Genomic DNA, 72,089 nt, shown 5'->3' with positions numbered 1-72,089 from the left:
CTGTAGTTGCTACAGCAACATCCCGGGTACTATAGCGTGCAGTGGGGATGATCTTGAGGACAATACCTTGCTCCTTTTTGAGAGTATGAGTTTATTGCAAAGAAATCAATGAACTTCCACGTCGGAACAGGCCCGGATTTAGGGGGGGCAGAGGGGGCAGTTGCCCCGGGCCCCCCGACTTTTGAAGGGGCCCCTATGTGGAAAAAATGCGATTTTGTGTTATTTTTTTTCTTTTGGCCTTCAAAGTTTCTTCAAAATGCTGTGCAGTACTGGACTGATGCTACTGTAGACGTAGAGATGGTGTTTCGCGCCGTAGGCGCAAAAATTTTTTTTGCACGGGGGCCCCCCGATCTAAAAGTGCCCCGGGCCCCCCATCAGCTAAATCCGGCCCTGCGTCGGAACGTTGTAGGCTGTAGCCAAATAATGCCTTGAATTCAATGTTGCCACTCCCTTGTCATGGAAAATCATCATCAATCAATCATTTTATTTTTCGTCATTAACGCGTCCGGGACGAAAAAGATACTTAACTACAAAAATCGATATAAACCTACCAGCACGTTAACGAACGGGAAAAGGTGGCAAAACCTTGAAAGGTTTAAAACGTGCCTGAATGAAAAATTATGTAGTACCGTAGGCTATCGGCTATATTAGTAGTTAGCACGCCACAAAACCAAAAAAAAAACAAATAGCAAAAAATAAAACAAAAACAGAGAAGCACACATGTAGTAATGAACGACAGCCTAATGAAATGTGTTGTGGATTGAATTTGCCAGTTCCAATATTTATGTGAATGTTTGTTTGTTGTTTTATTATCTTTATCCTGCATTGCGGGAAAGCGGACTTGAGCGCTATGCATCGGTGGACGCCTTCCGACGTACACCTGACCCACGCTGCAGCCGACGGCAATGTCTGTTTCCGGTTGTCCACTCATAGGTACTTATGACTTAAATTTCATACTACCCATTACTCGAAATCGATCACCGGGTAGAGACATTTGACGTAAAGTTTTTTGCCCAGAGAAACAACAGCAAGCGCGGGTGGGTGGAGTCGAACATGCAGGCTCTCGACTGCGAGCCCAACGCGTTAACCACTCGGCCATTGCTGCCGATAACCGATGAGCAGTCATAATAATAATAATAATAATAGAATGGAGAAAGAAAACCGGACATAAAAGAAACCCATCCTCAGGCAAAAGCCCGTTTCAATGTGGCCCAGGAAAGCAGGTGTTGAGCTCTTTCTATGGTTAGACTGCAAGTACTAGATTTGGCTAAAAAAAAAAACTAGATTCCTAAAAAAAACACTAGTATCATAAATACACGATCATTTACTTGCATAATGTACAAAAATGACAGCAAATTGCGTCAGTGTGTGTTTGTCACGATTTCTTTCTATCTCTTACCAGGAAAAAGACTTGGAAAGATTCAGTGACGTAGTTTAATGGGTTATAACCGAAAAGCAGTCAATTAAATGTCGAATAATTCTACTAGCGAAATGATAATCTGACTTCTTGAAGAACTTTAACGAACGGCTTCTCAAATAACTATAATTTCTGTATCAACTACCAATCCACAACTCATAGCACAACTCTCATAACCAACTCAATAATAATCATCATAATACTCAGAATCTCCGAATAATCAGAATACAAACTACACCACTATTTATAGTTGGTTGTTCAGTCCAGTAACATCGAGAAGGTTACGTAACGTCACATTGTTCTGTCAAGTTGCAATAAATGTCAACAAGCAGAAGCTTATAGAAGTCTAAAGAATGTCACGTTCGCAAGAAGATTCTTACATAATAACGATTTCGCAATCGGACATTTACTGATAAACAACCTAATGACGTCATGACAAACGACGCTCAGAAATCATGAAAAACAACAGAACCTTCTAGATTTGCATGCTTACAGATGATTCTAGAAATACGTTACATAATACAAATTTCTCAATCAGAGGTTACTTCAGGTCATAACCGATAATAACACAACGCACCAGAATTCCATAATGAAAATAGCACATTCGTTGAAGATACAAAGCAAGCCATCGCGAGGCATTGCACCTTGATTGTGACATACGCCCCCCCTTAGAATATTGTTGCAAACAATATAACAACACAATCAATACAAAACACACCACAAAACAATTAATTACTCAATAATCAGTTCTCATAAGTCTATCGTTGCATGATCTACCAACGATAGCTTTTCTCAAAACAATAGTCACGTTTTCTGCGAAAGTCTCCAACGTCCTCAACATCTTCAGTGCATCGGCGAGCGAGATGACCCATCTTCCTACATCGGAAACATCTCCTCTCCGGACAGTCCTCGGCGAGATGACCTTCTTTACGACAATTATAGCAAGCCTTTTCATCAAAAGGGCAGCTCCTGGCTATGTGTCCAATCTCCCCACATCGGTAGCAGTGGTTGTCACGGCAACGTCTATTTTCCGAATGTCCGCCGTCAGCAACGCACTCCCTGGCGAAGTGTCCGCGTCTACCGCATCTATAGCAAACTCCAAATGGTCGTCGCCTGCCTCTTCTCCTCGGTTCTTCGCGCTCGTAATATCCGTCATCGTGAGATCGTTGCTGATTATCTGCAGAACAATCTCGAGCAAAGTGACCATTCTTGCCACAAGAATAACAAGTAACTTCAGAATCTCTCTCAAAAACATTTCCGATTATCAGATCAACTAAAGAGTTTTGTAAACATAACGCTTTCACAGTCCCACTACAATACGGAGTTTCGATATATATCTTCGCTAACGGTCCTTGGATTGAAGTGTTATTTATCGACATCACAATTCCAGTTTTTCCCGTTAACTGACTGTCTTTAACCAAATCTCTCCTCACTAATATACCCGTAGAACCAGAATCACGTAAAACTTTTACCTTTTTGTTTCCAACTTTTCCATCCACTACTGGCAGGTAATCTTCAGGTAGCCTATTATTTTTTCGCAAACATCTTCATCCGGTCTCTCCTCGTCAAGCGTGGGTTCAGGAATCATTAACGCACAACCGCATCGATAAACGTCCGTGTCTTTATCTTTTCCAGACTGATTGGATTGGGAAAACGACTTGTCCTTACATTCCTTCGCTTCGTGTCCTTGCCTATTGCAACGATTGCACCACTTCCTCGATTCCTGATGATTTCTGTTAGTCTTTCTCCGGCAGTTAACAGACTTATGACCTAAGCCATTACAATTAAAACAACGTACTTCTCTTGGAACCGCACCTCCTTTAAAATTATTTGTTTGTCCTTCGTCATTATCGCATGACAACGTCTCTTCAGTCGACAACTTCTCATCATGAGCAACTAAGTACTGTTCCGCCACACTGGCTATGTCTTTTAGAGTCTTCGGACTTCTCTCCATTAAATAAACAGACAGATCTTTTGAACATGAATCTGTGAATTGTTCCTTAACTATAAGGTTTGCCAATCCGTCCAATGATTGTTCGGCCGCCGAAAGTTCAAACCATTTTAACAAAAGGTTTCTTAAACGTTCAATAAATTGACCTGGGCTTTCGTGTCGTTCAGGCTTTGCCTCACGGAATCTTTGACGGTATCCATGCTCGGTAAAATTGTATCGCTTTAACAGAGCTAACTTCAATCTGTCGTAATTCATGGCTTCTTCTTGCGAAAGTCTTGAATATACATCAAGAGCTTGTCCCGATAATAACATGCTTAGCTGGGTAGCCCACGTCGACTTTTCTAATTTGGCTATTGTAGCATATCTTTCAAATCTTAACAAATAACTATCCAACTCATCTTTTTCTTCAACAAATGATGGCAAATCTGGACGTCTAACTTGCGCCACAATAACATCTCGAGCATTATCATTAGTAGAATTAGATCGCTCACTAATGTCCAGCTTTTGTCTTTCTAATTCAAGTTTTAACTTTTCCAATTCATATTGCGCTCTTCTTTCTTCAGCTTCTGCTTCGCGTTGCGCCCGATTCTCTTCGGCTTCTGCTTCGCGCTGTGCCCGCTTCTCTTCGGCTTCGCGCTGCGCCCGCTTCTCCTCTGCTTCGCGCTGCGCCTGCTTCTCCTCTGCTTCAAGTTGTGCTCGCTTTTCCTCAGCTTCAAGTTGTGCTCGCTTTTCCTCAGCTTCAAGTTGTGCTCGCTTTTCTTCAGCTTCAAGTTGTGCTCGCTTTTCATCAGCTTCAAGTTCTGCTTTCCTTATTTCACGAGCAGCTCTTCTATCTTCTCTTTCGTCAGCTTCTCGCTGAGCTTTTTGGTCCATTATCTTGTGATACTCTTCCATCACAAACTGAGACTTTTCATTACCAGTCAGCCCCATTCGTTCAGCCATGCTCCCTAAGTCTTCAATCATCTCATGTTTGACAGTATCCGCCATCTTGACATTAATTTATTATTCTTTCAATAAATCTTCGGTATTCTTCGGTTTTTCGGTTAAATCCTTTTTCGGTATTCCCGGACGAGCCCCCAGAATGTCACGATTTCTTTCTATCTCTTACCAGGAAAAAGACTTGGAAAGATTCAGTGACGTAGTTTAATGGGTTATAACCGAAAAGCAGTCAATTAAATGTCGAATAATTCTACTAGCGAAATGATAATCTGACTTCTTGAAGAACTTTAACGAACGGCTTCTCAAATAACTATAATTTCTGCATCAACTACCAATCCACAACTCATAGCACAACTCTCATAACCAACTCAATAATAATCATCATAATACTCAGAATCTCCGAATAATCAGAATACAAACTACACCACTATTTATAGTTGGTTGTTCAGTCCAGTAACATCGAGAAGGTTACGTAACGTCACATTGTTCTGTCAAGTTGCAATAAATGTCAACAAGCAGAAGCTTATAGAAGTCTAAAGAATGTCACGTTCGCAAGAAGATTCTTACATAATAACGATTTCGCAATCGGACATTTACTGATAAACAACCTAATGACGTCATGACAAACGACGCTCAGAAATCATGAAAAACAACAGAACCTTCTAGATTTGCATGCTTACAGATGATTCTAGAAATACGTTACATAATACAAATTTCTCAATCAGAGGTTACTTCAGGTCATAACCGATAATAACACAACGCACCAGAATTCCATAATGAAAATAGCACATTCGTTGAAGATACAAAGCAAGCCATCGCGAGGCATTGCACCTTGATTGTGACAGTGTTAAAAGTCCTTAAAATGTCAAAATATAACTGAATTTCCTTGAAAGTGAGCCCTGAAGTCATGGCTGCAAGAGAATAAAACATTTTGGGGGGGGCGAACAAAATTTGCCTAAATTTTCCCCAAATTTGTCCTTTGCAAATATATTGCCAAAAACGCAATATTACTCACAACCTCTGAGGTAGTGTAGTCTAAGAGCGCCACAAGCATCAAATGTAAGCCTACCATTTAAGGTAGGCTACGCTATACCTACTTTAGTCTATTTTGAACATTGTTCACATTCATTTGTGTGTATTTTTTAAAGTATTTATGCTAAATATCTCAAATTTAGTCATCATTGGATGTCACCAGACAAAAACTCGCTGTCCACTTTGAAAAGCACTACAAACACATTGATGCAGCCAAACAAAAAAATAGGTGGGGGCTACTTTGAACACTGTCAAAACTTATGCACACCAACGTAGCGCTAAATTGTTAAAAAAACACTAGATAGCAAAAAAAAACACTAGAACACTAGATGCAACACAAAAACACTAGATCTAATGGAAAAACAATTAAGAGTGGCACCACTGCTTGAATTCAAATAGAACGAGTTAAACTACCGGTAATTCAGAACATAAAAAACTACACTACAACCATAATTAAACTAACACCGTGACTTCCAAGAAAGGAATCCTTGGCAAATTGACTGAGAAAATAAGGCACCACACAACTGACCGACAGAAACCATACTGAAAACTGACAAACTGACTGTGTTTCACACTGAACGATTGATTTAAAGGAGGCTTTGTTTCAAGCAATGCAGCATGTGTCAAATGCGCAACGCTACAACAACGTAAAACTAGTACGTAGGCTATGTAAATTAAACCGTGATAAGTGGTGCAAATTCCGAGGAAACGCCCTAATTTTAAGCCAGCATTTCAAATTCCTACCAAACACAAATTTCACAACGGCAATTAGACTAAAGCAAACACGAAAAAAGCCGCAGGCGCTACAAACCGATAAAAAAGTTTTTTTGAGATCCTAACTGTTCCCAAACCCCTTTGGTAGTGCTACTGATTCAAATTATAATCTGTACTGTATGTAGAATTTTGACGCAAATTCTACGTTGAAGAATATCTTTCTCACTGGTGCCAAACAGTGGATCAGATTATTATATGCATCGCTTAGTTAATACGGTTTTGCGACCTCCAACAGACAGAGAAACAAGCCAAGTAGATTGAATCTGAACACGGTCTTGAGTTCTGTTAGTTTATTGTGGCGAAAAGGTTGCAAGTTTACAGGTCGTAAGGTCACAAGGTCAGAAGTCGCGAGTTTGGCCACAAGGTCGCAAGTTTGTTTAACAAACTTAGTGCGCAGATATAGGCTATACTTCAATCCTAAATAGAGTTGGTGGAGACAGTTCAGTCAATTCACCGATCAGCAGGGCTTGAAGTTTACGAAACTTAGTGCCCATTGCACAGATATGCTTCAATCCTAGAGCTGATGTAAGGGACAGTTCAGTTTTTATGTCTGTAAAAGTAACATAATAATCTATCAACATGAATACACGGTTAACGTTTTGGAGATTTTCTTGAAACAACAAGACTAGCTTGCTCGGCTGATAGGCTAGGCCTACTTGACATGATATTCAAGACGATTATAAAATTAACACTGCAGGCCTACCATTCATATGTGAATAGGCTATTCTAATGTTACAACTGATAGGCCTACAAACATTTGACCCGAGGATAATACTTACGTAAGTTTTTTGAAATTTATTTTCACATGAAAAATACTTTTTAAATGATCAATAAGCTCAATGGGCTTTTGCAACTGTCAGAGTGAAATTTCCGATTGTTTAAGTATTGCTGCCATGGCATTATTCCACCCATTAGATACAAAGGTGGGCAAACTTTTGGAAACTAGTAACTAGTTACAACAGTAACTAGTTACTTTTTGAGTAACTGTAACGGTAACTTCGTTACTATTTTCCAAAAGTAACGAAACGTGTTAACTATATAGTTCCTATTTTAGCACTTTTTCAACAGTTATAGTTACAAGTTGCTTTTGCATTGAAATTTCAGTTTTTAATTGCCGTTTATTTCTCTACGCGTGTTTGTGTCTTGCTTTGTGCGTGTTTGTTCGTCACCTCCGAGATAGTGATTAGTAGGCTAGTGATCATTCTGATGAAAGTACTGGTGTCATCACAATATGATATGTTAAACTTTGCACCAAGGTGAATCAAAGCTTGCGAAGTAAAATTATTAAACATTTGCAAAGCCAGTTTAACGTTTTGTCGCTTCAGACTTGAAGGATTTAGAGCTTTCAGTGATAACCGATAAGAAAAGTTTAAAATTGAATCTTCCATAAAGTGATGAATATCTTTAAGGGAATTAAAAGATGCAGTGCAATGCTCCGACGTACTCTTAGACGTTATATTGCCATAACTAAATGACGGAAAAGCTAAAAGTTTACCGTTAGACTTCTGATTGACCCAGTTGTTGCGTATAGGCTACATTTTAAGATATGGACAGAGTCAAACATAAAGTACAAGGGTCTTGAAGTATCACTGGGGTCTTGAAGTATCACTGGGGTGAGGATATCTAACACAAACACAAGGAGGAGAAAAAAAAAGACATTGCTTTGCCATTAATTGCGTTGTTGTCTGTTACCGCAAAAATCACTCGAAACCCTTCTTGTCAAACCTTTTAGCTAGCAAAAGAATTATCTGATTTATTGGTTTTCTTTTCCTTTGTAAGAGAGAAATTTGCTGTTTAAAAGCTAATTTAGAGTAGGTTAACTTTGCCGTTCCTTGTTTGACCCATTAACTTGGAAAAAATAATATGTTTTGTATCATAATGGCGCTTTATGTTGAGTTCTTTGTTTAAACAAACAGAAACGCTGCAAATCAAAGACGTGGGCCACTGGGCCTACTAAAATGAGTAATGAAAAAAACTTGTTCTTCCATTCGATTATACTGTAATAAACCACTGACCTGGCCACATATTATTATAATTTGCCGACTCCTGGTGTAAACGATTTGTAATAACTTACTAGAGATGCAACAATGTTATGGGGGTCTGGGAGGGCGAAGCCCCCCAGAAGTTTGATTGACTTTGACTGCTGCGCCTCTGGGCCCACCTACTTTTAAAATGGTTCCTCCATCCCTGCATGAACGCATAGCCTATTAAAAGTGACCACCAACTGCAAACTTATCGTCCTGCCTAAAACTTGACTTAACTTAGCCATTCATGGCCCTAATTACGCTTAGGCTACCCAGTGGCTGCTTGATTCGAAGACCATCGTGGTTACTTCGCAGTTTCTTTTTGTGGTTTACTTGAAGCATTTGCTTACGTGGACGTTGCAGTGTACTGCATTTATCATTTTCCTTTATTGTTTAAGATCGTTATGTTATGCGTGCTGTATCATTTTAATGTTTAGCTGTTATGATATTGCACAACAAAATAAACCAATCAATCAAACTAATCGATCATTTACTGTTTTACAACCTGTGTGCCGCGAGCAAAGTGATGGGTGCGTCGGAGCTGTTTTGCTAGACCATTGAAAAGTTCCTGAGATATTCATAATGCATAGCATATGAGGTTTGAGCACGCACCATTCGTTACATCAAAGCTTGCAACCTCTGGAATTTCCAAGCTATCCGGCCGCAAAAAGCTTCGTAATTTTATCCCACCAGCAAGAAGAATAAGCAATCGATAAATCTGTGTTGCCTACGCAGTGTGTGTGTGTGTGTGTGTGTGTGCCTTCCTTTTTGTAAGCGAAGGCAGTGTGTAAAATTAAGAATAATTTGAAAATTATGTAACTATTTTTTAAAGCTCTTTAGCCAGATACTGTAATGAAGAAGAAATGCACTAACTGTTATTAGCCAAAAGCAGCAAGTTTAGGCTGCATGAAACTTTTACGGAAAACGTACTGATTCAGCATGTAGCAATTGTAGCATAACAAATTAGCAAATCCGTCTGCATTGTTTGCTCAGTAGATTGAGCCACAGCGGAACACTGTGCTTTCCTTCAATGCACTGAGACCAAATCCGCTTCCTTTTTAGAATCTATAGTCACGCTACCACGCCTTAATAGAGTTACAGTGGATCTGTCAACACTTGTGGCTGCAGGTAGGCTATATCACTTGATAAAGTTTCCCATTTTGCAACATTCAAATTCAGGCAGAAAATGTTTATGCTTAGTCTACACCACAGCGGTAGATAATATTCCAAAAGAAAAGACCAAAAAAAGATAAATATTCCAATCTGGTTAATGCAATAATAAGTACAGGAATGCCGTTCTTAAATGAAAGTGTGAGAACCCTATTCACATCACATCTCACTACAGGTTATGCCAGGTTGTAATGCTACAAATATTTCTGTTTTTTTCAGGTTTCGTGCTGTAAGTTTATTTGATTTGAAGCAGAAAACTTCAGTGTAATAATGGGATTAAAATACATCTTTGGATTGGCTGTACTTATTCTTGCACGTAAGCATCTTAAAAATATAGGCTATCCTACTGGCGCACTTACTGTCAATGATGTTGGCTAATGTAATTGTTATTACATTAATACAACAATAGTTTGTGAGTACTTTGATATTAATTTTGTGACTAGATTTGTGATTGTTATAAGTAGGCCTAATAGGTTTCCAACTTTTTTTGTATGGGCATCACAAAACTCATGCTGAATAATCGCAATAGGCTGCAAATTACGCAATTTTATTAGTCAATACAACATTTTGTTTATTGCTCGTTGAGATTATTTTATGCAGCGTTGTATGCATTGGTCGGTTGCAAACATTTACCTGCCTTAAATTGGATTACTTGTCTTGACTAAATCTACTTTTTTAAATATCGGTTTGTCTGGAGTACGTGCAAAACAACAACAAGCAGTAGGTTATTCTTGAAAAGCTTTAACATACAGTAGTTCGGGTGACTGTACTGACTACGTTCACTGGATATTAGATCCATTGGCACCCCAGCAACAATGTGGTAATCATATAAAATCATTAACCAACGGCTCATTTCAGATGAATTTTAACCACTTATCTAAACATTTTATAGTATCAATACATGAAGCAGAATGCATCTGTGGACTGCCCAGTGAAATCGGACCTTGCAAAGCTCATCTCAATCGATGGTAAGAATTTTATCCAATTGCTGATAAAGCGTGTCAGATTTCTTGCAATGTAGCAGTATCCAGCAGATGCGTGACAAAGTTAGTTCGTGTTCCTCCTAAAAAAAATCCAATATAGTAAGTATCTCCTGAAAAAAATCCACCATCGAAAATACACCTCCTGATAAAATGTTTTGGTTAGCGATTATTCGAATAAAGTTTCCCGGAATGTTTTTCTGGTTGATTTTTTCCGGAGTTGATTTCTTCCTGGGTATATTTACCAGAGAGGATATTTTCCTGGGAATATTTATTGTGGAGGGAATATTCACCGAAAAAGCTCTGAGGGTTTTAAGATAAACATCAACGCTTTATAGTTTAAACAAACATACTTTTTCTAATAAAATTGTAGGAATTTGACATAGCACACCTTTTGTTTTCCTAGTCCAGACATCCACTTCATCTAGTCCAGATCTTGACCAGATTAAGTACAGATCTGACCAGATCTAGACCAGATAAAGCGGCTGTCTGAGATGTTGCTCGGCTCGTCGGATAAATTCATTATTGAAACTTAACTCCAACGTGAAAATTGAGATTAGATAAAGGCTTGCTAAAATAACGTTATAAAAAATAGAAAAACTTAGTTAGAAAGTAATAGTATAACTGCCGCTTTTTTTAACAAATTTCATATGAAATACATAATGGTGTTTGAAGTGTCCCCTCCATATAAGGAAACATCGAACAAGGGCTTGTGCATTTTTACTTACCATATTCTCGATCACAAGCAAACTAACATAGACCGTGAAAAAAGTATGTTTAGTAGCCTAACCTATGTTTTATTTTATGACTTTGATCAGGTACTATGATTCAAGTATGGGAAAATGTATGGAGTTCACATACGGTGGGTGTGCAGGAAATGAAAACAACTTCCTCAATAAAGCTGATTGCGAATCCACATGCATATAAAAAAGAGAGATTTTTCCATTTAAAAATTAAAATAAAGAATACGATTTGTACCGTTGACGACCTGTTCTGGAAACAACAACTTTTTATATGAATATTATTGTAGTGTTTGCCGTTTTATGCTCATACTCAGAGAATATTAGTATAATCAATGCATGCAGTATAATTTAAAATCACTCAAATCAATCACCTCAAAACTTCGATCTTGATTGGCCTATATTGACAAAGAAAGCGGAAACTGATTTGCAGATTTACATGCAGCTAGCATCCCAAAAGTTAATCAATGCGTTGCCATACTAAATATCAAAATGTTTTACTGAATAGGCCTATTTGAATACAAATTTTGTTTTCGTTCACTTGTTTCAAATACATACAGTATAACCTACGAAACACTGGTTTGGTATTGTTTGTCTTTATGACGAAGCATCAGAGTAGTTGCCAAAAAGCTGTTTTTAAAATGTTGGTGTCGAATAAACCGAGGAGTGTAAAAGATTCCAAAAATCGTAAAGAAGCAGAACAACAAAAAATAGGCTATCACTCTGCTGCCAGACATTGTCGGAGTTTACAAAAGTTCATGTCTTGTAAGTGAGCAATCTGGAAAGTCTCTCAAGAAAGAAATTAAATGCCGTGTAAGATAATTCTGCTTCGGCTTTTCGATACTGTACGCTAGCACTTTAATTCTTTTGCGTAACTGTAGATCTAACATATATAAAAATAATTATTAGGCTGAAACAGAACATTTTATCTACATTTGTGAAAATAAACATAGCAAATCCAAACAAACAAAGTGCCACACGTTCATATTCTAATTCTGGTGCAATTGATATTTTTTCTCGGTACCCCACCCATCTATCTTGAACCACCCATCCCACCCACCTTAAACACTCGTGGTCCCCGCTTTACTGGATAATTGCTATTCGCCCCGATAGATCAGTTGGTTGAGCCCCTGACTTTAAGCACAAAACAAAAACTGCAAAATCAAGGACTGCTTTGGATTGCTAAGGACCATCTCGGAGGTGACGTAAGGACACGGACGCATTAAGGACTGCTTTCCATTTAGGGACATCTAGTCAAGGAAATAATTCATAAATAACCACACTTCAACAATCGGAAACGTCACTCTGCCATTCTCGGTGACCGGGCTGCGTCAGTGGTTTGAAAAATCCTCTACAAGTGTGCAAAACTACCAGGATTAAGCTCTCAAAGAAGCTTTCTCAGTCCGAAGTTAAATATTGCCACCATTAATCAATTGCATGTTTGTTTTAGCTTTCTAATTCGTTGCAGTCTAGCCTAATTCTTATACTCAAAGTGATTGATGAAGCAAGCTCATATCTCTTGTTTTGAAACCGAATGATTGTTTGTAAAAGGTTACCACGTATTAAAAATTGCAGAAAAAACAGGTTACCAATATTTTTATGGTTAATAAATAGAGAAAGGGCAATCTGTAACAACACAAATTGACTGAAATATTTCTAATTGATCTATGACCATAGCGATAACCTACAACTCTTCGTCTCTGATACTCAAAATTCAACAGTTTTTGTGATTTATTCATATTTACAAAAGTGAATAAAAATAAACAAATTGCATTAATTCTATTTCTTCTCCTTCTAACTTTATTTTCGGTTTAAGTGAAGTCGCCGGTGCAGATTCTTCAGTCCTCCACATTGCTTTGTCAGCAGCATCTTCTTCCTTCACACCCACTTTTCTTTACTCTCTGTATTTTTATATCTTCTGTCACACAATCTCTCCATCTTCCTTTCGGCCTCCCTCACTTTTTTAACGACTTCCAATTGTCTTATTCTTCTTCCGACATAATCTTTGTCTCTCCTTATGACGTAACTCAACCATTTAATAAGGTGTATCTCTCTCAGCTTATTTTCCAGCTCTCCGACTTGCATTCGTTCAATGATGATTTCATTAGATGCTCTGCCCTGCTTTGTCAACCCCAGAGGCCATTGCAATATTTTCATTTTTTCCACTTACATTTTTTCTTTTCTGTGTTTTTATCGTGGTTACCGCTTGCATCCCATACGACATTGCTAGTCTTACCGTCGTTTTACAGAGTTTCTCCAGCTTTTCTGGCACTTTTCTGTCACACATGAATCCTGATATTTTCTTCCACGCTCCCAATCTTGTCTGGCATCTTTTTATCACCTGTCTGTCGCTCATTCCGTTCTCATGAACTGTCGAACAAAGATATTTGAATTCTGATACTTATTTCATACTGAATTCTGATACATGATTAATAGGATGATCAAGTGGCATACGAAAAGAAGGAGGGAGGTTCAACCTTCTACTTTTTTTTTTCAAAAACATCAAAAAAAAAACCTTCTATTGAAGTTAATACATTACTTTTTTAAGATTTTATTATTTATTATGGCTTTTTGCATTGGTTATCTATTTCGGTTCAGTTCATTTTATGTTTACTTCCAACCGTAACAATGAAAAGACAATAGACCTATAGCAGTGGTTCCCAACCTTTTTGTTGTCACGGACCCCTTTAGATAAATTATTAATTCTGCGGACCCCTACCTACATTTTGCCTGAAACTCAATCAACATACTATTGACTATTGTAATAATTATGCTACTCAACTACTGTACTGTGTCATATTGCATTGCCGCTATGACTCCTGCTGCGCAAATATCAGGTTAAACAGTTGCTCAAATAAGAAAATGAATAAATTGTTGAAGAAATGTCAGCAGTATTTGAATATTAAGGTAACCCAAAAGGTACCCGGACATTTTGCCGAAAGACATTTTGCCGAAAGACATTTTCCCGAAACCCATTTTGCCGAAACCCATTTTGCCGAAAGACATTTTGCCGAAACTCATTTTGCCGAAAGGACTAAATGCCGAATGGACAAATTGCCGAAATTATACAAATGCATTTTATGTATTATCATAACCTAATAACACATAAATGTCATTCACAAACAGATTTCACTCACAAATTATGTGCGACAGCGCGTAAGTATCCGACAGAAGTGTTATATGTATAAGCGAAGGTCTAATACTGATCTCCAAAACCTGTGGAGACTGCATAGCCTATAGCCAGTGCCGGTCTTTGGGATGTGCAAACCGTGCGATCGCACAGGGCCCGCAAATTAGGGGGCCCGCAATTTACTCAGTAAATGCAGTAATTTTGTCATTTTCAAAGGAAAAATTCAACAAGTGAATTCAGCAAAGGAATTCGCAACAAGAAAACATAGAGACTCAACGAATTCAACCTATTTCGTCGCCTGAGTATTTCGTACCCTGAAAAGATCGAGAAAAAAAACACGACATAGCCGAAATCGCTGATCGGAGTTGCCGCAAACATTTCAAAATTTCTCGATCTTTTCAGGGGACGAAATAAGTCGAAATTTAATTTTGTTACACGATTTCAGGGGACGAAATAGGTTGCATCCAGACTCAACATACTGTAGAGACATAGCTTTATTTCCGAAAAATGCCAAAGAAAGCATGATCTTATCCTTTTGCTATGCCACCGGACAGCACCATTTCACAGTAATATTCATACCTAAATTTTTGTTGAACATGCTCTCAGAATGTCCCAAATTCAAAGTAATTTTTCAAAATTTTCTGGGGGAGGCCCCCCAGACCCCCCGCCGCTGGTTGTCGTCTTTGGCGATCACACCGCCCCTCCCCTTTCAAAGTACCTAGCTACGCCACTGAATTGGATTATTGTCATTGGGGCCCGCAAAAGCATATTCCGCACAGGGCCCCAAAAACCCTAAGACCGGCACTGCCTATAGCCTATACTTATAGATGAGACTTGGTGTTACTTCAAACTAATACTGATTTCCAAGAACTGTGGATACTGTATATAAAGCAATTTTTAGGCAAACAACAGTAGCAAAGTAATTACTACAGTATTTCAAAGCCACTGCTTGCATGGTAACGAGACTTGGTGTCACTTCAAAATAATTATCAGTTCAAAGGCATTGCTTGCATAGCAATGAGACTTGCGACTTGGTGTCACTTCAAAATAATTACCAGTTCAAAGGCACTGCTTGCATAGTAACGAGACTTGGTGTTGCTTCAAAGTAATTTTTAGGCAAACAAACAGTAGCAAAGTGATTCTATTTCAAAAGCACTGCTTGCATAGTAACGAGACTTTGTGTCACTTCAAAGTAATTTTTTTTCCAAATTGTTTCGGCAATTTGTCCATTCGGCAATTAGTCCTTTCGGCAATTAGTCCGTTCGGCAATTAGTCCTTTAGGCAATTTGTCCATTCGGCAAAATGTCCTTCGGCATAATGTCCTTTCGGCAAAATGTCTTTCGGCAAAATGGGTTTCGGCAAAATGTCTTTCGGCAAAATGTCCGCGCACGACCCAAAATGCCATGCCGAAACTTTTTCAACGTAAGAAAAGTTAATGAGAGGGCTGTTGTTGCCTTTCCTGAACTAAACGACTGAACTGCGGTTGAGTTTTCGATGTTTAGATTTTATTGTACAAAAGCTAAGAATCCTGCCTCGCAAAGGCAAGTGGTTATGAATGGTAACAAAACAATAATCGCTTGCTTTGCAAAAATGGGTAGGTTTGCAGTTGTGAGCACAAAAATTCTTCCACAGTTTTTGCATGAAATTCAATGCGTAATAACTCTTTTGATCTCAAATCAATTAGGTCATCTTTACTAAGATCGTAATCGCTAATGTTGTTCAAGTCAAAAAGAAAAGGATTGCGAATCCATGTTTCAACTTCGTTCGGCAGGTGTTCTAAATTAAAATAACGTTGAAATGAGATTTGCATGGTTTCCAATAGTGTGCGCAAAATTTTTCTCTCATAGAGATCAAAATACTACATTCTCTTTGAGTTTCATCCACCAAGATAAGATCTTCTAACATTGGAAAGTTAGCGTAATTACCTGCTTCCAATCTGCGTTTCCAAACCGGCAACATAGCTAAAAACGCTTTCAGTTTTTCAGCTGCATCAATTATTGTCACACCTGGTCCTTGAATGCCACGATTAACATTGTTAATATGACCAAAAATATTGGCTAAGTAGGCCATGTCGTATAGAAAACTTTTTTTCTCAAACAATTTTGAGAGGGGACTTCCTTTTGCTCTCAAAAGAGTTGATACCTCATTTTTTAGCTGCTGCAGTCGTTTTAAAACTTCTCCTCTAGATAACCAACGTACCGTACCTCAGAATGATACAAAAGTACTTCGTAATCTGACGTAATAGACGAGCCAATCCTGATTTGACTGTAATCGACATGCGTTGTGGTAGATGTAGGCTAGTTTAAGGTCAATGTACACACTGTAGGCAGCAACATAGATTTATTTTAATGCATACCGGTAACGTTTATTCTCGCGGGCTTGAGCTTGACACATTTGCATTTAAAGAGAGAAATGAAAGTAAAAAGACCGCTTTTCGTTTTTTTTTCCAAAATTCATCAAGGTAATCACGGACCCCCAAATGCTTTCTCACGGACCCCCAAGGGGTCCGCGAACCCCAGGTTGGGAACCACTGGATAGGCTATGCCAAACATAGCACAGGTGTAAGCTTAAAAAGAGGTAAAAGCGATAAAACGCGGACGTTATGACGTGCTTTATACCAGAGGTCACCAAACTACGGCCCGCGGGCCAGAACCGGCCCGCCACGTGCTGCGGAAATTAAAGCTGCGCTACAATTCTGTAGGGGAGAGTGGGGCTAGTCGGAAAGTTTTTTTTTTTAAGTGAAATTTAAAACAATTGGTGCATAACCTGACAACTTGAAGCGACTTAAATTATCATCTATGATGTCCTCTATCATACAACCAAAAATATGTATTGAATCAATTCAGCTTTTAATGAAAATTTAAAATAAACAAACATACAATTGATTTTTCAACTAACCCCGTGCCTGGGGTTAGTTGAAAAACGTCAGTTTAATGCCTACTAATGAACTGGATACTCTTTTTTCAACCAACAAACATTTACATGGGGTTGTAAGCAAATATGATTACTTGTCTTAAAATTAAAATGCAATGAATTCTACATCTAATCATCAGAAAAACATTTTTTAATAAACGCATTGTTAAAACTTGTGATGCAGCATATATAGCACTTTCCAAATTATTCAAATTAAAATTTTACAATGTATGTCTGCTTAAAACAAGTACATTGGAACTTATACTACTTATTATCATACCACGACGATATACTCGTATCATACTACATAGTTATGCTGTTATTAAAACATTTTCCAACTAACCCCACCCACTATTTTCCAACTAGCCCCCTTAGCATATGACAAACTATTTTCCTAAAATATTCAAGCATGGTGCATTAAACTAAAATTTGTTTATTTCTTAGTGTTGTAGAACACCTACAGCTGACACACACCAAAAAATTTCTTCCTATCTTTAACGATATCGACGCATGAGATGTTTTTAAATACGCTAAAAAATTTATTTCGAAAGTAAGAAAACACAAAATTGTCAGCCAAACAAACATACCTTGACTCAACAAATCGAAACTAACATGGATTGTGTGTTTTTATAAACTACTTCACATGTTTGCAGTAAATATTTAAAAAAGTTATGGAGAGTTAAAAAAATGATCATTTTTCAACTAACCCCGCCTTCCAACTAACCCCACTCTCCTCTACATGTGCTTCCCTTGGCATTAGCAACCGTGTTTGGCTTTGCCTTTTTGTGTAATAGAGACTTCTTTGCTAAAATTGTTCGTTCTTATAGTTCGTTGTTGTATGTTGAATTTGTACATTTTTTCACTACATGTTGGTGTTCTGTTTTTATCATTAGGCCACCACAAATGGGGACAGCCTAGGCCAAATTTGGAAAGATGTAATGTTTTTTCAAGAGCACAGTTCAGTTCAGTTTATTTATTTTTGTTGGCGAAAAAGAAAGACACAAAAAGCAAAAACACAATAAACACAAATAAATTCGCACAACAAGGATGGCAGCGAAAGACCAAAAAGTCACCAAAGTCAGCTGCCACCTAAACATTTTAACAAAAGACCCAAAATTAAGAACATTAACACATATAGCACAATACCAGCACTTTACATAATACATTAACAATGGAATAACACGACAACATAAAAAAAACTGTGTAGAGAAATAAGCGGATGATACGTTTCAGGAGTGATCATTGTACAAATTCTTTAATAAACATGTATATTTAAATTTAAAAACATTATACGACTTTTCTTTTATTTCTTTTGGTACTTGATTCCATAGTTTCACTCCATTAAAACATAGCATCTTCTTACCAGAGTTTGACGTTGTAGAAGGCAAATATAAATCTTTCTTTTGATTTTGACGGGTTTTATGATGGTGAATTTCGTTTACAAAAATAAAGCAGCCAGCAAAGGCCCGGGACAGCATTTTGTGCACATATTTGTACATAAATTTTGCAGTCTCTAATTTAATAATATCGTCAATTCTGAGCACATTAAATTGGTGATAAACATGGGCTCTATCCAAGGGGGGGTGAGGGGGGTGATCACTCCCCACTAATTGTAGTGGGGAGGTGATCAATGCAAAATCACCCCCCCCCCCCCCCCACTCATTTGGCTTTGAAAAGGTTTTGTGATATTTTATTGATCTAATTTTGAAAAAAATATTTTCGCTGTTAGCACATTTTGAATTTTTTTCAATATGAATATATATTTCATTTCAATATGATTTTTGGTTTGGCGACCCTGAACTACGAGCCAGGCGTTCACATTGTGTTTTAACTTAGTTTGCTTGGTAGCCACTTTAACAAGAAAAAATTCTGCCACTGCAAATGACACCGCAAACCAATCAGAATTCAGAACATGTTATAAGAGGCTACCGTCCAATTGTGACCTTTCTCGCACTCAGCCAGAGAGTTACTCCTTGTTTTGAACTTTATTTGGTAATTACAGAAGAAAAAAGAGCAATAGCAGTTTTGAGAATCAAACTCACGTCAATGAAATGACTACTTTCTAGCCCTACCCCTTAAGCCAACCATCTGATAGAAAAACCAGCACTTGATTTGCTTTGTATCATCTTCTTTTCGCCTTTTTCACATCAAGGAAAACGTAGTTTATGATTGGTTCGAGTTTTCATTTGCTGTGGCAGAATTATTTCTTGTTTTAAGTGACTACACTGTGTTTTAAAGTCGTATTAAAGGAAAAACCTGACTTGGCGATTTTCCACGTTCTTTGTGTTTAACATGCTACCATAAAACGATTTTGAAAAAAATTTGGCCCCATTGCGGTCTGACCACCATTGCGTGCATGCTTTTGTCAGAGGTTTCAAAACCGGAATGGGCTTGAGCAGCGAAGCGTGCGATTATACAGTCTACGTCACCAGCGATTAGCAATCAGCTGATCGGGCAACAGTTTTTACTGCGTGAGTTTCAAATGGCAGATCTTGTTCTTCAAACAGTAAATCAGCCTCTTTTACATAGATTCAACGTATTCAGGCCTTCAATCAATGTAAAATGAAAATGTAAAAAAACAAGCTTTTGAAGGCAAACTCCACAAAGGCATGTGAAACGATTTCAGCTAGGCAATTCAGAAGGCGTGGAGTAATCAGCATTTTTTACATGGATTCAACGTGTCCAACCCTTGAATCAATGTGAAAATTCTTGGAACGCAACACGTTTGAACTTTCCAACCCAACGCGGGAAAACACTTTTGTTAATGCTACTTCTAGTCGCTGGTGACGTAGTTCTCGAGCAGTTTTTCCACTTCTTGGTCATTTTGCAAAAAATAAAAAATAAATGAAACACTGGACTTTGCGCCTTGCCTGCGACATTGAAAACAATTTTTTTTCAGTAATTTTTTATGAAATGTATTTTTGAATGTTCAGTTTACGCGTTTTAATGCTTAATTTCCGTTTGAAAATTTTACTTAGTAGGCCTTTAACTTAGTTTGCTTGGTAAACGCCTGGCTCCTAGTTCAGGGTCGCCAAACCATTTTGCTTACCCAAAAATCCTTTTCCAAAACATACTTTGTGAAACGACTTGGAACCCCTGTGGATCAATCAAAAAGAAGGTAATGCTGCAATGGGGGGTCTGGGGGGCGCAGCACCCCAGAAGTTGAAATGACTATGACGATTTTAGCCCACTGTCCAAAAATCACCCCCCCCCCCGAATTCTAAAAGTGGATAGAGCCCCTGGTGATAAAGAACAGTTGTAATTGTTGACCTCGGCAAAAATAAGCAGGATTGAATGAACTTGTTTTGTAACACTTGTAGTGGAGCAAGCAGTGTAGAGTTTGCTTTTCCCCAATTTATAATCGAGTATTGGATCTTGGATTGAAACAAAGCATAATATAAAGTTTGTAATATTGTTAAAGGGGCAATGTATCTCAGCTTAAATGCTATGCCGCAGACCTTTGCAAGCTGCTTTCTAAGATTAATAATATGACTATCCCATGTCAATCGCTCATCCAAAGTTACACCTAGATAGTTTATACATTTCTTCCTTTCGATGGATCGGCCACTGATGGACAGACTAAAATTTTCTGCTGCACTTTTTTTGTTGCAGAGGATCATATAAGTAGTTTTACTATAATTTAATGAAAGTTTATTGGATTTCATTCACACATCAATTTTTCCTATTTCACTATTGACAATTTTTTGGAGAGATGATAGACATTTATCTGACATATGAAAGTTTGAGTCATCAGCAAAAAGTGTAGTTTAAAAAGAAGATGCATTTGGAAGATCATTCACATAAAGAAGAAATAGCAAGGGACCAAGGATTGACCCCTGTGGGACACCACATTAACAACATTGAAATTAGAATTCTTACCGTTAATTTTTGTACTTTGCATTCTATTTGTTAGATAAAATGTTAAAACGTTTAAAAACTTGCCACGAAAGCCATAATGGTGAAGTTTTTTTAAAAGTATGCCATGATCAACTGTATCGAAAGCTTTACTTAAATCAACAAAACCCGAGCATGTGTATTTGTGATCATTCAAGTTAGAAAGTAATTCATCATAAATTTTTGTCAATGCTAAGCTTGTTGAATCATTTTCACGAAAACCATGTTGAGCTGAGGTTAAAATATTATATTTGTCAATAAAATTCATCATCCGTTTATATAAAAATTTTTCGAAGATTTTGGCAAAAGTTGGCAATAAAGAAATTGGTCACAAATCTGTAAAGTGTAAAGGTGAACTAACTTTTGGTACAGGTATTATCAGACTCTTTTTGAGTACATCAGGAAAGATTTCTTGCAAAACACATTTATTCAGTACTTTTGTTAAAAAAGGGCATATGATTACATTAGCCATTTTGATAAATTTAGAAGATATTTCAAAAATGCCTGAAGCTTTATTTGCTTTGAGGCTCCTTATAGCATCAGATACTTCTATCTCATTTATATCAGGAAAGCCAAAAGAAGAACATATTCTGTTTAACATAAATAATTCAAAATTTACATATGAATTTGGAATTTTAGCTGCCATTGAAGTTCCAATATTTGTGAAGCACGATGTCCTGTATAGTGTATCACAGCAGGGGATAACTTTTCCAGCAATCTTTCGAGTTTCGTCACAAATTTGCTATTCTACCGCTGACTTTGTTATTTATTGTGCTTAATTCAAGTCAATGGAGATTTTAAATAATTGTATATCTTCACAATTTGCATCCGGCCCGCAGCTGTTAATCTCGCAGCAATCCGGCCCTCAGAGAACAAAGTTTGGTGACCCCCTGCTTTATACTAAAGCAGGACAATCAGTTTTAAATATGGCATGGCCGCAAACACCTTTTCTTTATCAACATTTTTCTTTATGTTGTTTGTCTAAATTAAAGTCAGGGAGGACAAGTTGTTTTGGTAACATGGCTAAACATTTGTTTTACATGAAAAAGTAAAATGAGACCTATAGCATAATTAAAAACTTTTCGTGAACTAAGCAGGGATATCTAGAGAAGGGAATATGAAGGCTCGCAGCGATTGCCTTATTCTCATGACACTACCAGGGCGGTAGTTTGTAGTGCTTTAAACATGCGGTTCTTTTTAAAATCGTAGAAAGTTTTGTAGTGCAGCTGGTACAATGAGCTACTAAAGACAGTTTGCAAATGTTACGTAGTCGTAGAGCATAGTTATTTAAAGAGTACTTGTTTACAAAGACAGTTGGAAAGTTACCAGTAAGCTTTTTTTTTTAACAAAGCCTCTGCTGTAGGCGTAGGCTAAATGTAAAGCAAGTATATGGGTAGTTGAATTAACAAGCAACCATGAGCATGCTGTGAATATTCAGGCATGATGCTAATAGCGCAATGCAAGTTATCATAACAAGATTTAGTAAACTATAACTATCGGTGCCAATTGTCATTTTACGATAAACACAGATTATTCACGATACATAAAAGCCCTTCTATTGTCAGACGTAATAAAAGCCTTCGTACGGTATCCCCTTCTTTAGATATCCCTGGAACTAAGCCCTGCACTTATGTTACTGGTATTCAGAAACCTAGCAGAACGGTCTTAAATGGCACTTTTTCTGTTCAAACAAGTAAAATCTAAGTGCTCCCTCACTCTCGTGGCCAAATGCGGCGTGGACATACCGTTGTATGTACAGTTCGCGTCATGCGAACAAATGAACTTGTACACGACATTTGAACACAAGCAGGAGGGAGTCCTAGATTTCAGCTAAAAATAATAACCCGCTTTAAATGTTTTATAGGCTACACCGGAATAATATCTCACGTTGAACTTCATTTTCAGTTAAAAAAAAACGTTCGTAGTTTATAGTTTATGTTCATTGCTCACTTTAATATATTATGTTAAATGCCGTGTGGTTGCTTGGTTTTATCTGTCTATGGTCGTTGAAGTGTTATTGTCTGGGAGCTATTCCATCCACAAAGTGCTGCTGAATGGAGAGCAGTCTTAAAAATGCTCTGATCAAACTCATACCCGGAAAGCCGAATCAGCGTCCTTTAATTTTGGGTTGTGCGCTTACTCACTGACCTAACGAGTAACGAGGTATAATGTAGAAAGGTTTTAAAAAGCATCCCTGTATTGGTTGTTGTCATATCAGTCAGCAAATTTTTCCACTTTGAATTTTGTTGAGTTGATGTGACTGTTTTGTTGTGATTTAGAAAGCTTTCATTCTGGAACTCTTAATTTTTGCCTTAGTAATTTCCGCTTTTTGAGCGCTTCATGATATGTAACAACTAACTTCAAAAGAAATTTGTGTTTGGCGTTTGTTGTGATTATTTAGTTCATGTCATTCGTTGTTAGGATATGTTGACCTACTTTTTTTTCTATTACGCGTGAATTGCAGCAAGTTTTTAATGCATAGACGTCCTGCAAAATGACTCAAGGTAAATGCAACCTTTTTAATGTGTTTTACTGAGACTATTGACATCCAACTCAATCTATGTAGGCTACTGTTGAACTGACAGGAGTGCTTTTGAAAAAAGCTTTTTCAATGTGGAGATAACAATTTTAATTAACTAATCAAACTAAGTGTGATGTGTGATGTTGTTTTTGAGTGAATGCTGGCTGTGACAAAAGAGGTACTGGGAAGAATCAAACGAAATGACAACGCAATGATACGGTGGATCTGCAACATCAGACCACAAGAGAACCAGTACACAAGCTCAGACAAACTATACTCGCCAGGCTGAGCTTGCGAAAGAGTGAAGATGTCCTCCAATTCAACAGTCTCCGCTGGTTTGGACATATTGAAAAGAGCAGCGGATGGATGGATAAACCAATGCCGAGATGTGCCAGTAGCTAGTACAAAGAAGCCTGGACATCCCAGGAAGACATGAAGTGAAACCGTAAACGATGACACGAAGCAGTGGCAGATGGCCAACACTAGCCCCTTGGCCTTAGATCGTGATGAATGGAGACTGAGGATGTGCCTTGCCAGACCCCGCCCTACCCTGATTCTAGGAAATGAGACGTAAAACAGGAAGAAGAAGAATCAAAACCGATTTCTTTTATTCTAATCACAAGCGCAAGCAGAAAGTCTTTCGTTTTACTCTGGATAGGGAGTGAACATTTCAGCTATTTTGTGATGTCATTGCCATTTGCATTTAAGATGAAAAAATAGCCTACCAACTATATTAAAATCGTATTTTGACAAGTGTAACTGATAAGAACGAAAGTAGGCCTGCTACGGTACCAATTAAATATCAAGCTATTCTTTTCTTAATTCTATGTTTGCTCACCATCTGAATACTTTTGTTTTGATTTTCAATTTAGCCTACTCTCCGAGCAAATAACAAATGCAAGTGGGAAGAAATCTGAAAAAAAATGTGACCACTTGGCTATCTGCTATTTTCCAAACAACAACTTATAAGACAAAACAAATGCAATTTTAAGTCAAACACACGAGCTCTGTACGTATAAAGATGAAGAATAATTTGATTACATGTGCAGAAAAAAGTTAGCAAACCGTCTGCATTGTTTGCAGTGTAGGTTGAGCGAAAATCTTATTTTTGAAGCGGATGCACAGAGTCAGTGGGCTATTAACTTGAAGTAAAAACAAATGTTCATGTCACACTTTTTAGACCGTGCTTCCGTTTGATGCACGAAGATCAAAAATTCTTCCTTTTTTGGAGTATATAATCACGCCACCACGCCTTCAAGTTACAATAAATCGAACGGCATCTGTGGGTACTGAGATTTTGACGGATTACTGTTTAGCGTTGCGTTTGGTGCAATATTCAATTTCACTTTCTTTACTACAAACAGAGATGGGCAAGATCACCAGTTTTTTTAATCTTAGAAATCAAGATCAAGATCGCCAACTATATGTGATCTTGAAGATCAAGATTGATGGTGATCTTGAAGATCAAGATCGTGATCTTGTAGATCAATGTCACTTGCAAGATCACTTTTTCTGAACTTGAAAAAATGAAGTTTTTGATCAATAATGTTGCAAAAAAACCCGAATTTTACTATAAGCAACCTAGTTAAAGATAGTTGGTATTGCTAGCTGTTGCTTTTAACTACTCGATCATTGGCTTAAAGATTGTAGTAAGTTAGTGACTGTTGCTATTAGGCCTATCAATCTTTGTCGTATTTTGCGTAGAATCGCAACGTCACACCCAAGGGTGAAGGTACTTACAGCATTGAAAAGTCAGAAAAGTTTGCAACTAGTTTTATGCTTTTTATTTAAAAAAAACTTTGAACTCATTTTTCACCAAATTTTAGTCTGGTTCGTGTGAGAAGGTTTTATTAATGTTACTATGTATTTTCAACTTTCACTGGATCATATCAATGTTTACTGCACCATTTACCCATCTGGTAACCTTGATAGTGTATTCTGTTATCAAAAACGTTCAGAGGTCTAAGGTCAGATAAATCGCTCTAAAAAAATGCAAAAGCTATACAAAAAAGAGGTAGCAGATGTTTTTACATTTGATATAGTTGTGTGTACTCAGACCCTAAACGATTATTAGTCTGGTTAATTTGCAGCAATAAACCACTTTACGTGACCAAAGTCGACTATACAGTGAAGACCAATTCTGCATCGCCATTCTAAACTTTTCAAACATCTAAAATTGAGTAAAAAAAAAAGCAAACACTTTTTTAGAATTCACAAAACAGAATTGTGTACAAAGTTGAATCATTTTTTATCATAAGTCAACAGAAAGTATATAAGGAAGTTGACGTATTTATTATGGCCAACTCAGAAAACTTTTTAACTTGAAAAGGCAACACGGACCAAACTATTGAAGCTTCAAATCGACTTTTTTTGTTCACATATCATATTGACAATGACTTTATGTTAGTAGGCTATTTGCCACAAATTACTTTGTACAGTACGAGTTCTAAAAATGTCTCTATGTTTTAAGTAAACTTTAATTTTAAAGTGATCTTGATCTTATTGTTCTTCAAAATCAAGATCACAAAAAAGCGATCTTACATCAAAATCACCAAAAAAAGTGATCTTTAAGATCCGGATCATGCCCATCTCTGACTACAAATAAGCTATAGTTGCTGTGTCACGTTTTTAAACTAAATTTTTCTAATTTTGCAAAACAAAAGGTAAAAAACCTATTGTATTGTTTGAAGCTTTGAACTCGCAAAACAAAAATGAAAACAATGTTGTCTTGGACTTTTGCATAGTCTAAACGCTTCCATGAGATTTTTCAATCCCAATCGTCCATAAATAGAAGAACGCTATTAGCCTACGGTAACTTACGCTAGACACACTTGAATAAAAAAATTGATCCTGCTTTCTGTAAATTTTTCATTCCGGCTATTCTCAGAAGCAAAAAAGTATATATATTGTAAAACAATAAATACTACTAATACTACAAAAAGTGCTCAATGCCAAGCAAAAAGTCAAGCAAAGCAAATTACATCAAACATAGTTACTACTCTCTAAAACCTCTGCAGCCTGTTTCACCCTAAAAGGGAGATCATCAGAAGGTCCATAAAAGTTCACCAGTGCTTTACTTTAAAAAGTAAACATTTTTAGTTGGTCAACTGTAAATTAATGAAGTAATTTATTCAATGTCAATTTTTATTTGTATTTTTTGACATCAAGTTGCATAAATTAGGCTACAAGTACTTTAGTAGCCTTCAGCCTTCTAACAAAAAGGTTCGGCTTAAGAAAACGTTGTAATATTGCAGGCTTATGTGCATACTCTTTTCGTTGGTAGGTAGCTTATTCTCAATTGATATCAATTCAAACAGGAAAGTTCAGTATGAAAATGGGAGTTGCAAAACTTGCCTTTGGATTGCTTGTGATTGTTTTTGCACGTAAGGAACTTAAAATAGATTGCACGGTTGTCAATGATGTAAGGTGATTTGGTTTTAATTATAGACATATTGATGCAACAGTAGATTATGTTTGCTTTTGTTATATTTTTGATTGCAACTAGCGAAAGATGTATGATACTTTTCAGTGTTGGTAACTAAAATTCAATACCAAATAATTTAAGCATTGCTAGCCAAAAAGTAGGAAAAAAATGTCGTATTGCCGGATGATTTTATGCTGTGATCAATGTAGGCTATCATTGGCTTGTAAACATCTTATCGGGCCTTGAATTGATTTACTTCAATTGTTTTGACTAAAATTATTTTTTAGAATAATTATTTGTCTGAACCAGGCTTACTGTACAAAATCCTCAAACAACAAAAGGCAATGTTTTAATATGCTTCATTGTGGAGTGACCCCTGTAAGATACGTCCATACGGCTACAACACCAATACTGTAGGCACATAAAAATAATCTGTCGGAAAAGTTTTAGCCTACTTAAGAAAAACAACTGATTTTATCATTTTTTAGTATCAACAATTGAAGGGATGGTTAATAAGTGCTTTCTCCGTCCACAAACCGGACCTTGCAGAGCAAATTTACGTCGATGGTAAGGGTAAAAGTATTGTTGTTCTGCTTGTCATACCAATACCAAGAATAAACTTTTTAAATAAAATCGAATAAACCCCTAACACATAAACATTATTTTAACAATTGAAGCATAAACCGAGTCTACATACTGCATGTTTAATTTACAGAAAAGTATCAGTTGATAATTATAAAACAAACAACACACCATGAATTAAGTTGCTATAGGGTAGACATAAATTTGTTTCAAAATGACGAGTCAAACAATTACACTAGCCGACAAAAAAAAAAAACTTTTGTGGTGCCGAAGATTTTTCAGCTGTTTTCAGCTAATTTGTGGTTGCTGATTTCGAAAATGTAGTCAGTTTTTGTCCATCAGATCTAGTTTTCTAGTTACGGTGATTCCACTGCATGAGTGAACTTGTGCATGAGGGCCACTCCGTGTCGATTCACACAGTCAAGAGATTCAACCTTTCGATTTTCTTTAAATTTTACACACCTTTTTAATATTCTATATGATGAACACTTACAAAATTTGAGTTAAATTTATTGAGAAACACGAAAGTTATGAACCATTTAGTTTGGGGGGGTCTGCTGAGGGGGCACAATTTTTTTTTATTTTTGGCCATGTTTGAGGCCCTATTACTGCTAAACTAAATTAGGTAACAACCCAATTTTTTTACAGGTGATAGTACTTCTGCCAAATGTTAAAAAAACAACATCGTTCACTTTGTCACTCTAAAAGGTCATAGACATCCAAATTTGGCCATTTCCAGCTCTCGGTTAAAATTTTCCAAAATTTGAAAAGCTCACCAAGACCCCATTTTTGATTGATTTTGACTGAAATTTGGTGGAAGTGTTGTTTACAAAATTCTCTATGAACTAAAAAAATTTTAGTACACAATATTAAATAGATTGGGAGATATTTTATATGAAACTTGGGTCAAAATGGAAAAAAGCTAAAAGTGGGGTCCTTTTCATATCCCGGTTACCCATGACCCAAGAGAAAATTTGCACTGAAATTTTATCCGCATATTCACTAAGACATGACAAGTCTACCATGCAAAATTGATCCATGGTTCTCAATGTTTTATAGAAAGTATGCGTCAAAGTAAATTCAATTGTGGCAACCCTTCAAAAACAGGAACAGGAAGTTCTTCACTGTGTACAAGTGTGTCGAGTGTGTACAAGTGTGTACTTCACTGTGTCCTATTTTTCCTGTTTATGCCTTTTGTGTTTACTGCACAAAAACAGCAGTCGCTATTAGTCGCTATTATGATATTTTAGCTCATGCCACACCATTAGACTTCTTTTGTTTCGTCCATTGACGTAAATGTTCTTTCAAAGTTTTGCAAACAATGTGGGGAGCCCAAGACTTATCTTGATCCCCAACTTCACTTTACAGTAAAGTAAAGGTGTGGAGTCTGAAGGTGTTGTGTGTCCACACCTTTACTACTGTTTACTTTAAAGTTTTCTTGCTTACTTTACTGTAAAGTGTAGTTGGGGATCAAGATAAGTCTTGGGCTCCCCACATTGTTTGCAAAACTTTGAAAGAACATTTACGTCAATGAACGAAAAAAAAGAAGTCTAATGATGTGGCATGAGCTAAAATATCATAATAGCGACTGCTGTTTTTGTGCAGTAAACACAAAAGGCATAAACAGGAAAAATAGGACTTTCTTGCAATATCCAAACCTAGCTTTAGCAATCAGGCCAGTGCTACACACTTGTACACAGTGAAGAACTTCCTGTTCCTGTTTTTGAAGGGTTGCCACAATTGGATTTACTTTGATGCATACTTTCTATAAAACATTGAGAACCATGGATCAATTTTGCATGGTAGACTTGTCATATCTTAGTGAATATGCGGATAAAATTTCAGTGCAAATTTTCTCTGAGGTCATGGGTAACCGGGATATTAAAAGGACTCCACTTTTAGCTTTTTTCCATTTTGACGCATGTTTCATATAAAATATCTCCCAACCTATTTAATATTTTGTACTAAAATTTTTTTAGTTCATAGAGAATTTTGTAAACAACACTTCCACCAAATTTCAGCCAAAATCAATCAGAAATGGGGTCTTGGTGAGCTTTTCAAATTTTGGAAAATTTCAACCGAGAGCTGGAAACGGCCAACTTTGGGAGTCTATGACCTTTGACCTTTTAGAGTGACAAAGTGAACGATGTTGTTTTTTCAATATTTGACAGAAGTACTATCACCTGTAAAAAAATTGGGTTGTTACCTAATTTAGTTTAGCAGTAATAGGGCCTCAAACATGGCCAAAAATAAAAAAAAATTGTGCCCCCTCAGCAGACCCCCCCAAACTAAATGGTTCATAACTCTCGTGTTTCTCAATATATTTAACTCAAATTTTGCAAGTGTTCATCATATAGAATATTAAAAAGGTGTGTAAAATTTAAAGAAAATCGAAAGGTTGAATCTCTTGACTGTGTGAATCGACATGGAGGGGCCCTCATGCACAAGTTCACTCATGCAGTGGAATCACTGTAACTTAAAAAGTTGACCTGATGGAGAAAAACTGATTGCATTTTCGGATTCAGCGCCCCAAAGTTAGTCTAAATCAGTTCAAAAACCGCCGGCACCAAAAATTGTGTCGGCCAGTGTTATCTGAGAGGCATTTCTTACCTGTTTGTACAATCTACAAATTAAATAAATTCTGGCAACCTGAACAGATCTATTCTTGTAATCTAGTTTTGTAACCTCCCATAAAATTGAACTTAAATTTAATATCGGCTATATACGATTTGAGACATCAGCTTCAGCTAAGTATGATTTAGCCAACTTAAGTGCTATAGATATATTTACCTGAGACTTTTCCACATGTTTTCTTATGACAAAAAATAAACTAGCAATTGAAAAACATCTGTCAGAATGAATTGGTATTTGGTGTCTATTTTTGTTTTATTTTTTGGTTATGCAGCCTAGTTAGTTTACACAGTAAAATGAGAATGAAAGATAAACTTTCAAATCTTGCAAGTAAAAATGCCCAATCCCATCTCGGAAAAAGAACATTTGTAGGCTATGTTAGAAGGGCTTATTTTTTACTTGATTTATATTCATAATTACGATTGTTTTTTTTAATCTCGTCTCATCTCATCCAGCTTGAGTATGTATAGTTAGTCTGCCCATATTTGTTTGGAAATTTGATTGTTTTAATTGCTTGCATAGTTGGAATTGTTTATTTTCACTCAATTATAGACAAATACAATCTAGCAACCACACGGCATTTGACATAATACAATAACAGAAAAATAAACTATGAATTACGAACGTTTTTGGCCAAACTTATGTAAGCTCTTATAGTCTAAAACGTTGGTAATTTATAATTTATTTTCCTGCTATTGTTTTCCTCTTTATTACCTGCTATTGTATTACCTGCTATTGTATTACCTCTTTATCAAAATTAAATTCACCCAACTAGTTTTTTTATCGATTATATCTACAAACCAGTAAAATGTCTTTACTTTCAAAGTGGTAAAATCAAATATAATACTTTGTCAACAGGTATTACAACCCGAGCACTAGAAAATGTGTGAAGTTTAGATACGGAGGTTGCAAAGGCAACGGCAATCGCTTCAAGTCAAAGATTGCTTGCCAAAGACGGTGTAGGAAGTCGATATGCAATCTTCCCATAGTTGCCGGCCCTTGCAAAGCAAGAATCCAATCATGGTCAGAATTAACCTAATAGCAGTTTATCAATCTACTGAACAATAATTATTGATCGTGTCATCAAAAAGATAACAGTTTGACTTGGGTGCAAATACAGACTAAACGCTGTGGGAAGAGGCTACTTATGATTGGTGGGCGTGGTTGCTGAAACAATGTGCTGTTCAAAAGAAAACGAATATCAAAATATTATGTTTGCAATAATTTTGTTCTGTAACTCGTATAAGAGTGAAATAAGCAAATCGTCGCTGAAGTTATCTTGAAAGTTACTATAACATCGGTGTAGCTTATAACCGTAGGCTACAATTTTTCAAGAAATTGTTTGATGCTTTTTGAACAGGGGCTACGATAAAACAAAAAATAAATGCGAGGAATTTTTTTATGGAGGATGCCGTGGCAATCCCAACCGATTCTCAACCCAGGCTTCATGTGATAATGTTTGCCTCGGTAAGTTACGTTTTGTAGTCCGTCACATGTGCCAACCTTCGATTAGTCCATGAAACGTAAATGACTTGACTTGACAACAAGTCTGTGGAAGATAAGATGATTAACTTGAAGCATTTGACTCAAGTACTAAGTTTTTCAATTCCAGCAGCTTACCATAAATATCTTACTTTGGAGAAATAGATGTTATTAGTTTTAAAGCACTAATAGGTAGAAACAGTGTTACTGTTTATTTTACAATAATAGAAACTTTTGTAAAACAGAGAATTTATTGTTTTTATGTTATTATTATTACTATTGATGTTGTAATATCGCTTTGAACGCATTCAAGAGTAGGTTTATGACATATTAGCTTTCCGGCTACTTGGGGGTATTTAATTTTATTAAAAATTACCCACCCTGGTAGACAGGTTACACCGATTGCAGTCTTTCCAGGTTCATTTACTTAACTTGTACGTCATCAGACAATTCTTTCTACCCATACACTGATAAATACATTTGGTTTCAAGTGTTGACATTCAACACGTTTTTGCTTTGTCACAAACATATTTCATCTTAAAGTATGTCACAAGAAGTCCGAAGGGTATTTTTCGACCCCGCCCAGGATAATTTGGGGTGCCCTTAACCTTTCTAAGGGGCCCGAAAACTTGAAGAAACCACCGCATATTATTTGAATGTAATGCGATTTTCTTAGAATGTCTTAAGTTTTGGGCCTTGAGGGTCTCATTGGTGCCACAACCATATTATTTTTTCAACGGCCCTGATCGAGGGTAGTGGTTTCCAACCTATTGGTCTGCGGGGTTTTAAGTTTTCCGTAAATGCATTGCCTTTTAAAAAAAGGTACTAAAATTTAAGCACTCAAACTCTTCAATTTAAGTGTTTTTTTTTTAACATTTTGACTCATTGTCACTTTTAGCATGGAAGTGGTCAGCCGGCTTGATACGTCTTTTAAAACGGGCAGTACCTATGACAACGTTGGAATCCGTTAAAAACTCGCTTAGCCTTAGGCTTAGAGGACAAAAATTGTAAAGACAAAACAATTAAGAGTTGCTTCAAGCAAACGTTAGAGTTAAGAAAAATTTGATATCTGTCAATTGTTTTGCAGATATTTGCCGACTTCCTAAACAGCCCGGTCCTTGCAGAGGATCAATTGAACAATGGTAACGCATGTTTTGTGAATTATTATATTATAAGTTAGTAGACATGCGTGGTAGCACGTGCAAAGTGAACAAAGAGCAAAATGAATCGGACCATTTAACAGTTTGTCCTGACTTCTGAGTGTCTTGAAAAATGAGTAGTTTAGTTTTCAGCAGTCTTCATTTGCACTTAAAAAACAAAGCTTTTGATTACCTAATTATGTTTTTTTTTTGCTTAAATTCAATGTATTAACTCAGTCTACTCATTCAAGATGAAATCCTTACATACATTAGTTCTTTATTTGGTTTTTAAAGTACAGTGACTTATACCAATCAGCTTTAGATCAGCAATGCTTTTTGTTTAAAAAACTTATGAAGCTCTTACGTAGTTAATTCTTTAACTCTTTATTCCAGGTCACATAAAATAAATCATTATTGATATAATAAAAATGTGTTTTTAGACAGCCGCTATTTTGTGTTTTTGAATCGAGACATTTCAACACACCAAATTTTTTTTAAAAGTTAAAGATACCATGACCCGCCAAAATTTAGAAAAAAATATGCAGACAGGGGACAAAAGATCATTGCAAATGGAGCAAGTACTTGCAATCTTTTGTTACCCAAACTTGTCATTGCGTACGATAATGCAAGATTTTAGCAGAAGTTTTCTATTTAGGACAACACTTCCATCAAAACGGCAATCAAATCAACTTAAACAACAAAATGCCAATCTATTTACAAAAAAATCAATGTTAGTGGAAAATTTACATCCGTTACGCTGCCAGAAGGATGCGAAGCAAAGAAGGCATCAAAGAAGTTTCTAAAGCACGTAGCTCCGCTTCGTCATCATCCAGCCGATTTTTTGGCTTTGTTTTAATTAAAATTAGAGATGAAAAGCATTTCTTGCATAAATAGCTGGTTGAAACAATTTCCATTAATTTGATGCTGTTTGAATTAAACACGATGATTCGTTTCCAAGGGATATCCAGAATTGTGACTTCTTTTTTTTGTGTCTGACCTGCAAAGTAAAATCACAACATAACTCAATCAAACTCTTTTTTTTTCATAGAGCTTAAGATTGCATGTGTTGACATCTTTGAAGAATGGATTGCTGATTCAAACGTTTCCATGTTGAGGATCATCATGCCCCGCAAAATCATGATCAAAATTGTTAGCCAACTCTTTCAAGTGCTCAATAATTCTTATAACTTTTTCCCAATTGCAACTCCATTTCACCAGGATTTTTCACTGCAAATCGGTTTCTATACTGTACTTTTGTCAACTTCTAACTCATCTCTAAAAGATTTCTTCACCCCCATTCCGAAGCGCTGTTTTCCCACCATTTTTGCATAATCTTTAAAAAACAAGATCTTTCTCCATTATAGTAAATTTTGAGTCTGAAAATTTTCAGTAACAGGCGTTCCCTTTTTTCCGGAACCTCAATTTCTCCAATTTCAAATATTTGTTATACAACAACCATTAGTAACACTGCATTTCAAAACTTTTTCGAAGCTATACGCAGTTTGCAACAAAGAAATTTACACGCTCTAACATTTAGGTCATCAAAAAGTTAATTTTCATTGTTTTAAACAATTTTGTTGTATCAATGAAGGCGAGATAGCTTACGTTAGTTTTACAAGTGAAAATAAACTAAACTAAACAAATTTAAATTCAAAAATATTTTGTCTTAACGTAAAAATTTGTCAATATAAAAAATTGTTTCTTGCCTACTTTGTTTCATTTCAAATTAAATTCTTTGAATTTTTCTTCATTTAGTTTCGGCTAAAAAAATCGTATTGAAAAGTCCTTTTACTAAATAAAATATCGTAGTATCTCACTGTATATTCTAAATAATCTAAGTTATATCTATGCAGCCACCCCAGGAAAGTTACATATCTACTTAAAACACAAAGACACAACAATTCATTGAACCTATCATTTTCTGGAAAAGGACGCTCATTCATACGTCATTTTGTCTAATATAGGCCTATGATTCCAATTTTAGGCGACATAACACTGAACAGCATATATTTGAACAGGTATTACAACTCGAAAAAACGAAGATGCCTGAAGTTTTTTTACGGCGGATGCAAGGGAAATGACAACAGATTCGACAGTAGAGCGAAATGCATGAAAAGATGTCCTTAGTTCAACGTTTTTCTTTACAAAATGAAGAAATGTGATCTTTTCTGTTGACGACATGCCCTCCAACAACCATCCTCTTAGCCAATTTTTACTGCAACGTTTAAAATTGAGTTTACTCATGTGACATTAGCCTTTATTACAGTATAATCACCTAGAATATAATTGAAAATTGCTTCAACCAACATTAATCAATATGAAACTTTGTTCTTGACGGTGTTACAGTAAAAAAAGAACGCACTAACCAGATTTGTAAAGTCCTATGCATCTTGCCATCCCGAATAATGTATATTATGTCACTATAGTTTGGGTCAAAATTTACATCAGCATTTCAACAAGAATTTTTTTGCTTGACTGCTTCAAATACATATTCAAGATGCATCTTACATTGTGTCTGTGTGTGTTTTGTTTGTGAAGAAATCAGGGTATAGCTACGCAGTACAAGCCGCCTGAGCGAGCATTGCTTCAATTCGTATTTATCGTTATCTCGACCATAGCAGCAGATATCCACATTCACATATATATTATTTTTCCTTCAACAATTATGGTTCTTAAAACATTTTTCTGACGCGCCTCCACTTAGCAGTGATCGCATACTTGGGGTCCCGAAATTTGAATATGTGCCATACCATCTATTCGTCCCGATAGCTCAGTTGGTTAGCTCTTGACTTCAGGAACGAAGAAGCTTTAAGATCAAGCGGCGCTGGTTCGACTCTCGTGGTGTGCGCTTGAGCAACGCACGTTAAGGACTGCTCTTCATTCAGCGGCATCTAATGGATAGAATAATTCACTGGCAACAACACTTCAACAATCGGAAACTTTACTCTGTCAATCTCGGTGACGGGCCTGCGTCAGTGATTCAAAGCCTCTACAAGCATGGAAAACTACCAGGATTAAGCTCTGCAAGAAGCTTTCCCAGTCCGAGGATAAGGATTCAATCAATCAATTAAATCACAAGCAATTTTGTTTTTGTTGATTTATTGAGCAGGTTCCATATTAGTGAGATAGCGTACTTGAAATAGCTTTTCAGCAACCAGATTTGTAATGTAATGTAATGTTGTACTCCAGAATTGCGCAGCTATGAAGATTGTTTGGTGAGGAAAAGAGCCGAGTAGGATGAACGGTTTCACCGGTCATGGAAGCGCTGTAGGCTTACTACAAAGAATGGGTTTAATACTGCTGCTTTGTATTGTTGGACTGTACAAGTGTACAAATATATTGCAACCAATAGCGAGTAATTAGGCAAGAGAATCTTTAACAGACCTGTATTTTAAATGTTGCATGCAGTTGACTAATCTCCAGGACAAAGCCTTGCATTTCTCGATGTTGAATGTGGTCAACCAAGTATTTTATTATTTCACAAGCACTAGATTCCATTATCAAATAAAATTACAGATAATTGATTTCTTTTCTATAATAACGATCCAGTTTGAATACCTTATTTATTATTGAATTTTTGACAGACAAAGTTACAAATTTCTACCTTTTATTTATAGCATAAAAATTTTGACGTTTGTACTTTAGGGCTTTACGTTCATAGTTCCCTTAGATTTCATAGAATTTCTTATCAACGGAAGAGGATAAAGAATAAAACGTAATCAAAACGACTTTATTGATGTTGTCGTCCAAGTTTTAAGTATAAAAAAAAATTGATGGTCATTCATTTAGTCTATTCCACGTTGAGTCACCATTTGCAGGAAACTAATGTGCATTCTTTCACATTACACAGAGGCGGTTTGAAAAAATATCTTTGACAAACGAGCGACAGGGAAAGCTTACATGTTGTTTTTATCATGCAAAAAAGTAGCCCAAATTCCAATGCCTGTTAAATGCCGCGAGAGCGCCATTGTCCGGATATGAAACATAATTCTTATATCCACGTGAATGTCACTGATTGATTAAGGGAATCTTTATCGTCGGACGGAGAAAGTTTCTTCGAGAGCGTCATCCTGGCAGTTTTACATACTTGCAGAGCGGGTCACTGACGCAGGGCCGGTGAGATTGACAGAGTGAAGTTTCCAATCGTTGAAGTGTTGTTGTCTGTGAGTTCCATTCACTGGATGTTGCTGGATGGAATGCTGTCCTTTATGCGTTGCTCAAGTGCACACCCCAAGAGTCGAACCAGCGCCGCTTGATCGCGAAGTTTGGTCGTTTGTGAAGTCAGAATCTTAATCAACTTAGCTATCAGGGGCTCAGGGCAGACCTTGAAGCATCGAAACCCACACTTTTTTCTTACAGCTCATGCTTTCTTTTTCTTCCTTGTTAATTGTGTAGGCAAATGGTTTATCTTTTCGAAACCTTCACTTTTTTACTCCTCATGTTTACTTTTTTCCTTGTCCATTTTATGGTCATGTTCTACTATTTATACTTTGTAAAGTTGACTACCTTGATAATTAAGTTTAGGACACTCATTTCGGACAACTTTAGGACATTCATTGCTTTACTGGAGGCAACGTTTTTGATGTTAAGGCTTTTCGATAAATAACGCAATGAGTGTTAACACTTAAAAGATTTTACTCTTTTTGTTTTTACGTAGGTTATAATAGGGGTGTGCAAACTTGCAACACTGCTGTGCCAAATGGTAAATACGAGAACATGACCAAGTTTGAGCTTTTGCAGTTTTTTTAACCTGTGTAAAAAGATGCAACTTGATTGTAAATAATGTATAATCTGGTCATTCTTGTCTATTTTTATGATAATGATTGATTGTTGTCTAAAAAATTCATGCTAATTTGAAGTTTCATATCCAAACTAGACATTTGGAAATGTGAAGATAACAAGGAAATCTAGTGGGCTTCAGTGGCCTAAGTTGAACGCTAAACTAGCAAGTGGTAAGTTTAAGTTTAAGTGGATTAATTGTTATTTATCTAAATGCCTTAAAAGCAAACATCATAAACTAATTTTCAAATGCAGATGAAAACATAAAAATCAATCAAAAAATTGTTTGTAGAAGCACAAAAAGAATTTTGTGCATGAAAGTTTAATCACACAACCAAAATGTTACATGTAAAATAACAAGCCGAAAAACGATGCACAAACTATATATACGTGGGCCCCTAAAAGCCTAGACGCTTGTGGGCCCTTAGCGGGAGGTTTAAGAACCAATAGATACGGCCTTGCATGATTTAAGTTACAGATTCTATCATGCTCTGTAGCAGCTTTTTTCGTACAGCTAAAAAAAACATTCAACAGACTGAAATGTGTGGCCCTCTAAACAGGCGTGCCCCCCTTGGCAGGAGAGTAGGGGGGGCGGTTAACACGACGTGAGGAATAAACTTGCGACTGCAAAAGCTCATATAAAAACGTCGCCTATCAGAAGTAAGTAGTTAAAAAAATTTTGAACTTAACGAGTAATGAAATTTTTAACCTTCTGAATAAAATTGCTTTCTTCGGATTATAGGCAACAGCAAAACATCCATATTGTAGAACAGTAGTTCTCAACCTTTTTGTGTTGGCAGAGCCCTTTTGGTGCCTTCGAAGCGGACGCGGACACCTCAAAAAAATTATCTGAAACTTCGATATATCGCTTCCCTTAACAGAATCAAATGTTTCATAAGTTTCGAAGCGACACACTTAGAAGAATTTGTTGAACTCACGACGTACTTATGATGATTGATGACATTGACGAAGTTATTTTATGAACTACATGGATAAATATTATGAGCCCACACGATAAAAATCAGTAATCCATATGCTAATTTGATGTTTTTCTTTAAATTTTATTAAAAAATTAGTAGAATTTAGCATAGAGCTTCTTCCTTTTTTCATTTGTAATCTATATTAATTCGTTATAATCACAATCATGGCAAAACTGTAAGTGTTAATAGACTGCTGACTAACGTTTGCATTTCTAAGTTAAGCATTGATCAATGATCAGCATTCTGTTGTTTCAAAAGAAAGAACTAAGTTTAACATAGCCAATACAGTAGAATTCGCCTATAACGGCTTCGTTTATAACGTCAATTCGCCTATTACGTCACATTTCGCTCGGTCCCGGCAGAATTCCTATCTTTACATACATTGTAGTTCGGCTACAACAGCATCGCCTATAACGTCAATTCGCATGTAACAGCACCCTTTATTGGTCCCCAGACGTCTTTTGTTCGTTTATAACGTCACTTTAAGCCATCACCTTCACCACGAACGGTCAGTCTTTTAATCCAGTTAGCGCTGCTGCTTGCAAAATGTCTTCCCTTTATTTCGCTACGTCGTTCTCAGCAGGGACTTTAAGTGAAATAACTTTTTTCCCGCGTGAAAAACTATCACATGTAAAAAGCAGCTCTACAGCTGACCTAACAACTCAAAGCAACAGTTGTACAATGTACGTGCAGTACTGTATAAACTAATTAACTTTTTTCCCGCGTGAAAAACTATCACGTGTAAAAAGCAACTCTACAGCTGACCTTTAAACAACTGAAAGCAACAGTTGTACAATGTACGTGCAGTACTGTATAAACTAATTAACTTTTTTCCCGCGTGAAAAACTATCACGTGTAAAAAGCAGCTCTACAGCTGACCTTTAAACAACTGAAAGCAACAGTTGTACAATGTACGTGCAGTACTGTATAAACTAATTAACTTTTTTCCCGCGTGAAAAACTATCACGTGTAAAAAGCAACTCTACAGCTGACCTTTAAACAACTGAAAGCAACAGTTGTACAATGTACGTGCAGTACTGTATAAACTAATTAACTTTTTTCCCGCGTGAAAAACTATCACGTGTAAAAAGCAGCTCTACAGCTGTGTCGAATCCGTGTCAAAACCGAAACAGCTCAAGATCAATGCCTTTTTTGCTAATAAACAATGAACTTTTCTACTACTGTATGTAACGAGCTGGATTGCGCAAATTTCCTGTACCTTTCGCTGTAGGTTATTTTTTTTAAACAATTTCTTTGTTTACTGTATTTTCTGCGTGCCTTTTGTCAGTTTGGTGGTACACAGTAACCCTGATTGGATTATACACCTCTTTCTTTAATCAAAAAACACTTGTGGAATAGTTTGCGGTAGTTCGTCTATAACGTCAATTCGGCTATAACGTCAGTTTTTGCAAATCTCCTAGAGGTGCCGTTATAGGCGAATTCTACTGTATAACCTTAAAGATTTAACTCGTTTGTAGGATTTTTTTAGTTAAAAAACCAAAGCTTTGTGCGATGTCCTTTGAAATTTCAAACGACGCATCAGGGCGATGCGATGTAGGCTGGAGTTTGAGAATCACTGTTAACGTTATACACAAATAAAGCACAACCAATTTTTAAATTTCGTAATTTATCAATCAAGCTGCGAACTCGGAAATTTTTACTGACCCCCTGAAATAGTTTCAACACAAAATTTGTTGTCTCAATTTCGTTTCGAAGTAATTTTCGAAAAGTTTTATTCGATTTGATCTAACAAACTTGTTTGGAGCAGCCCTGTATACCAGCGTGTTATTTAATCATACTTTGCACACATAGCTTGTATGTGTTCCACTATTTTGTCTGTACACAGGTCATCTCTTTACTTCGCATCTGTGGAACATCGTGCTTATTTGTGCATGATATTTTTAAAGTCATCAATTAGTTCATTTTCTTCGGTGCATGACCTTTTTAATTTTAGTCGTAAAAGACATATGGATTTTTATCTTTTGAATTTACACAGAAAAAGCTTTTAAAGCCTTCCTAACTTATCAATATAACAACAGGCTTCAAACACTGAATGCCTTTGAGCATAATAAAACTATGTTTTTTTTATCTTTTTTTCTTTTTGCCCTGTGCATCTTCAGGTGCTATTAATAAGGAATGATTTTGATGACGTAATTTACTCTGCAAATTCCTGCTTACTTCCACACAGTAGGCTACAACGTATTTGCCCAACACATCTTGTTATTCTTGCTAGTATTCTAACCACAACAATAATGTTGTCCAAACATTAAAATGCAACAACTTCAACCAAGTTATATTTAAAATACGTCTTGTGTTTGATTTTTTTTTAAAGAAAAATTTCTGTCTCTCTCAAAAACTAAAAACATAATTTTTAAACTTCTTTTATTTGCAATAGCTATGATACCCATGTAAACAAAAACAACGTATCTGGTAAATATTTGTAAAAATACTTTTGTTTGCTCTAAAATTTCTATCGGATTATTGGCATGCTATTTCCATCAATTTTAAGTGGCTTTATCTTATTAGCGTATCTATGCAGTTAGGCAAATAGGGTTATATTTCTTGTGTTGCTTTACTTTTCTGTATCAATAATTCATCTAAACAGTTTGGTATAGATTTTAGCTTTCGACCATTTGACATTAGAGCGGTGGTTTTTGAAAGGCAACTAGCACAACGCATAGGCCCCACAGCTGTATTCAAATAAGTGTTTGTTGATTTTTGTGCACTTTGAAAAAATTTGTAGTTGTCCAGCTATATAATTGTACTGATTACTTTTTAGACAAGCCTATAGACAGCAGTTAGTTTAGATTAAGCTTTAAAATCTAAGTTGCTACCAACGCATTTAGTGGAAAACAAAAATAAATAGTTGGGCAGGAAGTTGATAAAAAGAGTATTTAGCCTACAGAACACCCTGTTTAAACAGATAGACAAGCAACTTCTACAAGAAAATCACACGGCAGACAATAAATTATTCTATTGAACACCTGTGTGTATAACGCAACGGCGGCTTTTAAACTTATGGTTATTCGAAGTTAATCTTTGAAGATACTTGTAGTTTACGATTTTTGTTTTTTTTTATTGGTAACAACAACTCTGTCTTCAGCAAAATGTAAAGTTTTCCAATTCACCCCTGCAAGGTTATAACAGCAGTAAACAGCAAATTTTAAAGCGTTGTTTTAAAACGTTTTTGAGTTTTGTTCTAGTTGTTGCCCTTATCCTTATTTTTTGCCCTGGTCATAGTGCAAACTAGTGCATATGTAAAGGAAACCTCAAAGTAAGAAAAGACTTTGCTTAGATTAGAAAAGATGAAGCCAATTGTAGGCTACCATTTTAGCCCGGAGTTGAAGCTTTTCTTGAAATGTAAAATAGAGATATATCAATGAAAACAGGTTGCTTCTAATGAATGGATCCGTCGGAAAATTGATTTAATATTTATTGAATATTTTAAATATTTGAGACAAAAATTTCAATAACCAAATAAACAAAAGCAGCCAAATAAGCTCAAACAGTGGAGTAGTTTTAAATAAAATGTCGTTTGTGTATGCAATAAATGTTTAGTTTTTTTCTAAAATTAATAAAAAAGAAAAATCTTTATCTTTAGCTATTAAATATTAAATATTGTGACTTTTATTTAGCCTATTTGACTTGAAGTAACGTTAAATATTGATAATGTGACTTAGACTTTACAAATTTATAAAGATAGCAATTTCAAGTAAGCGGTGGTTTAATATGCAAAATAGACACATACCTTGGCTACAGCACCATTGCTGCACAAAATCGTAATTTTTTTGCTAACTGCACATTTTTAAGTATCTTATGAATCGGTAGCCGCATTTACTGTAAAATCTTTCTTGTAGAACTTTTATTTATTTTTAATACCGCAGATTTGACGTTGTCTAAAACTGTTGCTAAAATTTACGATAACGACTAGAGTTGGTCCACTTATGCTGCGAGTGATGACAACCTTTAAATAACCCGCCAGCAAAATCAGTTCTTTTTACATTGATTCAACATGTGCAGACGTTAAATCAATGTAAAAGTGGCGGATTTTGTTGTCTGGGGCACAACACAGCGAGCGCTTGTCTTCGGGGTATCACGCTATTTCAACACCACTCACCCACCAAACAAAACTACAGACTCTCTTGAACAGATTATCTCTTTTATTATTCATAATGCTTTTAACAAGTACCCTATCTTAAAAGCACTTTCACTTTTCAACAAAGATAAGTTAAAGGTGGAAAACTGGAATATCGTGCTTGAAAGTAACACAGTAATAGTTTTTTCAAGAAGAAGCAAACCATCCATAAGAATCTATTTTTTTCGAGATTCCGGTATAGAACTAATTGTATTTGAACAAGCATCATTGACAAAACTGCATTTTTTTTATTTTTTAGAAAATGTTCCAACAAATTTAAATCAAGATGAACTTTCGTTTTCTTTTGATGTCACAAAATACACTTTTCAGCCGTGTAGTTTCAAAAACACAACTTCAAGCATTCAACGTTACTGCATCTGAAAGTCATGACAATGATAAAGTAAAGACATATCATACAAACCAAATTAAAAATTGATAATAAAATGAAATAAGAATTGTAATCACCTTAAAATGAATTGTAGAGTAATGTTTTTACAAGCTATTTTACACATTGAATTATGCAAATTGCATGCCAGTTTATAGATTTGTACATATAGAGCTAAAGTTTCTTACTTTCTTGTAAGAATGCTTGCCAGGTGGCACAATTAGTCCTTTTCGAATTAATCAAACGTTTGCAGAGGATAAACTGATGTAAAAAGGGGTGATTTTTCTACCTGGTAACAAGAGAGTAAGATAGGTCAGATCTCTTTAATAATTTCTTTTATTAAAATTTTTAATGTGCCTGCTTGACATGTGATGTAGTCTAATTGGACAGATGTTTTCCACTTCAAAACCTAATTAATTCTCTTAAATACAGCCATCTCAATGTCCCAAAAACTAGTCAAATGAAAATGGTTGTGAGGTACAGTTTTTTCGTTTGTTTGCTTTTGGTTGGTAAATAATTTATTTCAATGAAATGTAAAAACATCTTTGCATGCTTAGCCACAATCAAGATTGTCACAATCGGAACTACGTTATTTATGATGCTAATTAGTAATTACCCTTGTCTTCGGAGTTAGAAAATTGTAAGCGCCAACAGTTCTGCAATATGGAAAAGTTGCAGTCGGCTGTGAGCAGAACACTTACAAAGAATGTGATAGATCATGGATTTTTTTTTAATCACATTGATTGTGGACGAGAGAAAATCTGTACAGAAATGTTATTCTGGACAGCCTCGTAAAAGCTATTAGGTGAAGTAATATTGCACTTGCAAGAAAGGTATATTTACAGTATCGACGGTATACCATTAGGTTTCGCTGGAGAGTGTGGTACAATGGCAAAATCTCAGCCTTCGATGTAAAAAAGTATTTAGCTTATTGCCTCCTTCTTTACCTTTTCCCTTAGAGAAAAAAGGACTTATCATTTTACATCTGACGGTTAAGTGGATGATAGCCTAATGTTGCGCAGAAAGTTTGATAGTGATAATTACTTGTGGGCATATTGGTCATTATTGACAATGTTTTGATCGTGGCATGATTTGTGAATGAATTAAAATCAAAAAACATTGTCAATCGCTACTTGATTATTTGATACTTTCCGTACATTTTAAAATTTAGCTTGTTTGTTTTTACAGCTTGCTTATGTATGCTATGCATCTTAAAGGCAAGATTGTGTGCTAGTCCACCATAAATCATTAGCAATAATCCAGAAAAAAAATGCATACTACAAGTTGATTATAATTTAGTCTCTACAGCTACGCTACGTTATGCAGATTAACTTATTGCTAAGCCACGTGGTACACATATTTTAAGAAGAATGAAAGAGCAACAGATGTTATGTGCAGCTTTAAACCTTGGCCTTGTGAGTTGCTGCCTTAAAATAGAGATTCAAAACATCTGCATTAGTATACGCAAGAGTTTGCAGAGTATAGTAGGCGAAGGTTCATGAGGCTGTAGGTTAGAGCTCATTTAGAAATTACAGTACTCATCAAAGCACCGTGTGATATTAGATTGTACGGATAAAAGTAAAAAACATTTACTATTGATAGCCACCAGAAACTGAATCTATCTGAAAAAGGACTTGCTACTTCTAAGAAATTATATTCTGAAAAGAATACTTCTGTGATATTCTTCAAAAATTTTACGATTTTCTATTACACTAATTGGAATGAAAGGTTTGCGCATGTTGAATATTGAGACTAACGACTAATTGCTCTGTTGAAGCTTTTGTGTGGTGATCTCTTTGATTTAGAGTAGTGATGTGATAGACCTTCAGCTCTAGAGATTAGAACGAAAACGACAAGGACCCAATATTCGAACAGGAATGAAACCTAAAAAATGACTTGTCTGGAGAAAGTTTAAAAATATTTCTGCAACTCAAGCATTTATAAATGACATCTATTTGAATGTGACAAACTCTTTGCCGTCGAAATGCAGACTTTCCACCTGGATAGAAGATCCATTGTACTTGTTGGAGGTTGCGCTGATGAAAGCCCCAAATACTGACCGTGACTTTAACTAATCAGCCGTCAAAGAGAAAAAAAAAAACATAGATTGAAAGTTTCCACTGTTCTATTCAATAACGTAACTTCACCAGTGCACTGCACTACTCATGAGGCACTCGTGTCACAAGGTGTCAACAAAGGGCCAAATAAAAAGGAAACGGCGATGATGAAATTAATTCCAAGCCCTCTGACAAATTTCATTGTCATTGGACAACGTGTCATAGCCTTTCATAGCTGCAACTTAAATACGTCAAAAAGTTGATTTTAATGTTGAAATGTTTAAATGCCAGGAGAAACTTGAATATGCCGTGTAAAGGTAGAGACGGTTTGCGTACTTGGCCCAAGCATTGGGAGATGAAAATATATTTATCTCATTATAACGAGAGCCTTCCTAACGAGAGTAGGGTGGCTAGTTCCTTTTTCTCGGCCGCCATTCCTTCAGCAACTACACCCACCCAATTTATTACAACCTGGGTATAGGTGAGCAGTGTTTTAACAACCAGTTTAAGCGAATCCAACCACGATTGTATCTTTGAAAAGCGAGCGCTTTATCTGCTGGGCTATCTCACCGCCTTGTAAGATACGGTGTATATTTTCAAAAAATATAAACTTAACTGATCTGAGAGTATTGCAAAAGCAACTACTCTGAGTAGTGCCACAAAGATGATCAAATATCGCCTCACTGGGTCGCTTCTGACTAACAGTTGCGAGTTTGCAGACTGTGGCGTAACGAAACGTCCATCGTAATGGGAGGGTCTAAACTTCTAAAGGTACAATAGTTAACATGAAACCACTGAAACAAAAATAAAACGCCGAAGAATCAACGGTTGAAATCATCCTCGAGTTTAAAGCTGACGTCATTTTGCGGCTTCATCAAAAAATCAAAGAAATTGTTTCAAAATACTTCGAATTTCAAGATATTTCTTTTCATTTTCTTTGATTTTATATCGAATCATTATTTTTTTTTTTGTGAAATAGGTTTGTTAGATTTCTAGCTGTCGTTCTGACTTCATAATTCCATTTCGGCCAAAGAAATTTGTGATGAATAGCCCTATTAATTATCACATTCCCTAAAACTTTGCATGATTTCAAGACTTGTTGTAGCTGTGGGAATATATTAACAATGCCGTTTGTGCTAGTGAGTCCAAATACTCAAACAACCAAAGTGGACGCTTTTCCAAAAGCTGCAAATGAAAACAAAAAGAAAGTGAAAATTGACGCGAACGCAAACGTTGCAGCAATCTCAACCAACGACGTAGCAGAACGAGAGCTTGAAGAAAGAAATGGAAAACCCTCTTTGATGAACTCAAACCTGACGCAGAAACGTCAGCGTGCAGAAACGAAGATTGATTTTCCTCAAGAGAAAAAGAAGAGTGACTGGCGGCAAGCCAAGAGCAATGGCGCTAAAATGCGTGACGACTTAACGTCAGACGGCACAGCTGTTGCCAGCGTGAGCCAACGTACCATTGGAAACAGCGCTAGACGCAAAGAGAACGCTCAGCGTGAACTGTGCTCACAAATTGATACAGAAATTTACTTGAGTCACAACAGCAAGTGCATATGCGGTGAATGCAATAAAATTAAACTCGAAAGACGTTTAAATCATTTTAAAACCAAAACAGATTCAGTAAATGAAAGTGATTCTGGTATTTCATGCCATTGCCAGGATATTGACAGCATATTTTCTATTTCTAAAGGAGTAAATCAAATTGCAGATCATAAAAAGGCCGTCAGCAATTGCAGCAGCAGTTTTATCGAACCCAGTCTTTCTCGAATCAGCTGCCGAAAAGACGTATATGGTTCTATGCTTAGTGAGAACTCAAGCAACTGTGATTTTACTAAGAGTGTTGGACACACTAACCGCAATAGTATATCACCTAGCTTTGTCACAACTAATTTTGCTAAATATTCACAAAGAAGTATCAAAGACACACAAAAGTTTGATCAGTTTCTAGAAGACCGAAGATTATATTTACCAGGGTACCCGAAAAACACTTTCCATAAAGTAGGTCATAAAAGACAATCAAAAGTATCCGGGGCAATGTCGAATTCAGAAAATAATAAAAGCTCCGAGAAAGACATCAATAGCTCAACAAGGAGCCTTCTTCGTCAGAACAATTCATATGAAAAAGAACAAGATGAACCATTATGCAGCTTCGTGCAGCCCCTGTCAAGGTTACCGAACCACGTCCAAGGTAACGACACTGGAATTTTACATTTTCAAGACGATCCAAATTTAGAGGAGACAAATTTAGACAACGGAAATACGTTTTCATTTCAAAATGAGACACATTGTTTGCCTAGAAAACGTTCACCATCTTCCCCGAACGTGCAAACGTCCCCTCATTTGAGAGCTGTCTCAAAATCTATTAGCTGTAAAAGCCGCAATTCTCTTCGAAGAAGAGCAGAAGTTGATGGAATTCCACTTAAATATGAACAGCCACGAGTCCAGCATAGTTATAGTGCTTCATATGACCGTTTGCTTGATTATCCACGAAGCAATGAGGCTGTATCTACAAGCCTAACTGTGCTATCTTCTTCAACAGAAGCAAAACCATTGACACCGAGTGAAAATTTTCAAGGCAGTTCAAATAAACTTAACCCATTTGCCGAGATAGCTCTTAAGAGTGCAAAACACAACGGTGTGCAATCCGCTTTTCCTCATTTTACACGTGGAAACACAACTAGTAGCCGTTCGGACACTATTTACAATGAAGACAATGCAGAATCTATTCCTCTTACAAGCAGTTTCAAAAAGTCTGACTTAACAACTTCTTACCTTGTCCCACCAGAGTTCAATTCTGACGAGCTCGAAGGCCAAAGTGACAAAGAATTGAAGTATGATGAAATGAACACACCTCAGCATGCAATGGATAGAACAGTATCGAAAACCACTGACGGAAAAGCTGTCGGTTACCGTCAAGGAAAATCCATTCCAATAAGCCAAAACAAAACTATGAACATTGGCTACAGGCTTGGTTATCGGCGAACGTTATTTGAAAGACGGAAGAGACTTAGCGATTATTCTCTTGCATTTGGAATGTTTGGAATTATTGTAATGGTCGTTGAAACGGAGTTATCCTCGGGAAATATCGCAGATATGGTAAGTTTCTATATTTCTGTTGTATTCTATTAGACTGTTGCATGTGATGAACATACAAAGATAGAGTATACTGTAGAGTTTATTCTGTGAAAAATTTCAAAGTCCTCTCATTTCAAGAACCAAAGGCTTTTTAACGATAATTGTAATTTTGTATGTTTCTTTTCTGATGTGGCAAGGACGTGTTAAGGAAAGAAAGGAAACTTGTGAATGAAAATTTGTATGTTTCTGTTTTTTTTACTTTCGCATTCATCACATGAACGTTGCAACCATTGCTAGAAAAATCAATATTCTTGATGAACACCCAAATATGGCTCCAGCTCAATCTATGATAAGCTGCAATTTATTACAATTCGCAATTTAGTTTAAATCATGCTATAAGCAGCAAGTAGTTTTTGCTCATTGTGTTGCAAAACCATTGCGAAAAATAGCAAAGTGAAAAGTTGTAGCTTTCCTTTCAAAATTGATAAACAAAAATAGACAATTGTGTCACATTTCTGAAGTCTCATTCCGTGGAAACTTACCCACTCTCCCTTAGAACCAATAAAAGGCAACTCAACACTTTATCAAAAATAAATTTCAGCACAAACTTTTACAAAAATCTAGTTTTAATTGATGAATTTGATCAAATAAACTATAAAGTGCAATAAAAAGCATTTTTGAACCGCAAATATACACTACAAAAAGCGGTCAGAACAATGTAAATTTGTCAAATTTTTCTGGCATTTCTCAGATTCTTTACACATAGCCTGTCTTTTATTTTTCGTCCTTCAATTTTTCAAAGTTCATTCTAGCTTTGCTTCGCCGGAACTATACGGCACCCACTCTTTTCTTAAAAATTCCCTACTGGGCCACACTTCTATATTTTAATGTCTTGAATTGAGGAAATTTCTTTAGCATAGCGGTTTGATCTTTGTGTGTATGTGTCAACAAATATGTTTTAATGTTTCTTATTGGACAATCAATTAATGCAAGCGCTCGCAAATAGCAGTGACATCGACTCACCTACGCACATTTTCAGCGGAAGACACATAAAATTTATTAAATTTAATCATAGGTCACATCTTGAATTTGACATACAGGAGAAGAGAGTTTGTTTTGGAATATGTTGCCATTGAAAGCTGTTTTACGGCCCTTTAAATTTTTTAATACAATAATATGCGGTTTCTACACTACACAATGCAGTAAAGACGTAAGCAATACCAAACACAATTGTTTTGGAGCTTGTGGGAAAGTCGATTTGTATTGACACACATTTCTAAAAATTATTAATTAAAGAAGTTTTGCATTTGATGAATCTTTTCGTTCTACTCGTATAGCCATGATTCAACCAATCAGAACGAAATATTACCTGCATTGCATTATACTAAAGTTAATGTTAAATTGCCGTAGTGGAGCATTGAAGTAATAATGCTGAGTGCTGTTCACTGCGGAGATAACCTACCATCCCTAATCATTTACAGCGCATCACCTTCAAAGTGCAAGTGATAATCTTAATTGGCTGAACAGCAGCTGCTCGTGTTATTGTAAACTAAATTTTAATTCTTTTAAGCCGCAGAAATCTATACCCTACACTACTGTATACAGTACAAACCAACAGGAAAACTTTTTTTCATTACTTTAAGCACTTAACAACGCTTTTGTCATCTTGTCATCTTCTGGGCTTCTCATTTGCTACATGGAAAGTTTGATGTTGTTTGAATGCAAATAAACATTAGACAAAAAGCAACCCACGATGTAGTTTTGTAACGCAAACAACTTTCTCAAAATTTTGCTATGCTAATTGGCTGCGACTTTGATGCAAACAGGCTACCTAATAACATATATATTTATGATTTTGAAGATTTTATGAAGCAAGAATATCCCATCATGGAATCTTGAGGTTATCATGAAATGTCTATAAATGAAATGACAAATGAAACATTAATATATTTTTATTCTTTTTTATATTGTATGTATTCCATGTAAATTGTTATATTTCATACAGACGAGTTGGTAGAATTGCAACACAAGAATTTTTTTACTTATAAGAAACACCACAATTGAATTTGAGCATGCATAGAAAAGTTTCAAATAAATAATTCAAACATTTTTATCACTTAACAACTATGCATTGAGCAACGGGTTACCGAAAATAAAGTTTTCTTAAAAAATTTCGCATCATTTACTGTTTTGTTGCAATTTTTAACATTGAATATCGGGAATACACTTGCAAACCACAATGGAGCAGTCATGTCGTTATTCTCGGCACGCGCACCAAGCAATCGTAAATGTATTTTACGATTTAAGCAGCGTAATTTCAAGCGAATGTAACCACTAGTTGAATCTGAATTGGTTGGTCCTGGTTGAAATAGATAGACGTGATTTAGTGGGTTTTTTGTAGACTACTCAAAACTTTTTCGTGTAAACTGGCTCCACCATTCAGTATAGAACCATTAATATAGGCCTACCGTAAAAAAACTTTTGACATCACATTTCTACACAATTGAAAGTTCTTAATCGGTTCCACTCAATACTTTCTGTCACATCAGCACTAGGCTAAATAGAACGGCTGGTGACGTCAGCTTGTTCTGGTAATTTAAGCTTGCTGCTGGTAACTACAATGTATGGTTTTGTCTTTCTTGCAAGTTAATATGTATAGCTTATCCCTGATAAACTCAAGTGCCCTCTTAATATGAAGATCACTTTGCTTGCTTATAGAACATATAGGGGTGCTGCATTGTAAACACGATGGTTTGATGCATAATTCAAATTACAAGCACTGTTCAATAATTTTATGGGGTTTGAAAGACCGATTTTGGGGTAGGTAATTAATAGGGTAACTATTTTTATGTGCAATTTATTTTTCGTTCTAGTTAAACCCTTAAATTAATGCAATTAGAGCTTTAGGAATATTTTTACTTATGAGAAACGCATAGTTTCTAACTGTGAAGCCTAGTTAGCCTACATATCATTTTTTAGCACTCGCCAACTTGTCTGACAACGTCATGCACAAGAAAAGTGGATACATAGTAGGCTAGTATAATAACAGCGCTTTTATAGAGCCACATCTACATTCTACAGTGTAGTAAACTATGCTCCTGGACGCAAAAAACACAGAAATCACGAACAAAAATTTCAAACAAAAGCCAAACTTCAGCAAATAACCAGTGTATACTTTGCATTTGTTTTGTAAGGCACAGATGAAAAATCACACAGATGTAAGCTTGTGGCCCTGTAGAAAAAAATTAAGTTCTAGTTTAAGTGGAAAGAATGTGTTGAACTTATCCTGTCCTCTAAACATGTGTTTTCAAAATTATGTGCGCAATTTCAAACGTCTAATCTCCACGTTTTTTTGGTTTCAAACTTTTTTCATATATATCCAAAGCATACATTTCATTAAGAGCAGACTGTTTCATCAACCCCAACTTGATGAGAAAAGAGGACAGAAGCATCTTTTGAGAGTTCAACCATATAAAAGGTAAAATACCTTTTGCATAGATCTTAAATCATTTATTTGAACAGTTCTTCTTAATCCAATGGTAGATTGTAGTCCAGTTATACAGATTTAACTTGATCATCTGTCGGCTGCATTGCCCAGGGGTGAGAGCCTTGTGCAACACTATAGGAAAGTCGCCGATTCGACACCGCTCAAGAACACGTAGCTACAACTTTGGCAAAACTCTTAATGACAAGCTTTAGAGTGGATGCAAAGGTTGGCTTCCTTGCCATCTAGTCTAGTAAATTTAAAGTATCATCTACAACCTGGACAAGGCAAACAATTTTACTTTACCACAGCGGCGTCATGATGTCCATGTAGCCTGTAGGAGTGTAGAGGAGTGTTGAGGTGTTGCGACCGTGCCATATTTTAAACTGGTTGTTTTGCTTTGGTATCATGCACGTTATAACGTCCGCGTTTTGTCGCTTCTACCTTTTCTAGACCTCTGCTCTGTTTGTCATATATTGTTTTGTCGTTGTGATGGTCAGAAATAAAAACACACTGAACTGAGGTAGCCTACTATTGTACATGAGCTTGTACAGCTAACAACAGCTGCTGCATGATATTCAAATTAATCTGTTAGCTTTTAGCTTTTCCAGGTAGAATTTTTGTTACAACACTTTTTGTCATTGTCTCTATGTTTCTTACGCTAACGGAAAAGACAACTTTATTCAACGTCTTCTTGCATAATTAAGCCCCAGGAGAATTTTTACGAACTTTACGGATGCATTCTAATATTATATAATCTTCTACAGTATCAACAAAACGGCTTCGTTGAATATAAAAAAGCCCAAAAATAGCGGCGTTCTGTTTCACCGCTTACGTATTTCTTAGCCTACATTTTGATGCAGCCTTCGTAGGCTACTCCTCTTAGGCTACCAAAGTTATTTGAGAACTTATCTCAATGCTATAACGGTAGAATACTTGATCATGCAAAGACTTAACAAAAAGCTGAGCACATGGAGCTGCTAAATATATTTTGTTGTTTTTCTTCTAAGACTATGACGTTCTGGAGACTTGTACATAAATTAGGTCTGGTAGACTTCGGTGGTTTAAAGTTGGATGAAATATGTACGATCGATAACTGTCCAGCTCTCGAGACGATATGCATTTAAAATTTTAGCTACAAAATACAAGATCATTATTTTTTTATCTAATTTTCTTCAACAATCATTTTCACAAGTTCATTACAAACTCCGATTTATTGCATGGATGAGAATTGTTTCGTCAACTTTTAACACATCTGATTGGTGATGCACCACGAAATTGAACCACAGAATTGGAAAAGCAAAATCTTTTTTCGTTACTCCTTCATGAAGCATTTTCATATCTTGGCTATTGGGTTGAGTTACACCGCAGACTAAAACTCGCTGCATGTACTTGTAAATTTTAGGCCTTACTAAATTTTCTGTCCTATACTGCCACACAACTTGCTGCGCGGATTAGATGCTAACTTCAGATACATTATTTTGTACTTTACAGAATGGAAACCTACTGCAATGTGATGTCAGTGATCAAGTATTAAAAGCTTGGACTGGGACTTTACTGAAGGAATGTGCTTGGAAGGTAATCTTGTTTGAATGATTAAAGATGCACACCAAACTTCCAATAGTTTCCGCTGCGGTATTGAGAAAAAGCATCACCAGATGACAATTTTTAATATGATATACTTGTTGCTTACTGTTATTTTATCTAAACCGATCGTTAAAAATGCTTCAAGTGTGATCAAAACGTTTATCAATAATTTATAGATTGACGGAATATTTTTTTGCAAGTAAAGGTGGTCGAATCCATAGATTCGCAAAGGCAACAGTTCCGCTTCAGTTAGCCTTTCACTTTACTTATGAACCTCGTACACCAAATTAGTCTGCAAAGTTAAAAGCGCTTCACAAATGGAATCTTAAAATCCTGCATTGTGTGGGTTAACTCGCAGTAACCTGAATAATTCATTAAACATTTTCCGAAATAAAACGAATCAATCCTTGTCATTTCTGCTTTTGTCATTTTTAGGCAACATACTTTTCCTTGGCATTGAAGTGCTTGATTTCTTTGACAACGTTGGCGCTGATGGCCCTTGTGCTTGGATTTCACGTCAGAGAAGTTCAGGTGAGAAAACGTAAGGTGGACGTCGTCACGTTTGACAGATTCAAACTGAAGTTAAATGAAGGTCTGATTGGTAAAGCGTCTTTGATTTGTCCACCTTGCCTGCATGGACCACGCAAGAAGGATTAAAAGACTCCAGAGCAAACTCACTTAACCTGATAATTTGGGTTTTAATCATGATATCGGAAGTTACATCAGCGTTGTCAAGATCATTCATCAGCCGACACATAATGTTGACTCAAGCAACGTTTTTCGATGTTATTTCAGCTCTAATTAAGTAGGCTACCTACATATTTCTGAAACACAAGTTCGATTCATTAAAATTACGCCTAAACAATCTAACATGTTGATTTGGCTTGTTGACATATTACCCACTGATATACTAAAGCTGAGATAGTTGTTTTTATCTAACTACTGCATGGACTACAGCAAGCCGAGCAGACACCAAACAACCTAAAACAAGGTTGTGAAAGAGTTGTTTCTTGCTGAACTTATTGAGTTTTTGTTTGATATTTACTCGTTTTTTATTCCGTCTGAAAAATAAACAATTGATTTAGAATTTCAGTTCATTTTGTGAAACCGATAGCAGAAAAAATATCATCCATATAAGAGTTTCTACTGTAGATAAGCTAGGATACTAATCCACGAAATGAAGTGGCATCAAGTACATTTGGACAAAGGTTGTAACAGAGTGCATTTTACGTTGCACAACGTTTTTGTGCGACAAAAATCGGCTTGTGAAGCTGCGTTAGAGATCTGACATCTTCTTTCTCAGTTGCAATAAAATACCAGAAAACTCATTTCAGCCCAAAAGAGTGAAGCATCAAGTTTGGTAAACGAGACTGGTTTAGTCTCATTGGATAAGAAGTTGCAAAACAAAATGGAATTTTTTGCTTGCAATGCACGCTTGCAAGCGCATATGCTGATTTGATTTTATACGCATGCTTCTGCAATCATTTCCGTCTTGCGGTTACTGCTCAATGCCATTTTATACACATGCATTATTCATCATTGTACGTTCGGTGGCAAATTTATCGGTGCATCATTAAATTTCCAATTGTTAAAAACTCACGTTCGTCTTAAATCGCTTGAAATTAAATTATTCTAACACAGAACGTCAATAACGTCAATATGTGACGCACGTACGCACGCCTTGACCAAATGACTTTTCATTTGCAAACTTGCGATGGTCGGTTGTGTTTATCCCTGCAATCTTGTTGAATTTCATCCAGCTCATACATTACGAAAGAATTACGTCCCCAAACATGAATGGATCAGTTGATTTGACTGAGCCAAGCTGCACTTTACCTTCATATTATGTAGGCTCTCATATGCCATGTTCATTTCAAAACAGTAACAATTATATGGAATTACTTCATCCAGTGCAGTTGTACGTTTGTGCAATGTGCATGCATTACCTTTTCTTACAAACTCGAAAGCTTGTTGTAATTTCTTATGAAAGGGTGCTAATTAAATTAAATGACTTCGTACACATTTGGCTTGATAGCTTGTTAACACAGGCAGGCGAAAAGCAATTACTTACATAGCCTCGTTTATTTCTTTCGAAAGCCATGGTCGTGTAAAGTATCACACTAAAGCCAATAGCGCAAAACAGAGAAAAGATGATTCAAGTAAATGACTTGGCCAGCTGCGGAACACAAAGTCTCTGGTACTAGTATCAGTGTGTGATCCAAAATTTACGTTCGTACGATGTACAGCAGTTATAGTACTATTAGGATAAGATTAGAACTTAAATGTAGATCGTAAGTTATAATACCAAAAACTTTTGGGTATTTCACATTCAAAGAGTACAGTATGTTGACATTCAGTCAGGTTTTTAATACACCTTAAAAAGGCATTTGTCTTTCAGAAAGTATTTCAAATGTACTCATTTGTAACCTGTTAAAAACATAAACGCTTCATGGCTTTTCTGTGTTAGTAAGTTTTTGTGTGTTGCTTACATTTTTATACATACAATGTTTCTCAAGACACAAAGATGATATAGTCAGTGCTGCAAACACTAAGCGTTTTCAATAAAAATTATCTCTTTATAAGTAAATGTTTATATAGTTCCAGGATGGTTTTGCTTGTCGAAAAAGTTTCAAAAAAGTTCCAAACGTAAATCGGAAGAAAATTCTATTAAACGTCCACTTTGGCAGAACTACAAACTTCCCTATGTGAGAAATTTGAAAGGCTCTGTAAGCGATAGCCAACGACGTTCAAAACCTAACGCAGCTTATTGGCAACTTCATAAATTGTACAGTATGGTGCAAAATTTACTCTCCCAATATAGATTTAATTTGATTAAAAACAATCTTCAACGCAAAATCCCTTGAGGAGGTAAACCGCGTCTGTTATATCTTTAGCTAATTATTTTGTTAAGTAGAATTTTTAAATATTTTAAAATTTCGAAACCAGATTATGTTTTCAAGAATGTTTTTGAATCACACCAAATCATCTATCTTTTGACAAATACGTGTCATAAGTGTAACACTCTGTCCTTGTTGGCATTTCGGCAGCAACATCATTACGTCGAATTTGACGTTTAAGGCCTCTTGGGACACGTTGGTTTCTTAAATTGACGTTATTTTTAAAACGTGTGTTGATGATATCTTTTCGTGGTCTTCTATTGAAGCATATTCCATTACGACCGACCATACTTCGACTAACTGCGTTTTAAAACACGTTGGTTAACGTAACATCAAGGCTAATGCGTCGTAATTTTGTTACCAAAAGATACATTACATGTTTCAAAATGCGTCGCTTTTATCAAGGGTTTTACGGATATGCTGCGGAAGACGCGGCTAGTGATAGGGTGGAGGATACGTGCATCTGATGTGACATTTGCAGCTATTATGTGATGCAAGAATGAAAATATTCAGATTTTTTTATTCACGTTAATGCGTTCGCGAAATTTTACGCAGCTGCACGTTTTCAACATTTCTTGGCGTTGCAGTGGAGATTTTAAAAGAGTCATCACGGCTTTCAAAGAAACATAAATAAAATATAAACGCCATGATAAACAATATTAATGTTTCGGATGAAAAAAAAAATCTTTGAGAACTGTTATTTTCTTACTTATGATAAGAAGTTGGGGGAATCTAATATTCAGTTGAAATACATCTTGCTTTTTCAGTGTCAGATGTAGAACCACATTTGTTAAAGTTAAGCCACGGTTACAACAGATAGGTTGTCTACTGCTGGGGATCTTTATCTGCTTCTTGATCACATTGGGTCAAGATAAATTATTTATTGTTTGCAACTTTCAAAATGGTTTTTATTTCACAATTTGACCAGTTTTTTATTTCTTAGTTTTGTTTTCTGCACAATGTCATAGTTAGCCAAATACTTTTGCTCCGTCTAAACTATATTACAAAAAGTGATTAAAAAAGTATTTTTTCGGTTGAAAGTTCAAAGCTTATTTATTCTATGATTAGTTTACCCCAAGCTGACTGCATTCGCATTGCGATTTCTTATTAGAAAAACTCGTCGAAAGTTAATATCGGTCTGATACTTGTAAATATTGCTTGATGTAAAATCGATAACCATCAATATAGTCGCAGGAACTAAAAATTGTTGATAAAAAATCCATCTTTTCAGATTTCTGTTACTGAATTGAAATGACGCTTTCACTGTAAAACTAGAGCTAACAAACCATCTCAGCAACAAAATTTGACGATTTGCTTTGTCAAAAAACTGGTTGTTACTACTATATATCGGACATAGTTTGTACAAATTTATTGCTAGTCGATCAGGCTATTTGAAAAGTGTCCGTGTCTGTAAATTGGTGAGCAGTTGCACTTTACACTGGCACAAGGACTCAAAGGTTATGCTGATCTTCAACTGACAATCAGCTTCTACAGTAAGTCTCACAAATATTTTAACGTAGCGTACATTTAGCGCTCAAGCAATGTCAAATCAATTCTGTTCATGTCCTGAAACACACTTGTGCAGGACAGTATATTTTTATTGGCCACGACGGAGGTCAAATCATCGTCGTTTTAGCCTCTCAATCGAAGATCGATCCTTTCATCACCTTGAACTCCCAACCTTTTTTCGGACTATACCAAAAGAACAATCAGGGAAGTCTCATCATTCAAGGCACGCCTGCTTTCTGCTCTGTTTAGTAGACAAAGGTAAAACAGCCGTGTCTGCTTCCCTTGAAAATATCATGAAAATTGTGAAACAAATAAAAATGAGAACATAAAAATAGCATCTTCCCAAAACAACATAGGCCTACGTAACAAAAATCGCATTAACTTTGCAACACTTCTAAGATAACGATTTAAAATCGCATAACCAGACATTGTTAACTACCAAGAGAGGCCGACTGTGTCGACCCAAGGTTCTACAGTGACATTTGCAGAGCTTCAGATTGGATAGCTATATTCTTACGATAAAGTGGTTATTGGTCTCTTGACTTCCAAAGTGTCAGCAAAAAGCAGTTATAGTTTTGATAGTCAAATGCTCACCAAGCGTTGTTCTATGGCCAAAAATAATCTTAAACTTAAAACAAACGGTTTTATTTTCAGTTTTAGACATTCATGCAGTATTTGTGGCATCTTTCTGATATGTTTGGTATGGAAATGGTACATTTTAACATAGAAGAGTTATGGATTGCTCTGCTAATGTACAGTATATTGAATTGTAAACATGATCAATGCTACACTCATATATTAATAAGACATTTTTATTAAAAATTGCGTCTACTGTACATTTGATGAATAATTTTGATTCTAATCTGCAGTCTACTGCAAAATTTACATATAAAAGTTAGACCTATGTTTGAATAAAAACTGATACAAGACTATCATATTTTGCTTTAAATGCTTATTGTTGAAAGTGCAGTTTTTGTTAACATGAAAAATATTTATCTGTTTGTGTTATAAGTTGTCATCCCCGATGGCTAAATCGATAATATTCTGGATATCTAACCAAGAAATGGGGGATCAGTGGTGATGGTTCAACTCTTGCAGTGTGCAGATAAGCAGCGTGCTTGACAAACAGCTTTCAATTTAGGGGCACCGAGTGAATTGGTGGCAACATCTCACACAATAAGATAACACTTCAAACTGTCAACCTTGGTTGCCAGGCTTACGTCAATGGATCAAAAGTTCTTTATACGTATCCAGCGTCAATGTGACATCACGTGACGTTTGCTGAGAGCCCTGGTGCGGCATTTGAAAGGGTGCTGTTGTTTCTTTGGGCAAGAAACTTTACGATAATTGCCTCTACCCAGTGATCGATTTCGAGTAATGGGTAGTACCAAATTTAAGTCATAAGTAGAGTAGACAACCGGAAAAGACATTGCCGTCGGCTGCAGCGTGGGTCAGGTGTACGTCGGAAGGCGTACACCGATGCATAGCGCTCAAGTCCGCTTTCCCGCAATGCAGGATAAAGATAAACAAACAAACAAACAAGTGCCGGCTCGACACCGCTCAAGAGCATGCGGCTGTGTCTTTAACAAACATAGCAGCATACCTGAAGATGGACACAGAGATTGGCTTCCTTGTCTTTCCGTCCACTTAATCCAAAACTTTAACCACCGGGCGTAAGCGTGCATACGACGACACTGTGTCATTAATATATGAAATAATTTTGTCTTTTGCAGTTGTTTATGATTGATAATGGGGCAGAAGATTGGAGAATTGCCATGAATTGTGAAAGAGTTCTTTTCATTGTACTTGAGCTTGCGATTTGTGCCATTCACCCTATCCCTGGATTTTACACATTTCAGTGGACGGCTAGGCAGGTATTTAATAAATTATGTAGGTGCTTTAATTTCTTTGCTATTGGGTGTGCATTTATTGGCTCATATAGGCAACAATAGTCTTGGGACGTGTTGGTATTGGGTCAGATAGGCTGGATGTCTACCATTCACACGCATCTTTTTTTTAAATAATGGCAAGCTATTTTCGAAACTTCTGGATAGTTAGGTTTAGGTTTTTTTTTTAATTTATACCTTTAAGAAAAACATCAGTGTTTTTTTTATCGTAGCAAATCTAAATTTTTTATTTATAAAAAAAATTACGTATGTCACGTTACATGCCAGGAGTATTTTCAAAACAATTTTCAAGGCGCCGAAATATTTTTTTTTTTGCAGATTGTTTTTTTAGGAGTTTTGATGTGACTTACACCTGCTGACTGCTTCCATTATTATTCGATCATTTGTTAACCATTTATTATTGATTATAACAAATCATACGTAGTTTTAAAATTTTGTCACCAACGTCGTATAACACATAATTATGTTATGCAGCTGTAATTATAATCTTTTTTTATTTAATTTAGTTATATTGTCAGACGCCAGTGATATACTCCTTACTTACGCGTATGCGGACATTCACAAAGCATTGAAAAAGGCTTTGCTATCTAACAACAATGATATACTAAGTGCTGTATGCAAAGTTAAGTGTATAACATATGTTTCTCGGCAGCCAATTGTCGCAAGAACTGACAGCGATAGACACCGTGTTTTGCCCATGAGACTGAGCTCGTCAACATCGAATGTTATACTGGTGTCCAGCACATGAACCCCTCATACATCACATGTGTTATACATGGCAGTCAATGTGATCGTTAGTTTGTACAGTGCATGTTTTTGTAGGCTTTTTCTGGTACGACTACAACAACTTTGGCTGATGTTGATATTTTGTTGTCAATCCCTATGTTCCTCCGTCTATATCTTATCGCAAGAGTGATGCTTCTTCACAGTCGTCTCTTCACCGACGCATCTTCCAGAAGTATAGGAGCTTTGAATAAGATAAACTTTAACACTCGGTTAGTTTTTATGTTTTTTTTTTCTTTTCAGAATAGCCTATAAAATATTTACTGTTGGAAGCTTCTTATTTATCTAAATTGGATAGATATCGTTGATTTAAACATTTCAAAAACATAATGGAGAACTGTATAGGCTACTTATGGAGTGAAACAACGAGCATCTCCTTTTGGGAAAGTCGCTTCAGTTAAGCACTTCAAGCCGTAATTTTTTGACTGCGTTTCTGATGGAATATAAGATTCCAGTCAATTGCTCGACAAGGATCAACATCAGGACTTTCCACTTTCGCAGACGAACCATATTATGAAATAGGGATGGTGAACAATTCCATTTTCCTCACCTATATTATTACTTACGCAAATACAACCGATCGCTGAAAGCTAGATAACAATTATTTTTCTTAGATTTGTGATGAAGACACTTATGACAATCTGCCCAGGCACAGTTCTTTTAGTGTTTAGCATCTCATTGTGGATCATAGCCGCTTGGACTATTCGTGCCTGTGAGAGGTAGGTATTTGATCAGTCAATGCAATGGCTAGGTCTACGTGTTACAAAGTGTGAAGAAATGTTACTTTTTGTTGTCTTTTTGATTAACAAGCGTTGCTTAAACGTTATTTTCTGAGATTTTTTCAAACACGTTTCTATGTTGGCAAATTACGTGTACTTCAAAATTTTGACATTTCCTCATGTTACTTTTCCTCTGGGATTATAATCATATAAGCCAGTTAAATGAATTATTTCCTTCATTCCATATTTGTGCTTTTTAAACATGATCAGTTAAGAAAAAGAACAGTCGAAGAGATGCCGAGTAAGTGAGAGTTACGCTGTATTAGTATAGGACAAGCTTGTTTAAATTATTAAATGTCGATTTTGTTGCCTTAGGCTATTGGGTTTTAAAATGAAAAATTAGTGTATGCCATTACGCAAAACGTCTTTATCGATTTTTAAAATTGTTTCAAATCTCTAAAACTTAACAACAGACTGCACCAAAGAACTAAACCAACGTATAGTCCAAACTGACAAATTTCTACGATTTGTCAATGGATGCTATGGCATTCTAAACCACTCCTCCAAAGGCCTTACAAATATAAATGTTATTCAAGCACTACAATAAATTTATTTCACTTTTTTTAGCTAAGTCGATAAGATTTTGTTTCGATTATGAATAGTTTGTTTTTATCTTTTGGTTTAGTTAATTTTTAAAATTGGGCGTTTTGACATGTTAACTTTTGTGGTAAACCTTTTGTAACTAGGATGCCTCATGAGAGCTACAACAGGGTCTCTTCCTCCACGAAATGCATTATGTTGGAAACTTACAACACAAAATTAAATTGTCATTGATTTTTTTATTTAATTCATTTAACTACTGTAAATTAGATCTCTTTGAAGTTTGAATTTTTAACTTTTATGCCTATACAGAAAGCTTAGTTTGTGTTTTTATCACAACTTTTAACTCTTTCTTTATTTTGCTAAGTAGCAAATTGTTTGACCCAAAAACGCCAACACAACCAACTCAATGTTTCACGGCTACCGATTGTGACAATAATTGACAGAGATAAACGCCGTGTTTCGCTCATGAAACTGCGGACTCGTTAGTATCACACCACTAACTCATACCACAAGGGTAATCGAGGGTATTTGACACGAGGGTATTCGAGACAAGGGTATTGCTCACTGTACTAGTGAGTGCTCAGCCTTGTGCTGATAGTCAGGTAAAGCGCTTTTTTCTTCACAATAACCGACTCAAGAGTTAGATGACTAAAATGACTAAGATGTAGTTTGCAAAAGATTTTATACCTAACGGAACATGTCGCAACTTTAATAAGCATTAACCTTGATAATTAAAAACACTATGTTGTCTCAACTGTTAGTTTCAATTCAAAGATGAATCATCAATTGATTGATAGCTTCTCTTGCAGTTATGAATGGCCATATAAAACTTAGTGACGTCATTTTGTTAAACATATTTTTTGTTTTACTTTTGTTTGAGCAAAAAGAAAATATTGCAAAATATAAACAAACAAGTAAAAAACAACGAACGTTTTCACCACATCGTTGTATCCTCATCGGTCATAATGGAATAATGACACATCTGCAATATCAACAGAAAAGGTGATAACTAAAATTCGATTTGACTATGCACTATATCTACGTCTCTATTTTATTTCTCCCCGAGTTATTTTCTTTTCACTATTTTTGTGGCAATTGTTGGATCTCTGCTGTTCGGTTCAGAACTGTCGTTTTTAGTTAGTTTATAGTCAAAATGAATTTGTAAGTATCACTTTCTTTTTTTATATATCGCAGATGTAGGCTGAGGCTAATCATTATTTGGCTACTGCTGATAAAGACACGGCGAATGACTTTTATTCGTTATTTATGTGAGGGATGTGCATTTTTTTGCACATCACAAAAAATGCCGAAGAAAACATGATCTTATACTTTTGCTATGCCACCGGACAGCACCATTTTACAGGAATATTTATACCCATATTTTTGTTGAAAATGCTCTCAGAATGCACCAAATTCAAAGTAATTTTTCAAAATTTTCTGGGGAGGCTCCCCAGACCCCCGCCGCTGGGTGTCGTCTTTGGCGAACACGCCGTCAAAACCCCCCAAATTCCTCGCTACGCCACTGATTGTTCATTTTTGTTTTCTTTTTTATTACTTTTTAATTCATTTTCAAATTTTCTGGCCCCCCCCCAAAAAAAACTCTTAGATCCGCGCCTGTAAACAACTAATTGTTGCAATAGTTGAATCTTTAACTGGTAGATGATACCTTGCTTAATGCCTATATTGGGTTTATGGTGAGCTATTCCACTTTTTCTTCAATGGTATAAAAACGCGAAAGCTAAAAGAAACACAACAACACATGTCATAATATAAATCGATACAGTGCTTCCTTTTTTTCGCTTAATTAAACTAATAAACATGGATTTGCGATTGAAATCAAAGGCATGCAATGATTTATTCTGCTGGGCTGCAGTGTGATGTGTATTTGTCGCAGTGGTGAAAGACGCGGTTGTTGAGTCTAATCGTCGCTATTCGTCAGTTATCAGTTTGGCCAAGTGATTCTCGTCTATTTTGTTTGGGCCTAACCTTTCGGCTTTCATCAGTCCAGCTTGTCAGTATATTTTTCCCTCTTACCCAGTGAGATTTCATGGCCACTTAAAGATACGGCCTGATTTGTCACATTTTGCAGAAAATTTCAGGTTTTTCTAACTTTGGGCGAACGTTTAAATAAATTTTTCTAAAAATTAGATTTTTACGCTTTCTTTATTCTTTTCCCCAGATGACACAATAGGTTTTAACATCCTCACATGTTCAAAAACAAAGAAAACTTGATTTCAAAGATTTTAGTCAGACTGTTAATTTTCAATAACAGTCTGATTTTGCGTTTTTCAACTTACTTTTTCTCATTTTGTCACCCTCATAACAAAACTGCCTAACTCATTTTTTTAGCTTTTGAGAAAAACACAAAAAACTTCCGCAAAGATAATGTTTTTATTAACGAATTTTTGCAAAAAAAGTAGCCTACAGTACTTTAGTGAGTGTGAAGCGTCTTGAGCATTTTTCCAGGCATCACTAAAGTTAAAACCAGTGACTTGGGCTGAAAATCTCAAAACTGTCAAAAAGTGAGTTAGGCAGTTTTGTTATGAGGGTGACGATTTGCTACTACTTTCCCAAGGCAACAAAAAGTTTTATGTCATTAGGAAACCGCAAAAAGTAAAAACATCTCAAAAAATGTCAGTCAAGCACTAGCAGTAGCTGTAATCAAAATTTGTAAAATGTGACAAATCAGGCCGCATCTCCAGGTGGCCATGGAGATTTCCAAAGATGTCAATCTTTGGTCTCGTCATCCAACCACGCGGGCCTTCTATCCCGAATGTTGGACAAAACATAAGGCGGTTTATTATGATGTGGTCTGAGGTCTGTTCTTCAGCCTCGCACTCGCAGGAAAAGGAAAATATCCCGATCCATTGGTAAATGGTTAAGCGGAATATTTTTACTCTCTTTTGGATATTGCTGAGACACTTCAACGCCTGTCCCGAAAAGATATGCCCCTCATTCAAATTAAATTCAAAAATTTAACATTATTATCATCATTTAAATTATAATTAAATGCACACAAATTTCATTTAAACATATATCCAAACACACATGCCACAATTCAATACGTGTTTGTAAGATCGTTAAACCTGATTTGCATTGTCGCTTACCAACGTCGATTCTTTATGAATATTCGCTTACTGTCGTCGCATAATGGTCAAGTTGAAATGATGCAAATTAATATTACTCAACCCTTTGTTGGAAATAAAATATCCACGGTCACCTAAAATGAAGCACGTACAGTATTTGCAGTCATTGGATTTCTGTAGCGCAGATCAAGGTTTGGCTACTTAATAAGGTTCAAAAAACCGCTGCACCACAATCGATAGCAATAAAAAGCATTTTGCTGTTTGCTTCCATCTTAAACAGACTGTAGGTTTAAATCGGACACTTGCACAATCAATGTCTGAATGATTGAAATGCCACAAGACCAATTGCCACCAAGTGCTAAAAGCGTACGGCGTCTGCTTGTCTGTAGGAGCCATCTGTAACCACAAATTGTCAATTCGCTTGCAAAATTCAAACGAAACAGATGTGAAAATGTCACATAACAATTTGAAGCACAAAAACATGTCCAAAAGATCCTAATAAATGAAACAGTTGTTAACTTCTATCGTCTTATTCTTCTCGACTCAATCTTTTTGCTGGATATTTAGCAGTCAACCCTGGGATACTAAAGGAAAAACCTGACTTGGCGATTGTACACGTTCTTTGTATTTAAGAAGTATGTAGCTAATGTGTTGAAGATCTAGGCTCCCTACCGGTGACAGGTTTACAACTGCTGAGACCAAGCTTTTGCATGCATTTTGTTTGTACATCTGATAACTGTTGCGTTCGTTAACTTCTTCGCAAATGTAACATAACTTGCTAACCACGCATTCACGAAGGCTACATTGGACATAATTTATATCAAGGAAATAAACCGAAATAGCATGTAACATTGTACGATATGTTCTTGTGAAGTGAAAACGTTATCACGGTATTCGGTTTTGCTTGTTTTTAGTTGGGAACATCGTAGCAAAACAACCGACGTGTGCCATGACATTACAGCAGAGGTCAAGAAAGAAGTAGATGCGATAAAATACGAACGTTTATTGTGTGGTGATTTGAATGACGCGATTAAATCATGTGCATCATCAATTGACAGCTATTGTCTTGAACCATTCACCGCTTCTTTGACCCTTTCCTGATGTAAGATTTTTAATGAACTGTTTACAGGTACCATGATGCTGACAATGTCAACAGCAACTTCCTCAATGCAATGTGGCTTATATCGATTACATTTCTATCAATTGGTTATGGAGATGTGGTTCCCAACACGTACTGTGGCCGAAGTGTATGTCTGATAACTGGAATTATGGTGCGTGGTATAAAAAAATTCCCTGTTTGTTGTTTTGTTTTTGTTTTTTTTTGTTTCTTTTTGTTGTACAAGACTTTGCCTTTGCGCAACAAATCTTAATTGTAAACAACCTCGAATTAAATAATCTTACGGTAAAATAAATTTCATCTACAGTGGATATCATTTGAAATTACGAACAATCGTAGCTGATATCCTAAACAATGGTACTTTTTTATACAGTTATCACAAGCATTGAGTTGACTTCGAAATTTAGTATTTATTTTACAATTTTTTTTTTGATAGGCCTGGAAAGGGCGATATGAATAGCCGAAAACGTTCGCTTATTGTTTTTTTTGTTTTATAATGTTAAATGTAGTGTTTTTGCTTAGTTATGCTTGTTTATGCAGATAAAATAATCCACAAGTTTTTACTGTTACACAAGAGATGGATAAGTAAAATAAGTTTAACATTTGTAGCCGAGAAATTGATATTGGCTACAGTGGACCGGTATAAGTTAGGCATGAATTAGGTGGGCATTATTGCTGCAGGAAAGGCTGCCGAGAGAAAGGAACTGGCCACCCTACTCTCCTTAGTGCTGAAGGCTTAGTACAATGAGAACCTTGTCTTCTCAAACCCGACCCTTGAATCAAGTATGGGATCACCTTTACCTTTTACAGTGGATGATGTTTTGTTGCTATTAGCTGCTTTTGTACCTTTCAGGGTGCTGGGTGCACGGCGTTAGTAGTTGCTGTGGTAGCACGTAAACTAGAACTTACAAAGGCTGAGAAGCATGTGCATAACTTCATGATGGATACCCAGCTTTCGAAAAGGGTGAGCATCTTTCTATTATTATGTTTTCTAATGCAGTCTCGGTGCAACAATAATGAACCCACTGTTTATACAGTATATAATTTGTGCAAAAAACTTTGTGAAAATGCTTCATCAATACGGATATCCTGTATTGGCAGCGTATTGTTACAGTCCCACTGACCAAGTCGTTAAATTCGAATGACATGATATAATGACGTCACAAATACATTCACTGACGTAGTCATGACTTCAACATGCATGACTTAAAACTGTTGTGGAGAGAGTGCTACATTACCCCATGTTATAAAATGATATGCGTGTTTAGTAGCTGGCCCAATTTTTTGGAGAGGTTTTGTCATAAAAAAAAAACTTAGATATTTGTTTAAAATAAAATATTTCTATCGAAGCTTAATATGTGCTGACGAAATATGTGCTGACGAAAGCTTTAAAATATTTTAAGGTTTTAAAACCTATAAGCTACGGAAAAAAGAACTCCAAATGTTAGTTGGAATAGCTTATTAGAAGAATTCCTTCATGGATGTGGTTAAGTTAAATGTGAAGTTAAATCGACAAGGCAAAAATAGGAGCTTTTTAGCTTCAAATGTTGCAAAAATATCGTTGATGTTATATCCACTTTGGTAGATCCCCAATGATGCTGCAATAAATGCAGACAGTCCCCTTATGTTTCTACCTGGATGTCCTCATCTTTGTATTGAATTTTTTTCACTATATGATTAGAACTATTTTATGGTTTTTTTACTGTTTTTCTCTTTCAAAGATGTAGCTTTTGACAAGTTCACAAACAACATGCACTTTCTAAAAGTATGCGCATGTTGTTGAATTTGTTTTTTGACGGACAAATTTATCTCTTATTTAACTGCATATTAGTGCTCGTGATCTGATGACTTTCTTTACTGTTTAGTTGCATTGCACAAAATCTCCTTTTTTCGAAACATCTCACATTATTATTTGCAGGTGAAAAATGCAGCAGCAAACGTTTTACGAGAGACCTGGTTGATTTATAAACATTCCAAACTGTCCAATAAACTTGACTCAAGAAAAGTGAGAATGCATCAGCGAAAATTCTTAACAGCTATTTATCAGTAAGTGGAAATTCTTTTAAGGGCAATCTTAATTTGACGATAAGATTGTCTTGATTTACCATTAAAACAAAACATGAAATTTTTACCATATTTCGTAACATGAACTCGTGTTGTCATTACAACGACAAATCACAAGACGTGATAAAAACAAGCAAGATGCACACGGAACGTTGATTATCTTGGTTCTAACAGCGACGTGGCACCTAGGGGAGTTGTTGCCTGCCTTTCAACACGTGAAACATACAGCGTCAGACAGTTTTGAAATTTAATTTGTGGAGATATTTATATGTTGTTTCTGTGTAAAAGAAAAAAGTAAAATATTTTATAACAGTTCAGCAGCATGTACACTGTACAGAGGCCAGAATCAAATTAACTTTTCTCAAAATAGTTTTGTTCTGCATTTGGAAGTAGGCTATAGCTGCAAAGTGGCGAAAGGTCAAGAGAAAGTCACACTAGGCTTATTGTCTTTGTTTTATCTTTATAGCTTCTCTGTGACAAGTTAGACTCACTTGAATGTATCATTTAACCCAAGCGGTTCTTAACGCATTAAAACACACAAGCACAGCTTATCACACAATGTCGTTGAAAGGAGAGTTATCACAGATTCTCGCAGATGCCGCAAAGGTAGCTGTCATAGTTGGACAGTCAGCTGATAAAGCGGAGTCTATGCAGACATTGTGTTTGCATTTCAAAACAGACTAAAATTTGAATTATTGCAAAAAAACATAACAGTTATTTCTGCACAGAGTTAATTAAGATGTTGATATATCTTCAAACCGCCTCAATTTCTTATATTTATTGGAAAGAAAAAATGTTCACTTCTATTAATACATACTGAATAGAAAAAGGAATATAAGTTATAGGCCTACCGTAATGCCCATCACAAATACAAAATACTACAAAATTAATTTAATGTAAAACAAGTCAAATTTTATTAATGATTTTTTAGTCTGGACTGCTTATAACTATTCTTGGACAATTAAATACAGTAATTCTAAATATCTAATATTGAAGAAACCACTGCAAGCTGTTTAAAAGTTATGATTTTCATCATTTTTGTCTCGTTACCAAAAGCGCTGGTGTTCAAAAAGGGACCTGTTTTTAAGAAAAACAAAGATTCTTCCCATCTGATGGTGAAGAAACCCCAAAACAACTCGAAAGGAGACACTAACACTTTAAATTTAAATTTTTAACACAGCAATCCAACTCTGTGTGGGTCTAACATAAGATCTATCTCAAGCATCTTTTTATTGTGTTCAGGTTAAGAAGCTTCAAAATGGAACAACGAAAATTAAATGATCAAACCAACACTCTTATTGATTTTGCAAAGGTTTGTCTTGTATCCTGTAGTTCGCCATTTAAGTCAATGGAACCAAGCTACATTTTTCGTTTAACTTTGAGATACCCATTAGGCAGCACGTGATAAACCTTAGTTTTGCACAAACTGTTGCTTGCGTTCGACGAGTTTCTCTTTTGTATCAACGATTTGCAGAAATTCACAAAGCTGAATAGTAAAAGCATGTAGCTTACCAAACTGAAAGTGCAGTGTTTAGAAATTTTTTGCAAGAGTGGTTTGAGTAGCATTTTGTAGCTTTAGGCCACTAAGTAATACTACGCGTCATACCAAATCCATGGTACTTCGGCAACTTTTACCTTGCTTCGAGTCAAACCAGTAAAAATAGAGACAATTTCTTTACTCACTTCGTAAATCTACATGTTGTCATTACGTGTCAAGCAGCCAATGCTTCCACAACTACTTTAGTGTTATATTAACGAAAAATTGTTCATCAGAGTAAAAAAAATCCGGCCGTGCCATGCAGTTACACGTTTGTTTATTGTTTAGTTTCAAGAAATGCATTTGACAAATACTGTTTTCAGATGCAAATAAAAGTCACAGAAATGCTCTCCGAAATTTCAACAAGACATGACATCGTTGATGAACAAGTTCAACAAATTAACGAAAAGTTATTTTCTCTTGAAACAACAATTTTGCAGCTGCCGGATATGCTCACCACTGTTGTGCAGTCACAGCTTGCCAAGAACCAAAATGAACTCTCTACAGCCACCCGACGGTCAAGTCGAAATAAGCAAAAAATCCTGGTGGATGGAAGGCGAGAAAAATATAGAGGCCGAAGTAGTTCTTCCAAGAGTGACATTTCAAATTATCCAAGACTTGACTCTTCTCCTGGAGTAGAATTAAATATGTCCGGAGAACCTTTAAGCGAAAGTACTGAAGAAGCCAGAGAGAAGGATGTTGATGTACCACTGACAATTGAACTGAACCCAACATAAGCGCATTTGGCTATTTATTTATTTGAAGAAGCAAAGGAAGCAAGCATCGCGAGCAAAGATATTTCAAGGAATCCCTGAAAAAAGTTTCTGCTTACACATCACACTGACAAGTCGTGTTTTTATATCTTTCTTATGATACTTTGAAGGAGAAACTTTGACGATTGTTGTTTCTTTGAAATATTAAAACGTCTCATTCATAAATGGAGGTGGAAGAAAGTGCAGACAGTTTACAAAATATAAAAAAATAAAATAAAACTGTTCGCCCAAGCTAAATTTTGATGAAGTTAGTACATCTTGCTGGGTATATTGTTTTCTGCAAAATTTTGTGGCAATTGCCTTCAAAGTCAACAACCACTGCTTAAAAGTTTTATTTTAACTTGGGTTTTTAGCTTTTGCACTGGACGACTACAATAGACGTAACGTAGATCTCTTATCGATCTCAGTATTTTTACTTTGGCAAAAGTATAGAAGCTTAAATCCTTTTTCAAATCTGATCTTTTTTCTAGTATTTTAATCTGCATAAATTTATTCTGTCCTTAGAGAAAAATGCAATTTTGATTGCAATAAATTATGTAAAGTATTATGATTTTGCAACACTGCATTGTAGATAAAGAATTGTGATATTCATTTTGTGAGGTTCTTTTTGTGACTTAATCTACATGTTAAGCCAGACTTACAATAACGTTTCGTTTTATTGTCGTCGCCGCTGTTTTTGTTGCTTTTAACAAACTTTGCTGACCTTTTGATTGATGTTTCATTTGACTTTAAACAGTTATAAAAATCTAAAAGATGTTTTTGACAGTTTAGACTCGATAAGAAACTCGATCACAATTTAGTGATTTGCAGTAACTAAAAAATTCAACTCAAGACAAATTTCTAAAGCAATGCAATAGGGACTGTATCTCCACAAATCTGCCAATAAATTTTTTAATGTTTTAAAAAAAATTCTTAGTAAATTTAACGCTCCAAATAAAAAGGACAACAAATTTCAAGAAGTTTCAGCAATTGCTAAACCTACATCATATAGGCTACAGCTTAGAACTCATAAAACAGTTTCATTCAAAACGACTTTAGTGTCTTGTGGCTTGCAAATCTTTTACACTGGAGATAAAGGTGTATATTTCTTCTCGAGGTATGAGTTTAAGTTAAAAATGGTCCAGATTATATGTAGTCAGTCAAAGATTTTACACCTCACTAGAAGAGTACCGTATGAAATTGGTTTTCAACTGCCGGCACTAGATTCTAGATTAGGTTTGCCCAACCTTTTTGTCCTAAGTTTTACGTTTGAAGTATAGGAAACCTTCTAAAGTTTACTCATTCAGCTTCAGCATAGTAACCTTACGCATCATTTCAAGTAGGCTGCATGAAAATATGTAAAGCAATATTGCAGTTCAAACGAATACTCCATGTCAACTGTTTAGCTTTACAAAAAATACCATTGAAATCAACGCTTGTGAATTATTAGCATAAAAAGTAATTTTTCTCTTACATCTCCTATGGAAAGGTTAATAAAAAAATAATCAAGATAAAATACAGGTGAACACTTGACTTTGAAAAATCGAAATTAATCGCTGATTCAAAGGGAGACCAAGGAAAAGGAAGCACAGCCGTTCCCTCACATGGTCTTGCAGTAAAAGCTCTCACGATTAGCGTTTAAAAATAAGTCGCCAAAAAGGGAAAGACTTTTAACAATAGCGCTGACTTTGAATGGGTGCATGTGCCAAGGATGTGATTGACACGATAGGTAGCGATATTGTTGATCTCGCTGTGAGTCGTCGGTTTGGTAAAGATTTACTGTGGTGTTGTTTGTAAGCTGTGCTTTCAAATCCCGCAGTTCTGTACTGCATAAAGGCATTTCACAGGGAAATCCATTTCGTAGTCTAATACCTGTTCCAGA

At 36.0% G+C, this 72,089-nt stretch overlaps 3 protein-coding genes across 3 annotated transcripts; all 3 read left to right on the top strand.

Moving 5' to 3' along the window:
- The first annotated feature begins 9,523 nt into the window (after nucleotides 1-9,523).
- Nucleotides 9,524-11,595, top strand: LOC145772743 (PI-actitoxin-Afv2a-like). The gene is made up of 3 exons (XM_082584620.1): nucleotides 9,524-9,623; nucleotides 10,200-10,275; nucleotides 11,106-11,595. The coding sequence occupies exons 1-3, from the start codon at nucleotides 9,578-9,580 to the stop codon at nucleotides 11,212-11,214; spliced, it is 231 nt and encodes a 76-aa protein (XP_082440746.1). The 5' UTR covers nucleotides 9,524-9,577; the 3' UTR covers nucleotides 11,215-11,595.
- A 15,142-nt stretch (nucleotides 11,596-26,737) lies between these two features.
- On the top strand, nucleotides 26,738-35,250 carry LOC145772336 (carboxypeptidase inhibitor SmCI-like). The gene is made up of 6 exons (XM_082584210.1): nucleotides 26,738-26,868; nucleotides 27,398-27,476; nucleotides 30,981-31,145; nucleotides 31,483-31,589; nucleotides 32,692-32,746; nucleotides 34,762-35,250. Exons 1-6 carry the CDS (start codon nucleotides 26,814-26,816, stop codon nucleotides 34,868-34,870), a joined length of 570 nt encoding a protein of 189 aa, XP_082440336.1. The 5' UTR covers nucleotides 26,738-26,813; the 3' UTR covers nucleotides 34,871-35,250.
- Nucleotides 35,251-47,666: 12,416 nt separating this feature from the next.
- Nucleotides 47,667-71,095, top strand: LOC145771491 (small conductance calcium-activated potassium channel protein 2-like). The gene is made up of 11 exons (XM_082583183.1): nucleotides 47,667-48,183; nucleotides 53,141-53,224; nucleotides 53,669-53,764; nucleotides 59,373-59,513; nucleotides 60,369-60,541; nucleotides 60,944-61,048; nucleotides 65,867-66,008; nucleotides 66,708-66,818; nucleotides 67,773-67,900; nucleotides 69,161-69,230; nucleotides 69,779-71,095. Exons 1-11 carry the CDS (start codon nucleotides 47,929-47,931, stop codon nucleotides 70,190-70,192), a joined length of 1,719 nt encoding a protein of 572 aa, XP_082439309.1. The 5' UTR covers nucleotides 47,667-47,928; the 3' UTR covers nucleotides 70,193-71,095.
- The last annotated feature ends 994 nt before the right edge of the window (nucleotides 71,096-72,089 follow it).

The sequence above is a fragment of the Aplidium turbinatum genome, chromosome 6, assembly GCF_918807975.1.
Source record: "Aplidium turbinatum chromosome 6, kaAplTurb1.1, whole genome shotgun sequence".
Classification (NCBI taxonomy): domain Eukaryota; kingdom Metazoa; phylum Chordata; class Ascidiacea; order Aplousobranchia; family Polyclinidae; genus Aplidium; species Aplidium turbinatum.
Note: the sequence above shows the minus strand (reverse complement) of the source record. Positions and strands in the feature narration are given on the sequence as shown.

What these genes read in the sequence shown, in the direction of transcription:
- LOC145772336 (XM_082584210.1), top strand. Translation starts at nt 26,814, where the DNA reads ATGAAAATGGGAGTTGCAAAACTTGCCTTTGGATTGCTTGTGATTGTT. An exon ending in AAAGCAAGAATCCAATCATG is followed by an intron (nt 31,146 to 31,482) that starts GTCAGAATTAAC and finishes CTTTTTGAACAG; the next exon opens with GGGCTACGATAAAACAAAAA. An exon ending in AGAGGATCAATTGAACAATG is followed by an intron (nt 32,747 to 34,761) that starts GTAACGCATGTT and finishes ATATTTGAACAG; the next exon opens with GTATTACAACTCGAAAAAAC.
- LOC145771491 (XM_082583183.1), top strand. Translation starts at nt 47,929, where the DNA reads ATGAACACACCTCAGCATGCAATGGATAGAACAGTATCGAAAACCACT. An exon ending in CGGGAAATATCGCAGATATG is followed by an intron (nt 48,184 to 53,140) that starts GTAAGTTTCTAT and finishes TGTACTTTACAG; the next exon opens with AATGGAAACCTACTGCAATG. An exon ending in TGAAGGAATGTGCTTGGAAG is followed by an intron (nt 53,225 to 53,668) that starts GTAATCTTGTTT and finishes TGTCATTTTTAG; the next exon opens with GCAACATACTTTTCCTTGGC.
- LOC145772743 (XM_082584620.1), top strand. Translation starts at nt 9,578, where the DNA reads ATGGGATTAAAATACATCTTTGGATTGGCTGTACTTATTCTTGCAC. An exon ending in GGCTGTACTTATTCTTGCAC is followed by an intron (nt 9,624 to 10,199) that starts GTAAGCATCTTA and finishes AACATTTTATAG; the next exon opens with TATCAATACATGAAGCAGAA. An exon ending in AAAGCTCATCTCAATCGATG is followed by an intron (nt 10,276 to 11,105) that starts GTAAGAATTTTA and finishes GACTTTGATCAG; the next exon opens with GTACTATGATTCAAGTATGG.